Raw genomic sequence first — 72,089 nt, 5'->3', positions numbered from 1 at the left:
AAACAGTTTTCTTCCCTTTCTCACCTCACAATTGTCACCTTGTCACTGCCATCTTAATTACTGGCAGAAAGTCTGTCAGTATGAAAATAAGCCTTTTAAAAAAAAAAAAAATATATATATATATATATTTGGTGCAGTGTAGGTTCCCCCCTAACCCCCAACCTCCCTGACCCCCCCCCCCCAAAAAGCTCTCTAACCCTCCCCCCCTCTGCCTATTTGCCGCCATTTTAGGTAGTGGCAGCTGTCTGCCAGTACCCAGTTTGCTGCAAATTTGGCTATTTAAAAAAAATAAAAGACACATTTTTTTCCTCATTGCCCCTACTCCCTCCTTCCCCCTCAATGATGCAGATATATTTTTATTTATTTTTTTCTCCCTGTAGCGTGGCCAAGCGGTCTCAACAATTTCCGCCCCCTCCAGCGATGAGCCGCGCACCCGCCTCCCTCCTTACCATCCCACCCACCAATGATGGGCACCACCGCTGTCCGATGCATGCATCGGTAACTCTGCAATTCAAATCACTCCCCCCACCTTCCTTTTGAGGATGCCCCACAGGGTGTACAGGGTACGTCGCTGGTCCTTAAGGGCATAACGACCAGCGACGTACAGGGTTCGGCGCTGGTCGTTAAGGGGTTAAGAAACTTTCTAATTTACTCCTATTATCAATTTTTCTTCATTCTATTGGTATCTTTATTTGAAAAAGCAGGAATCTAAGCTTAGGAGCCGGCCCATTTTTAGTTCAGCACCTAGGTAGTGTTTGATGATTGGTGGCTAAACGTAAAAGCGCTATCCAGGGTGCTGAACCAAAAATATTCTGGCTCCTAAGCTTATATTCCTGCTTTATCAAATAAAGATAGAAAGAGAACGAAAGAAAAAAATGATAATAGGAGTAAATTAGAAAGTTGCTTAAAATTGCATGCTCTATCTGAATCATGAAAGAAAAAAATTTGAGTTTAGTGTCCCTTTAAGGTTAAAAGCAAAAACTTCTGTTGTGCCGATATATTTTCACTGCGGCTATCTCACACAATGACTCCTCTACAATATAACAACATTATGGTAACTTTTTACTTTTTACTGTTGCATTTTAAAAATATTGGGTACCTAATGCCATTCAAATTGCAAAAAATAGTCATTTTCCAGCACATTCACTTAGAGTTAAAAAACAAAAATCACACTGTGCCAATACATTTTCACTGCAACTATCTCACACAATGATCCCTCTAAAAATATTGGCTCGCTAATGGCACTTAAATTGCAAACAAAAATAGTCATTTTCCAGTACTTCACTTAGGGTTAAAGGGACAGTAAATGTAACATTATCTTAGTAACAGCTTTAAAAATCTAAAGATTTTAGAGATTTTACCCCCCTCAAAGTTGCACTTACCTGGTCTCCTCTCCAGGCTTTTCTGATCACGTCTATTTTTTCAAAAGCGATTTAGGGACGCGCTGTCTAACCACAGAGCGCCTGATCATGCTATTGAACTGAATGCATCTCGCTCCTGCAACCAGACCAGAGTGGGAGTGCGCTACATTCAGTTCAATAGCGCGTGATTAGACAGCGCGCCCGCGGAGCGCTTTTTAAAAAGAAGACATGATCAGAAGAGCCTGGAGAGGAGACCAGGTAACTGCAACATTGAGGGGTAAAATCTCTAAAATCTTTGGGCCTAGATTTAGAGTTCGGCGGTAGCCGTCAAAACCAGCGTTAGAGGCTCCTAACGCTGGTTTTGGGCGCCCGCTGGTATTTGGAGTCAGTGATTAAAGGGTCTAACGCTCACTTTACAGCCGCGACTTTTCCATACCGCAGATCCCCCTACGCCATTTGCGTAGCCTATCTTTTCAATGGGATCTTCCTAACGCCGGTATTTAGAGTCGTTTCTGCAGTGAGCGTTAGAGCTCTAACGACAAGATTCCAGCCGCCTGAAAATAGCAGGAGTTAAGAGCTTTCTGGCTAACGCCGGTTTATAAAGCTCTTAACTACTGTACCCTAAAGTACACTAACACCCATAAACTACCTATGTACCCCTAAACCGAGGTCCCCCCACATCGCCGCCACTCGATTAAAAATTTTAACCCCTAATCTGCCGACCGCCACCTACGTTATACTTATGTACCCCTAATCTGCTGCCCCTAACACCGCCGACCCCTGTATTATATCTATTAACCCCTAACTTGCCCCCCACAACGTCGCCGCAAGCTACTTAAAATAATTAACCCCTAATCTTCCGACCGCAAATCGCCGCCACCTACGTTATCCCTATGTACCCCTAATCTGCTACCCCTAACATCGCCGACCCCTATGTTATATTTATTAACCCCTAATCTGCCCCCCACAACGTCGCCGACACCTACCTACACTTATTAACCCCTAATCTGCCGAGCGGACCTGAGCGCTACTATAATAAAGTTATTAACCCCTAATCCGCCTCACTAACCCTATCATAAATAGTATTAACCCCTAATCTGCCCTCCCTAACATCGCCGACACCTACCTTCAATTATTAACCCCTAATCTGCCGACCGGAGCTCACCGCTATTCTAATAAATGTATTAACCCCTAAAGCTAAGTCTAACCCTAACACTAACACCCCCCTAAGTTAAATATAATTTTTATCTAACGAAATAAATTAACTCTTATTAAATAAATAATTCCTATTTAAAGCTAAATACTTACCTGTAAAATAAATCCTAATATAGCTACAATATAATTTATAATTATATTATAGCTATTTTAGGATTAATATTTATTTTACAGGCAACTTTGTAATTATTTTAACCAGGTACAATAGCTATTAAATAGTTACCTAGTTAAAATAATAACAAATTTACCTGTAAAATAAATCCTAACCTAAGATATAATTAAACCTAACACTACCCTATCAATAAAATAATTAAATAAACTACCTACAATTACCTACAATTAACCTAACACTACACTATCAATAAATTAATTAAACACAATTGCTACAAATAAATAAAATTAAATAAACTATCTAAAGTACAAAAAATAAAAAAGAACTAAGTTACAGAAAATAATAAAATATTTACAAAGATAAGAAAAATATTACAACAATTTTAAACTAATTACACCTACTCTAAGCCCCCTAATAAAATAACAAAGCCCCCCAAAATAAAAAATTCCCTACCCTATTCTAAAATACAAATATTACAAGCTCTTTTACCTTACCAGCCCTGAACAGGGCCCTTTGCGGGGCATGCCCCAAGAATTTCAGCTCTTTTGCCTGTAAAAAAAAACATACAATACCCCCCCCCAACATTACAACCCACCACCCACATACCCCTAATCTAACCCAAACCCCCCTTAAATAAACCTAACACTACCCCCCTGATGATCTTCCTACCTTGTCTTCACCATGCCAGGTTCACCGATCCGTCCTGGCTCCAAGATCTTCATCCAACCCAAGCGGGGGCTAGACATCCACTGAAGAAGTCCAGAAGAGGGTCCAAAGTCTTCCTCCTATCCGGCAAGAAGAGGACATCCGGACCGGCAAACATCTTCTCCAAGCGGCATCTTCTATCTTCTTCCATCCGATGACGACCGGCTCCATCTTGAAGACCTCCAGCGCGGATCCATCCTCTTCTTCCGACGACTAGACGACGAATGACGGTTCCTTTAAGGGACGTCATCCAAGATGGCGTCCCTCGAATTCCGATTGGCTGATAGGATTCTATCAGCCAATCGGAATTAAGGTAGGAATTTTCTGATTGGCTGATGGAATCAGCCAATCAGAATATAGTTCAATCCGATTGGCTGATCCAATCAGCCAATCAGATTGAGCTCGCATTCTATTGGCTGTTCCGATCAGCCAATAGAATGCGAGCTCAATCTGATTGGCTGATTGGATCAGCCAATCGGATTGAACTTGATTCTGATTGGCTGATTCCATCAGCCAATCAGAAAATTCCTACCTTAATTCCGATTGGCTGATAGAATCCTATCAGCCAATCGGAATTCGAGGGACGCCATCTTGGATGACGTCCCTTAAAGGAACCGTCATTCGTCGTCTAGTCGTCGGAAGAAGAGGATGGATCCGCGCTGGAGGTCTTCAAGATGGAGCCGGTCGTCATCGGATGGAAGAACATAGAAGATGCCGCTTGGAGAAGATGTTTGCCGGTCCGGATGTCCTCTTCTTGCCGGATAGGAGGAAGACTTTGGACCCTCTTCTGGACTTCTTCAGTGGATGTCTAGCCCCCGCTTGGGTTGGATGAAGATCTTGGAGCCAGGACGGATCGGTGAACCTGGCATGGTGAAGACAAGGTAGGAAGATCATCAGGGGGGTAGTGTTAGGTTTATTTAAGGGGGGTTTGGGTTAGATTAGGGGTATGTGGGTGGTGGGTTGTAATGTTGGGGGGGGGGGTATTGTATGTTTTTTTTTACAGGCAAAAGAGCTGAAATTCTTGGGGCATGCCCCGCAAAGGGCCCTGTTCAGGGCTGGTAAGGTAAAAGAGCTTGTAATATTTGTATTTTAGAATAGGGTAGTGAATTTTTTATTTTGGGGGGCTTTGTTATTTTATTAGGGGGCTTAGAGTAGGTGTAATTAGTTTAAAATTGTTGTAATATTTTTCTTATGTTTGTAAATATTTTATTATTTTCTGTAACTTAGTTCTTTTTTATTTTTTGTACTTTAGATAGTTTATTTAATTTTATTTATTTGTAGCAATTGTGTTTAATTAATTTATTGATAGTGTAGTGTTAGGTTAATTGTAGGTAATTGTAGGTAGTTTATTTAATTATTTTATTGATAGGGTAGTGTTAGGTTTAATTATATCTTAGGTTAGGATTTATTTTACAGGTAAATTTGTTATTATTTTAACTAGGTAACTATTAAATAGTTCTTAACTATTTAATAGCTATTGTACCTGGTTAAAATAATTACAAAGTTGCCTGTAAAATAAATATTAATCCTAAAATAGCTATAATATAATTATAATTTATATTGTAGCTATATTAGGATTTATTTTACAGGTAAGTATTTAGCTTTAAATAGGAATCATTTATTTAATAAGAGTTAATTTATTTCGTTAGATAAAAATTATATTTAACTTAGGGGGGTGTTAGTGTTAGGGTTAGACTTAGCTTTAGGGGTTAATACATTTATTAGAATAGCGGTGAGCTCCGGTCGGCAGATTAGGGGTTAATAATTGAAGGTAGGTGTCGGCGATGTTAGGGAGGGCAGATTAGGGGTTAATACTATTTATGATAGGGTTAGTGAGGCGGATTAGGGGTTAATAACTTTATTATAGTAGCGCTCAGGTCCGCTCGGCAGATTAGGGGTTAATAAGTGTAGGCAGGTGTCGGCGACGTTGTGGGGGGCAGATTAGGGGTTAATAAATATAACATAGGGGTCGGCGATGTTAGGGCAGCAGATTAGGGGTACATAGGGATAACGTAGGTGGCGGCGGTTTACGGAGCGGCAGATTAGGGGTTAAAAGTGTAATGCAGGGGTCAGCGATAGCGGGGGCGGCAGATTAGGAGTTAATAAGTGTAAGGTTAGGGGTGTTTAGACTCGGGGTACATGTTAGGGTGTTAGGTGCAGACGTAGGAAGTGTTTCCCCATAGGAAACAATGGGGCTGCGTTAGGAGCTGAACGCTGCTTTTTTGCAGGTGTTAGGTTTTTTTTCAGCTCAAACAGCCCCATTGTTTCCTATGGGAGAATCGTGCACGAGCACGTTTTTGATGCCGGCCGCGTCCGTAAGCAACTCTGGTATCGAGAGTTGCATTTGCGGTAAAAATGCTCTACGCTCCTTTTTTGGAGCCTAACGCAGCATTTGTTTGAACTCTCGATACCAGAGTTAAATTTATGGTGCGGCCAGAAAAAAACCCGCGGAGCGTTAACAGCCCTTTTACCGCCGAACTCTAAATCTAGGCCTTAGATTTTTAAAGCTGTCGCTAAGATAATGTTACATAATTCTGCACTATGTGCAGAATTATTTAACATTATTTTTTACATTTACTGTCCCTTTAAAAACAAAATCTCTCATTGTGCCAATTTTAAAAATATTTAGTTTCAAATATCACTCAAATAGCAAAAATAGTAATTTCCAGCACTTCCCTAAGGGTTAAAAACAAAAACTTCTATTGTGACAATAATTTTCACTGCAGTAATTGGCACAATGGGAGATTTTGTTTTTAACCCTTAGGGAAGTGCTGGAAATGACTATTTTTGATATTTGAGTGATATTTGAAACTAAATATTTTTAAAATTCCACAGTAAAATGTCTTCATACTGTGTGATACTAACTGTAGAGGGGTCAGTGTGAGATATGTGCAGTGTATAAGTGGGACTGGAGTACCCACTTGGGCCAAAGACAGGAGTGCCCACCTTAGGGCCCGGAACTAGAGGGCTCACTTGGGCTGAAGACAAAAGCAGGATACAGGTACTTGGAAGATGCCCTCTACAGGGCATGGATACTGGAACAGGATACCAGTGCTTAGCAGATTCCCTCTGCAGGGCTAGGGTACAGGAACAGTATAGTGGAGCTTGGCAGATGCCCTCTACAGGGCGTGGATACTGGAACAGGATACCAGTATGTGGCAGATGCCCTATGCAGGCCTAGGGTACAGGAGCAGTTTAGCGTAGTTTGGCAGATGCCCTCTACAGGGTGTGGATACTGGAACAGGATATTTGTGCTTGACAAATGCCCTCTGCAGGGCTTGGGTACAGGAACAGGATACCAGTGCTTAGCAGATTCCCTCTGCAGGCCTAGGGTACAGGAGTAGTATAGCTGAGCTTGGCAGATGTCCTCTACAGGGCGTGGATACTGGAACAGGATACCAGTGCTTAGCAGATGCCCTCTGCAGGGCTAGGGTACAGGAACAGTATAGTGGAGCTTGGCAGATGCCCTCTACAAGGCGTGGATACTGGAACAGGATACCAGTGCTTAGCAGATGCCCTATCCAGGCCTAGGGTACAGGAGCAGTTTAGCGTAGTTTGGCAGATGCCCTCTACAGGGTGTGGATACTGGAACAGGATATTTGTGCTTGGCATATGCCCTCTGCAGGGCTTGGGTACAGGAACAGGATACCAGTGCTTAGCAGATTCCCTCTGCAGGCCTAGGGTACAGGAGTAGTATAGCTGAGCTTGGCAGATGCCCTCTACAGGGCGTGGATACTGGAACAGGATACCAGTGCTTAGCAGATGCCCTCTGCAGGGCTAGGGTACAGGAACAGTATAGTGGAGCTTGGCAGATGCCCTCTACAGGGCGTGGATACTGGAACAGGATACCAGTGCTTAGCAGATGCCCTATGCAGGCCTAGGGTACAGGAGCAGTTTAGCGTAGTTTGGCAGATGCCCTCTACAGGGTGTGGATACTGGAACAGGATATTTGTGCTTGGCATATGCCCTCTGCAGGGCTTGGGTACAGGAACAGGATAGCGAAGCTTGGCAGATGCCCTCTGCAGTGTGTGAATACTGGAACAGGATACCAGTGCTTAGCAGATGCCCTCTGAAGGGCTAGGGTAAAGGAACAGAATAGTGGAGATAGGCAGATGCCCTCTGCAGGGTGTGCATAATGGAACAGGACTGAAGACCAGTTAAACATAGCAGGCTAAACAGAAATAACTCTGCTCTACCCCACTGATGTGTTTGGAGGACGTTATGTCACCTCATTGTAAGTAAGTGTCACAAGAATAGATCTGTAGGTCAAACGGGCGTAGGTCACAATGACGTCTTAACACCAAATCAATCATCACAGCTCTATAGCTGGGAATGTTTTAGCTTCAACAAGTCTCATGTTCGGGTCTCAAACCTATTTCTCCAACCTCTTCAACAAGATATTTGAAAGCACTGGCTTCATCCAACTCCACGGTTGTATCTCGATTGCCTGCATTACAGAAGAGCCACCCATACAAAACTATTTTTTCTCTTAGTAGAAGGAATCTTCTTCCAGCAATAATATTAAAACTAAAATGAAAGTTATTTTTCAGAGTTTGTGAAGTTGAACCTCTGTGAGGTGATGGTTATTTGCAAAAGTACTAAAAAAAACTAACTGAAAAAGATTAGAGACCATGAACTTTACAAAGAACATAATACAAATAATGTGCTTCCACATCATCCACAAACTCACTGAGCTATTTAAATCACAGTACCGGGTGCAGACACCCAGGATGTTTTGATTTTCCTGTAGTTTGGATAATATTTGTTAGTTCATTAATGTTTATAGCTTTGTACAGTTGAAACTTCTGTTGTTAATGTTTAAACGAAGAGAATTAGTAAAGCATTAATGCCAATGAGTCCAGATTCAGCAGTAAGAGAGAGGGTAATCAGTTTGTCAGTTTTGCTTCCTGGCCAAATCATGAGAGATCAGCGTCCTGGTGGGGGTTAAATGAAGGCCCCCTGTATATCAGGGAAAATAATAAAATATTTAAACAAATGCAACACTAAAGTTTGTGCTAATACAGAAAGGGACTTTGGCACTGCCTTAAAGGGACATGGAACCCAAAATGTTTCTTTCATAATTTTGACAGAGAACACAATTTTAAACAACTTTCCAATTTACTTCTCTTATTTAAAGGGACATAAAACCCAATTTTTTTCTTTCATGATTCAGATAGAGAGTACAATTTTAAACAACGTTCCAATTTGCTTCTATTACCTTATTTGCTTCATTCTTTAGATATCTTTGTTGAAGAAATAGCAATGCACATGGGTGAGCCAATCACACAAGGTATCTATGTGCAGCCACCAATAAGCAGCTACCGAGCCTATCTAGATATGCTTTTCTACAAAGCATATCAAGAGAATGAAGCAAATTAGATAATAGAAGTAAATTGGAAAGTTGTTTAAAATTACGTTCTGTGTAAATCGTGAAAGAAAAAAATTGTGTTTCATGCCCCTTTAATTTGCTTCCTTCTCTTGCTATCCTTTGTTGAAAGGTTTATCTAGGCAAGCTTAGGAGCAGCAAATAACCTAGGCCTAGATTTAGAGTTTGGCGGTAGCCGTGAAAACCAGCGTTAGAGGCTCCTAACGCTGGTTTTAGGCTACCTCCGGTATTTGGAGTCACTCAAAAAAAGGTCTAACGCTCACTTTTCAGCCGCGACTTTTCCATACCGCAGATCCCCTTACGTCAATTGCGTATCCTATCTTTTCAATGGGATTTTTCTAACTCCGGTATTTAGAGTCGTGTCTGAAGTGAGCGTTAGAATTCTAACGACAAAACTCCAGCCGCAGAAAAAAGTCAGTAGTTAAGAGCTTTCTGGGCTAACGCCGGTTCATAAAGCTCTTAACTACTGTACTCTAAAGTACACTAACACCCATAAACTACCTATGTACCCCTAAACCGAGGCCCCCCCACATCGCCGCCACTCGATTACATTTTTTTAACCCCTAATCTGCTGACCGCCACCTACGTTATCCTTATGTACCCCTAATCTGCTGCCCCTAACACCGCCGACCCCTATATTATATTTATTAACCCCTAATCTGCCCCCCCTCAACGTCGCCTCCACCTGCCTACACTTATTAACCCCTAATCTGCCGAGCGGACCGCACCGCTACTATAACAAAGTTATTAACCCCTAATCCGCCTCACTAACCCTATAATAAATAGTATTAACCCCTAATCTGCCCTCCCTAACATCGCCGACACCTAACTTCAATTATTAACCCCTAATCTGCCGACCGGAGCTCACCGCTATTCTAATAAATGTATTAACCCCTAAAGCTAAGTCTAACCCTAACACTAACACCCCCCTAACTTAAATATAATTTAAATCTAACGAAATTAATTAACTCTTATTAAATAAATTATTCCTATTTAAAGCTAAATACTTACCTGTAAAATAAATCCTAATATAGCTACAATATAAATTATAATTATATTATAGCTATTTTAGGATTAATATTTATTTTACAGGTAACTTTGTATTTATTTTAACCAGGTACAATAGCTATTAAATAGTTAAGAACTATTTAATAGCTAAAATAGTTAAAATAATTACAAAATTACCTGTAAAATAAATCCTAACCTAAGTTACAATTAAACCTAACACTATACTATCATTAAATGAATTAAATAAAATACTTACAATTACCTACAATTAAACCTAACACTACATTATCAATACATTAATTAAATACAATACCTACAAATAACTACAATGAAATAAACTAACTAAAGTACAAAAAATAAAAAAGAACTAAGTTACAAAAAATAAAAAAATATTTACAAACATAAGAAAAATATTCCAACAATTTTAAACTAATTACACCTACTCTAAGCCCCCTAATAAAACAACAAAGACACCCAAAATAAAAAATGCCCTACCCTATTCTAAATTACTAAAGTTCAAAGCTCTTTTACCTTACCAGCCCTGAACAGGGCCCTTTGCGGGGCATGCCCCAAGAAGTTCAGCTCTTTTGCCTGTAAAAAAAAACATACAATACCCCCCCCCCCCCAACATTACAACCCACCACCCACATACCCCTAATCTAACCCAAACCCCCCTTAAATAAACCTAACACTAAGCCCCTGAAGATCATCCTACCTTGTCTTCACCTCACCGGGTATCACCGATCGGTCCTAGCTCCAAAATCTTCATCCAACCCAAGTGGGGGCTGGCGATCCATCATCCGGTGGCTGAAGAGGTCCAGAAGAGGCTCCAAAGTCTTCATCCTATCCGGGAAGAAGAGTAGATCCGGACCGGCAACCATCATCTTCCAAGCGGCATCTTCTATCTTCATCCGATGAGGACCGGCTCCATCCTGAAGACCTCCACCGCGGACCCATCTTCATCCGGCGACGTCCAACTGAAGAATGATGGTTCCTTTAAGGCACGTCATCCAAGATGGCGTCCCTCGAATTCCGATTGGCTGATAGGATTCTATCAGCCAATCGGAATTAAGGTAGGAATATTCTGATTGGCTGATGGAATCAGCCAATCAGAATCAAGTTCAATCCGATTGGCTGATCCAATCAGCCAATCAGATTGAGCTCGCATTCTATTGGCTGTTCCGATCAGCCAATAGAATGCAAGCTCAATCTGATTGGCTGATTGGATCAGCCAATTGGATTGATCTTGATTCTGATTGGCTGATTCCATCAGCCAATCAGAATATTCCTACCTTAATTCCGATTGGCTGATAGAATCCTATCAGCCAATCGGAATTCGAGGGACGCCATCTTGGATGACGTCCCTTAAAGGAACCGTCATTCTTCAGTTGGACATCGCTGGATGAAGATGGGTCCGCGGTGGAGGTCTTCAGGATGGAGCCGGTCCTCATCGGATGAAGATAGAAGATGCCGCTTGGAAGATGATGGTTGCCGGTCCAGATCTACTCTTCTTCCCGGATAGGATGAAGACTTTGGAGCCTCTTCTGGACCTCTTCAGCCACCGGATGATGGATCGCCAGCCCCCACTTGGGTTGGATGAAGATTTTGGAGCCAGGACCGATCGGTGATACCCGGTGAGGTGAAGACAAGGTAGGATGATCTTCAGGGGCTTAGTGTTAGGTTTATTTAAGGGGGGTTTGGGTTAGATTAGGGGTATGTGGGTGGTGGGTTGTAATGTTGGGGGGGGGGGGGTATTGTATGTTTTTTTTTACAGGCAAAAGAGCTGAACTTCTTGGGGCATGCCCCGCAAAGGGCCCTGTTCAGGGCTGGTAAGGTAAAAGAGCTTTGAACTTTAGTAATTTAGAATAGGGTAGGGCATTTTTTATTTTGGGTGTCTTTGTTATTTTATTAGGGGGCTTATAGTAGGTGTAATTAGTTTAAAATTGTTGTAATTTTTTTCTTATGTTTGTAAATATTTTTTTATTTTTTGTAACTTAGTTCTTTTTTATTTTTTGTACTTTAGTTAGTTTATTTCATTGTAGTTATTTGTAGGTATTGTATTTAATTAATGTATTGATAGTGTAGTGTTAGGTTTAATTGTAGGTAATTGTAGGTATTTTATTTAATTAATTTAATGATAGTATAGTGTTAGGTTTAATTGTAACTTAGGTTAGGATTTATTTTACAGGTAATTTTGTAATTATTTTAACTATTTTAGCTATTAAATAGTTCTTAACTATTTAATAGCTATTGTACCTGGTTAAAATAAATACAAAGTTACCTGTAAAATAAATATTAATCCTAAAATAGCTATAATATAATTATAATTTATATTGTAGCTATATTAGGATTTATTTTACAGGTAAGTATTTAGCTTTAAATAGGAATAATTTATTTAATAAGAGTTAATTAATTTCGTTAGATTTAAATTATATTTAAGTTAGGGGGGTGTTAGTGTTAGGGTTAGACTTAGCTTTAGGGGTTAATACATTTATTAGAATAGCGGTGAGCTCCGGTCGGCAGATTAGGGGTTAATAATTGAAGTTAGGTGTCGGCGATGTTAGGGAGGGCAGATTAGGGGTTAATACTATTTATTATAGGGTTAGTGAGGCGGAATAGGGGTTAATAACTTTATTATGATAGCGGTGCGGTCCGCTCGGCAGATTAGGGTTTAATAAGTGTAGGCAGGTGGAGGGGACGTTGTGGGGGGCAGATTAGGGGTTAATAAATATAATATAGGGGTCGGCGGTGTTAGGGGCAGCAGATTATGGGTACATAAGGATAATGTAAGTAGCGGCGGTTTACGGAGCGGCAGATTAGGGGTTAAAAATAATATGCAGGGGTCAGCGATAGCGGGGGCGGCAGATTAGGGGTTAATAAGTGTAAGGCTAGGGGTGTTTAGACTCGGGGTACATGTTAGGGCGTAGGAAGTGTTTCCCCATAGCAAACAATGGGGCTGCGTTAGGAGCTGAACGCGGCTTTTTTGCAGGTGTTAGGTTTTTTTTCAGCTCAAACAGCCCCATTGTTTCCTATGGGGGAATCATGCACGAGCACGTTTTTGAGGCTGGCCGCGTCCGTAAGCAACTCTGGTTTTCGAGAGTTGAAGCTGCGTTAAATATGCTCTACGCTCCTTTTTTGGAGCCTAACGCAGCCTTTATGTGGACTCTCAATACCAGAGTTATTTTTATGGTGCGGCCAGAAAAAAGCCGGCGTTAGCTACGCGGGTCCTTACCGACAAAACTCTAAATCTAGCCGCTAGATTCTAGCTGCTGATTGGTGTTTGCATATATAAACACTGATTGTGATTGGCTCACCCATGTGTTCATTTAGAAAATAGTAGTGCATTGCTGCTCCTTTAACAAATGATACCAAAAGAATGAAATAAACTATATAATAGAAGTAAATTAGAAAGTTATTTAAAACTGTATTCTCTATCTGAATTATGAAAGTTTGGGTTTCATGTCCCTTTAATACATTATAATCTCACCCATATCACTTTCCATTGTACCTCAGAAGAACATGTGACAAGGAGTTCCAGAGTTTTCTCTCTCATTAAATAATGTGGACATTCAGCCACTGTCCTTGTTATTCTATACAACACAACTATAACCCCAGCTTTAGAATTTTCCACTGAACATGTCCGCAAACCACTTTTTTTTCCCCTTCGATTATTTCCCCTAGACATTCCATTACATCATTCACCTTGTCATTTCATAGGAAAATATAATCCCACTTAATCTCATTATTAGAACCTGACATAGGGGTACATGTGCCAAACAAATAATTGCCATACTTTGGGATTTTGTCTCCATGCCAAATTTTATTTTTTAGCATTTTAAACTGTATTTACCCATGTCATCATATACACTACAGCTATACTCCCACTTCATCATATACACTACAGCTATACTCCCACTTCATCATATACACTACAGGTATACTACCACTTCATCATATACACTACAGCTATACTACCTCTTCATCATATACACTACAGCTATACTACCACTTCATCATATACACTACAGCTATACTACCACTTCATCATATACACTACAGCTATACTCCCACTTCATCATATACACTACAGCTATACTCCCACTTCATCATATACACTACAGCTATACTACCACTTCATCATATACACTACAGCTATACTACCACTTCATCATATACACTACAGCTATACTACCACTTCATCATATACACTACAGCTATACTACCACTTCATCATATACACTACAGCTATACTACCACTTCATCATATACACTACAGCTATACTCCCACTTCATCATATACACTGCAGCTATACTACCACTTCATCATATACACTACAGCTATACTACCGCTTCATCATATACACTACAGCTATACTCCCACTTCATCATATACACTGCAGCTATACTACCACTTCATCATATACACTACAGCTATACTCCCACTTCATCATATACACTACAGCTATACTCCCACTTCATCATATACACTTCAGCTATACTCCCATGTCATCATATACACTACAGCTATACTACCACTTGATCATATACACTACAGCTATACTACCACTTCATCATATACACTACAGCTATACTACCACTTCATCATATACACTACAGCTATACTACCACTTCATCATATACACTACAGCTATACTACCTCTTCATCATATACACTACAGCTATACTCCCACTTCATCATATACACTGCAGCTATACTACCACTTCATCATATACACTACAGCTATACTCCCACTTCATCATATACACTACAGCTATACTCCCACTTCATCATATACACTTCAGCTATACTACCACTTCATCATATACACTACATCTATACTCCCACTTCATCATATACACTACAGCTATACTCCCACTTCATCATATACACTTCAGCTATACTACCACTTCATCATATACACTACAGCTATACTACCACTTCATCATATACACTACAGCTATACTCCCACTTCATCATATACACTGCAGCTATACTACCACTTCATCATATACACTACAGCTATACTCCCACTTCATCATATACACTACAGCTATACTCCCACTTCATCATATACACTTCAGCTATACTCCCATGTCATCATATACTGTACACTACAGCTATACTACCACTTGATCATATACACTACAGCTATACTACCACTTGATCATATACACTACAGCTATACTACCACTTCATCATATACACTACAGCTATAATCCCACTTCATCATATACACTACAGCTATACTTCCACTTTAAGGGATGCTAAATGTAAGCAAAAAGATTCCTCCTTAGTGATAATGTATTTATGTATTTAGGCCTCAGGGTTATTGTTTTTTCTAGGAGTATTTTTATACAACTGATATTGCCTGCAGTCCTGCACATATGGCTACCCAACTAAGCCTTTTTCTTTCATGTAATTAACAAGAGTCCATGAGCTAGTGACGTATGGGATATACATTCCTACCAGGAGGGGCAAAGTTTCCCAAACCTTAAAATGCCTATAAATACACCCCTCACCACACCCACAAATCAGTTTTACAAACTTTGCCTCCAAGGGAGGTGGTGAAGTAAGTTTGTGCTAGATTCTACGTTGATATGCGCTCCGCAGCAAGTTGGAGCCCGGTTTTCCTCTCAGCGTGCAGTGAATGTCAGAGGGATGTGAGGAGAGTATTGCCTATTGAATGCAGTGATCTCCTTCTACGGGGTCTATTTCATAAGGTTCTCTGTTATCGGTCGTAGAGATTCATCTCTTACCTCCCTTTTCAGATCGACGATATACTCTTATATTTACCATTTCCTCTACTGATTCTCGTTTCAGTACTGGTTTGGCTTTCTACAAACATGTAGATGAGTGTCCTGGGGTAAGTAAGTCTTATTTTCTGTGACACTCTAAGCTATGGTTGGGCACTTTATTTATAAAGTTCTAAATATATGTATTCAAACATTTATTTGCCTTGACTCAGAATGTTCAACTTTCCTTATTTCCAGACAGTCAGTTTCATATTTGGGATTATGCTTTAATTATCATATTTTTCTTACCTCAAAAATTTGACTTTTTCCCTGTGGGCTGTTAGGCTCGCGGGGGCTGAAAATGCTTCATTTTATTGCGTCATTCTTGGCGCGGATTTTTTTGGCGCAAAAATTCATTTCCGTTTCCGGCGTCATACGTGTCGCCGGAAGTTGCGTCATTTTTTTGACGTTATTTTGCGCCAAAAATGTCGGCGTTCCGGATGTGGCGTCATTTTTGGCGCCAAAAGCATTTAGGCGCCAAATAATGTGGGCGTCTTATTTGGCGCCAAAAAATATGGGCGTCGCTTTTGTCTCCACATTATTTCAGAATCATTTTTCATTTGCTTCTGGTTGCTAGAAGCTTGATGTTTGGCATTTTTTCCCATTCCTGAAACTGTCTTATAAGGAATTTGATCTATTTTGCTTTATATGTTGTTTTTTCTCTTACATATTGCAAGATGTCTCACGTTGCATCTGAGCCAGAAGATACTACAGGAAAACCTCTGCCTGCTGGATCTACCAAAGCTAAGTGTATCTGCTGTAAACTTTTGGTAGCTATTCCTCCAGCTGTTGTTTGTATTAAATGTCATGACAAACTTGTTAATGCAGATAATATTTCCTTTAGTGATGTACCATTGTCTGTTGCAGTTCCCTCAACATCTAAGGTGCAGAATGTTCCTGATAACATAAGAGATTTTGTTTCTGAATCCATAAAGAAGGCTTTGTCTGTTATTTCTCCTTCTAGTAAACGTAAAAAGTCTTTTAAATCTTCTCTCTCCACAGATGAATTTTTAAATGAACACCATCATTCTGATTTTTTGGACTCTTCTGGTTCAGAGGATTCTGTCTCAGAGATTGATGCTGATAAATCTTCATATTTATTTAAGATGGAATTTATTCGCTCTTTACTTAAAGAAGTACTAATTGCTTTAGAAATAGAGGATTCTAGTCCTCTTGATACTAATTCTATACGTTTGGATAAGGTTTTTAAAGCTCCTGCGGTTATTCCAGAAGTCTTTCCTGTTCCTAATGCTATTTCTGCAGTAATTGCTAAGGAATGGGATAGATTGGGTAATTCATTTACTCCTTCTAAACGTTTTAAGCAATTATATCCTGTTCCGCCTGACAGATTAGAATTTTGGGACAAAATCCCTAAAGTTGATGGGGCTATTTCTACCCTTGCTAAACGTACTACCATTCCTACATCAGATGGTACCTCGTTTAAGGATCCTTTAGATAGAAAAATTGAATCTTTTCTAAGAAAAGCTTATCTATGTTCAGGTAATCTTCTTAGACCTGCTATATCATTGGCTGATGTTGCTGCAGCTTCAACTTTTTGGTTGGAAACTCTAGCGCAACAAGTAACAAATCGTGATTCTCATGATATTATTATTCTTCTCCAGCATGCTAATAATTTCATCTGTGATGCCATTTTTGATATTATTAGAGTTGATGTTAGATTTATGTCTCTGGCTATCTTAGCCAGAAGAGCTTTATGGCTTAAGACTTGGAATGCTGATATGGCTTCTAAATCAACTCTACTTTCCATTTCTTTCCAGGGAAACAAATTATTTGGTTCTCAGTTGGATTCTATTATTTCAACTGTTACTGGTGGGAAAGGAACTTTTTTACCACAGGATAAAAAGTCTAAAGGTAAAAACAGGGCTAACAATCGTTTTCGTTCCTTTCGTTTCAACAAAGAACAAAAGCCTGATCCTTCGTCCTCAGGAGCAGTTTCAGTTTGGAAACCATCTCCAGTCTGGAATAAATCCAAGCCTGCTAGAAAGGCAAAGCCTGCTTCTAAGTTCACATGAAGGTACGGCCCTCATTCCAGTTCAGCTGGTAGGGGGCAGGTTACGTTTTTTCAAAGAAATTTGGATCAGTTCTGTTCACAATCTTTGGATTCAGAACATTGTTTCAGAAGGGTACAGAATTGGTTTCAAGATGAGACCTCCTGCAAAGAGATTTTTTCTTTCCCATGTCCCAGTAAATCCAGTGAAAGCTCAAGCATTTCTGAATTGTGTTTCAGATCTAGAGTTGGCTGGAGTAATTATGCCAGTTCCAGTTCCGGAACAGGGGATGGGGTTTTATTCAAATCTCTTCATTGTACCAAAGAAGGAGAATTCCTTCAGACCAGTTCTGGATCTAAAATTATTGAATCGTTATGTAAGGATACCAACGTTCAAGATGGTAACTGTAAGGACTATATTGCCTTTTGTTCAGCAAGGGAATTATATGTCCACAATAGATTTACAGGATGCATATCTGCATATTCCGATTCATCCAGATCATTATCAGTTCCTGAGATTCTCTTTTCTAGACAAGCATTACCAATTTGTGGCTCTACCGTTTGGCCTTGCTACAGCTCCAAGAATTTTTACAAAGATTCTCGGTGCCCTTCTGTCTGTAATCAGAGAACAGGGTATTGTGGTATTTCCTTATTTGGACGATATCTTGGTACTTGCTCCGTCTTTACATTTAGCAGAGTCTCATACGAATCGACTTGTGTTGTTTCTTCAAGATCATGGTTGGAGGATCAATTTACCAAAAAGTTCTTTGATTCCTCAAACAAGGGTAACCTTTCTGGGTTTCCAGATAGATTCAGTGTCCATGACTTTGTCTTTAACAGACAAGAGACGTCTAAAATTGATTACAGCCTGTCGAAACCTTCAGTCTCAATCATTCCCTTCGGTAGCCTTATGCATGGAAATTCTAGGTCTTATGACTGCTGCATCGGACGCGATCCCCTTTGCTCGTTTTCACATGCGACCTCTTCAGCTCTGTATGCTGAACCAATGGTGCAGGGATTACACGAAGATATATCAATTAATATCTTTAAAACCGATTGTTCGGCACTCTCTAACGTGGTGGACAGATCACCATCGTTTAATTCAGGGGGCTTCTTTTGTTCTTCCGACCTGGACTATAATTTCAACAGATGCAAGTCTCACAGGTTGGGGAGCTGTGTGGGGATCTCTGACGGCACAAGGAGTTTGGGAATCTCAGGAGGTGAGATTACCGATCAATATCTTGGAACTCCGTGCAGTTTTCAGAGCTCTTCAGTTTTGGCCTCTTCTGAAGAGAGAATCGTTCATTTGTTTTCAGACAGACAATGTCACAACTGTGGCATACATCAATCATCAAGGAGGGACTCACAGTCCTCTGGCTATGAAAGAAGTATCTCGAATTTTGGTTTGGGTGGAATCCAGCTCCTGTCTAATCTCTGCGGTTCATATCCCAGGTGTAGACAATTGGGAAGCGGATTATCTCAGTCGCCAAACGTTGCATCCGGGCGAATGGTCTCTTCACCCAGAGGTATTTCTTCAGATTGTTCAAATATGGGGGCTCCCAGAGATAGATCTGATGGCCTCTCATCTAAACAAGAAACTTCCCAGGTATCTGTCCAGATCCCGGGATCCTCAGGCGGAGGCAGTGGATGCATTATCACTTCCTTGGAAGTATCATCCTGCCTATATCTTTCCGCCTCTAGTTCTTCTTCCAAGAGTAATCTCCAAGATTCTGAGGGAATGCTCGTTTGTTCTGCTAATAGCTCCGGCATGGCCTCACAGGTTTTGGTATGCGGATCTTGTCCGGATGGCATCTTGCCAGCCTTGGACTCTTCCGTTAAGACCAGACCTTCTGTCACAAGGTCCTTTTTTCCATCCGGATCTGAAATCCTTAAATTTAAAGGTATGGAGATTGAACGCTTGATTCTTGGTCATAGAGGTTTCTCTGACTCCGTGATTAATACTATGTTACAGGCTCGTAAATCTGTATCTAGAGAGATATATTATAGAGTCTGGAAGACTTATATTTCATGGTGTCTTTCTCATCATTTTTCTTGGCATTCTTTTAGAATACCGAGAATTTTACAATTTCTTCAGGATGGTTTGGATAAGGGTTTGTCCGCAAGTTCTTTGAAAGGACAAATCTCTGCTCTTTCTGTTCTTTTTCACAGAAAGATTGCTATTCTTCCTGATATTCATTGTTTTGTACAAGCTTTGGTTCGTATAAAACCTGTCATTAAGTCAATTTCTCCTCCATGGAGTTTGAATTTGGTTTTGGGAGCTCTTCAAGCTCCTCCGTTTGAACCTATGCATTCATTGGACATTAAATTACTTTCTTGGAAAGTTTTGTTCCTTTTGGCCATCTCTTCTGCTAGAAGAGTTTCTGAATTATCTGCTCTTTCGTGTGAGTCTCCTTTTCTGATTTTTCATCAGGATAAGGCGGTGTTGCGAACTTCTTTTGAATTTTTACCTAAAGTTGTGAATTCCAACAACATTAGTAGAGAAATTGTGGTTCCTTCATTATGTCCTAATCCTAAGAATTCTAAGGAGAAATCATTGCATTCTTTGGATGTTGTTAGAGCTTTGAAATATTATGTTGAAGCTACGAAATCTTTCCGTAAGACTTCTAGTCTATTTGTTATCTTTTCCGGTTCTAGGAAAGGCCAGAAAGCTTCTGCCATTTCTTTGGCATCTTGGTTGAAATCTTTAATTCATCTTGCCTATGTTGAGTCGGGTAAAATTCCGCCTCAAAGAATTACAGCTCATTCTACTAGGTCAGTTTCTACTTCCTGGGCGTTTAGGAATGAAGCTTCGGTTGACCAGATCTGCAAAGCAGCAACTTGGTCCTCTTTGCATACTTTTACTAAATTCTACCATTTTGATGTATTTTCTTCTTCTGAAGCAGTTTTTGGTAGAAAAGTTCTTCAGGCAGCGGTTTCAGTTTGAATCTTCTGCTTATGTTTTTTGTTAAACTTTTATTTGGGTGTGGATTATTTTCAGCAGGAATTGGCTGTCTTTATTTTATCCCTCCCTCTCTAGTGACTCTTGTGTGGAAAGATCCACATCTTGGGTAGTCATTATCCCATACGTCACTAGCTCATGGACTCTTGTTAATTACATGAAAGAAAACATAATTTATGTAAGAACTTACCTGATAAATTCATTTCTTTCATATTAACAAGAGTCCATGAGGCCCACCCTTTTTTGTGGTGGTTATGATTTTTTTGTATAAAGCACAATTATTCCAATTCCTTATTTTATATGCTTCGCACTTTTTTTCTTATCACCCCACTTCTTGGCTATTCGTTAAACTGATTTGTGGGTGTGGTGAGGGGTGTATTTATAGGCATTTTAAGGTTTGGGAAACTTTGCCCCTCCTGGTAGGAATGTATATCCCATACGTCACTAGCTCATGGACTCTTGTTAATATGAAAGAAATGAATTTATCAGGTAAGTTCTTACATAAATTATGTTTTTTTCAAGCTTTAAACCGCAGAAATCAGACAGTATGGGCTAGATTACAAGTGAAACACTAACTTGCGCGCATATTACAAGTTGAAAGTAAATGAGTGCGTTTGAGCTCAAAAAATATTGCTCTCATCAGGTTGGGTTAGTCCGAGTAAAGACCTAGCGCAAAGAGTAAGGGATAAAAAAAGTTGCACCAAGCACAACATAAGTACATAAAAAAAGTGTTACACTCATATCTGATAAACATTATTCATATAAATATAAAAACATTTTTTTTATAAGGGTTAAAAGGTGTTTGGAAAGAGCTATTATATATATGTATATATATGTGTGTACACAGGCCAAATTTTTCTAAGGAAGGAAATATACCTCTTAGGAGGCATTGTGTACTTTTGCACTTTTATCTCAAGCACACACTTATCCCTAAGGCCAGGTAGCTGCCCAACTCCCTACCCCCTCCCTCATTTACCCACTTCTCCCTCCAAGAAACTTTCCCTACCCTCTTATCCCCCCATCCACTCGGATCCCCTCTTTTCCCTTCCCTGTCGCTCTCAACATTTTTTTTTCTGCAGCACAGCGGTCCCATCCGCTCCCGCCCCCCTCCAGCGATGGGTCGCCCACCAGCCTCCTAACCCCCCCTACACCATCAACGATCGGCACGACCGCTGCCCCATGCATAGAGGGACACAGAGTGAGGCCCAGGTCTCTACTATGCATCGGCGCTGGTCATTAAGGCCAGGTATTATTGTCTTGCGCTCCAGTCTCTACTGTGCATGACTGCGTCGGACAAGCATACCTGGCCTTTTATTATTATATATAAATATATTCAGGGTTGAAATTTCCAGTGGTCCCGGATGACTTAGAAATTTGACTATTAATATTTATTCAATTTTAATATTTTTATTATGTTTTACTAAGTTTCAATGTAAATATTTCACATTCCAATGTTCTTCACATAGAAGAAAATTATCATTGTATTTTTAAAGGAAAATAAAACCCAAAATGTTTATTTCTTGATTCAGATAGAACATACCATTCTAAACAACTTTCCATTGTACTTCTATTTCCGTTGTACTTTTAATTTTATTTGTTTTTTTAGTATCCTTTGTTGAAAAGCAGAAAAGTAAGTGTCTGAGCGTGCATGTCTGCAGCACTATAAGGGAGCAGTTTTGCATCAACGTTATACATTAGCAAGAGCACTAGATCGCAGCACTATTTCCTGCCATGTAGTGTGCACACTACCTACATAGGTATCTCTTTAACAAAGAATAACATGAGAACAAAGCAAATTTGATAATAGAAGTAAACAGGAACTTTTTTTTAAATTGTATTCTCCGAATCATGAAATAAACATTTTGGTTTCAAGTCCCTTTAATATATATATATATATATATATATATATATATATATATATATATATATATATATATATATATATATATATATATATATATATATATATATATACTAGTGTTAAAGCCAGTTAACACAGGCCAAAATGTGTAAGGAAAGAAATATACATCTAAGGAGGCATTGTGCACTTTTGCACTTTTATTTAGATCCCCCCATCGACTCAGATCCCCTCTCCCTCATCCTCCCTCCTCCCCCAACCTGCCGCTCTCAACATTTTTTTTACTGCAGCGCAACGGTCTCACCCGCTCCCACCCCCTCCCTCTATCTCTATCCCTTTATCTCTATCCCTCTATCTCTCTCCCTCTATCTTCATCCCTCTATCTCTATCCCTAACCATCTATCCCTATATCTCTATCCCTCTATCTCTACCCATCTATCCCTCTATCTCTATCCATCTATCCCTCTATCCCTATCCCTCTATCTTTATCTCTCTATCCATCTATCCCTCTATCCCTATCCCTCTATCTTTATCTCTCTATCTATCTATCCCTCTATCTCTATCCATCTATCCCTCTATCTCTATCCCTATCCATCTGTCCCTCTATCTCTATCCCTCTATCCCTATCCCTCTATCTTTATCCCTCTATCCATCTATCCCTCTATCTCTATCCATCTATCCCTCTATCTCTATCCCTATCCATCTATCCCTCTATATCTATCCCTATCCATCTATCCCTATCCCTCTATCCCTATCCCTCTATCTTTATCCCTCTATCCATCTATCCCTCTATCTCTATCCACCTATCCCTCTATCTCTATCCATCTATCCCTCTATCCCTATCCCTCTATCCATCTATCCCTCTATCCTTATCCCTCTATCTATCCCTATCCATCTATCCCTATCACTCTATTCATCTATCTATATCCATCTATCCCTATCACTCTATCCCTAGCCCTCTATATCTATCCCTCTATCCATCTATCCCTTTCCCGCTAACTCTATCCCTCTATCCATCTATCACTATCTCTCTATCCCTATCCCTGTATCCATCTATCCCTATCCCTGTATCCATCTATCCCTATCTCTCTATCTCTATTCATCTATCCCCATTCCTCTATCCATCTATCCCTATATCTCTATCCCTATCTCAACATTTATTTTATTCTGCAGTGCAGCAGCCCCACCTGCTTCCGCCCCCCTCCAGCAATGAGCCGCCCACCCGCCTCCCTCCTCACCCTCCCATGCCACCAACAATCGGCACCAGCGCTGTCCGATGCAAAGAGGGACACAGAGGTACCTCTGCAAGACTATTTCTGCACTGCCCCACTCGTGGGTCATGCAGAAATAGCGCAATCTCGCTACTTTAAGTGAGATTGCAGCAGATAGAGGCCAAGGGCTTAACAACCAGAGCCATCCTCTCACCAACCGTCCACAACTGCCAGGGTGCTATAGTGTTGATGATAATGTTTAGAAATAAGCACTGTTCAATTGCTGCAGTTCAAAATCACAACACAGTAGCCCAGAGACTTGTGGAACTATACCATTACTGTTCCAGCAAAGATGGGGAGGGCTAACTGGTTAATGCATACACGGCACTCAGAATGTGAAGAGAGGGAATGAAGTGAGACGGTACCTTTCTTCTGCACCCGCAATTTTTTAAAAAACTGAGTCCCCCATAATCATTGACTGGCTGTCCTGGTTTGTTGTTCCAGTGGGCTGTTTAACCCTGTTTTATTTTCATGATTCAGTTTGTTTTTTTGCTAAATATCCTATACTACCTCCACTATTTTTCCCAAAAACAAAAAATTGCAAAATGAGGCACATTTACACCTACCCTTTCTGTGTTTCATTAGGTTAAGCTTTTGAGTATTTTGAGTGAGGAATGTGTTATCTATTAAACCTTGTCTGCTAATGTATATGTCAAATATGAAAGGTCTCAATCGCTAATGTTAAAATAAATAAGGCACAGCACGCTATAATTACAATAGTGGACAATAGCATCTATAACAATGTTGAAAGTTTAATATATAAGCAGGTTTGGAAACTACATCAATTCCTCTATGGATCAAAAGGTATTTTTATGTGACTGACTCCCATAAAGAGACTACTACAATCATAGGCCCATTTGTTCAATTTGTATGTATGCAATATAAGTTTATGACAGTTATGAGCTTGAGAATTAGCTTAGAACTTTTGCATACCTAGATACGCCTATATAGACCACTTCAAATACAAAGCTGGGTGAAAGAGTATATGACAATGTCATACTTATGATCCTATGTAACTTATAGTTTTCAGTTTTGGCAGTCACTATGCATATACTTTTTCTTTTACCTACTGCACTTAAACTTCCATCTCCCCCCCCCCCCCCACCACCACATAATAAGCCTCCTAGTGCATCTATTACAAAAAGCTATATAGGTAATGTTATATTGTTATCAGTTAAGGTTGCTCGAGATACTTGCTATTTGTCACACTTCTTATAGAGCTAACAAACACTATGATCCACTTAATTATTTGTAAAATGTACCACATCATTATTTACTTCTATGTTTCAGAACTGCTGGTTGGTTCTGGACGTTTTTTGCTATGACAATTTCCTTTCATGTTCACTACATTATGGGATATAGATTTAAAACCATATCTTGATGTGGAAGTTGTCACTACTACTCTCCACCACTAGAGGGGAGTAAAGATTTAATTACACTCTATATACAGCATATTTTGGTGCACGTTTTACTTAAATTATAGCCACCTACAACTATGCTTGCTTCTTCTACGCTGCTCAACCCTTAGGAATAGTAAATCTGGCAATGTACTGTAGTGCAAACAGCCCAACAGTCCCTCCTTTTTAAGAAAAGAGTCTAACTAAAATATCTTAAATGGTAAAGTGGTTGGGCTCTCTTCTCCCCTTAAAGCTTATCCGTAGGAATACCCTTATTAGCAATTTTTATATGGCCATTGCCTTGTTTTATGCATTGCACTTGGAGCTCATTTTCCTTCCATCCATTATAGTTTTAAATATGTCATAGAATGTTTTGAGGCTTGTCCCTCTTAGTTTGCACATAACATGGATGTAACATCTAAGTGTCAGGTTTTTTTTCCTGTTTTGTTTGCCATGTGCTGCTGGCAGCCATTTTACTCACCTCTCTTGCTGACTATGGTGCATTGTGGGGGATGCTGCTCATTTCCTGCACTTCCTTTTATGGCCAGACTGGTGTGCATCATCTGTGTGAGACAGGATGCAGTCTCAGAATTGTGATGTCATCACTTATTATTTAAAGGGCCTCTGTTCAGTATGCTTTGCCTTTGCGTTGTCTCAGACCTGTTTGTGAGAGTTCCTGTGTATTACCTGGCTGTCTGACGTCCTTCCTGGTTCCTGATCCCTGGCTTGTTCCTGACTCTGCTGTTTTCCTTGCTCCTGACTCGGCTCGTCTGACTACAATCTCTGGTTTTGACTCCTGGCTTGTTATTTGACTTGTGGACTTTTTATTATTTTTTTTGTTATAATAAAGGTGTGATTATATTTGCTCTTCTCATCTCAGTCTGATTCCTGGCACCCTGACACTAAGTGCCAATATGCTCATTATATTAAGAATTTCACCCTATTGTTGCAATCTGGGGGAAATGTTGGAGTCACTCTCTAATTTGTCTAGCGTTGTTCATATACTTTTATTTAATACACACTAGTTTGTTATCAAGCCCCTCTAGATATTAAACCTGCTAGTACAAGTATTGCTCTTTGGTTTAGGCATATGGATACTCCAAAATAATGTGGATGGGGTTGTATTACAGAAGCTAACTTAGCGGGTTCAGTCATTCTACATTTTAAAAGCCTCCTAAGCAACATATTTTACTCATCATATTCACCTTATAACCTCCCCCCCCCCCCCCCCCCATAATGGACCTCCTGGTTTAGGAGGGATAATTACGCGGCTTATCTTTTCTATGCCGCAACCTAACTATTGTTTTTACTAATAACCCTTGCAGTACAATACAATATTGACCTTGTTTCCCATACATCGTGTAACAGGACTGCTCGGGTATCCAGCGCAATATACCTACATATCTTACCATATTACCTACACCGCAAAATTATATTTTCATTTTTGCTATCATTTAAAATAACAATTGCTAAACTACTCTAAGCTTACAGGCCCAAAAGTGACCATTCAAATTGTTAATTTAGCTCATGAAAAAAGAAAAGAAAAAGAGGTTCCAGTTTTTTCTATAAGATTATCCATATGGAGAATTTTATCTCTCTATCTATACAGAAGTTGTCAAATTGAAATGTATCATTTATGTTTGTTTCAAGGATATGATGTTTCATATAAGTTGTATTGTTTTCGCACAACCTCAATAAAAACTTTAAAATAATTTTTTTTTTTTTTAAAATACTAACACTATTTTAAAATAATCTAATTACAAAAAATAAAGACTAAATCACGAAAAATATCAAACGAAATTATCCAAAATAAAAAAAGAATTACACCTAATCTAATAGCCCTATCAAAATAAAAAAACCCACCCAAAATAAAAAAAAAAAACCCCTAGCCTACAATAAACTACCAATGGCCCTTAAAAGGACCTTTTATTAGTTATATTGTAGCTAGCTTAGGTTTTATTTCACAGGTAAGTATGTATTTAGTTATAAATAGGTATTATTTAGTTAATAATTGTAACTTTAATTTAGCTCTATTTTAATTATGTTAAAGTTAGGGGGTGTTAGGGTTAGGGTTACGGTTAGGGTTAGGCTTAGGGTTACATTAGGGCTAGGTTTAGGGGTTAATATAGTTTAATTTAGGTTGTTGCGATGTGGGAGGCCAGAGGTTTAGGGGTTAATAGCTTTATTTAGATGGGTGATGTCGGGCGGCGGAATAGGGGTTAATAGATTTATTATAGTGTGGGCGATGTTGGGGTGCAGGGTAATAGGGGTTAATAACTACTATAGTGGCGGCAATATCGGGAGTGGCAGATTAGGGTTTAATAGTTTTATTTAGGTGGCAGCGATATCGAGGGCTGCAGATTAGGGGTTAATAACATTATGTAGGTTTAGAAAAAGTAGAGAAACAGTTTACCCAAAATTACAACAATTCTTTTCTGTGGTTAAATGTAAGTTATAGGATTCTCCTGAGAGACCTTGGTTCAAAATGTAATTTACATAAATAGGTCTTCTTTTAGGAGTAGTGTGTAAGCATAAAATTAACAATTCAAAGGGTAGACTGAGCTCAGAAGTATGTGAACCTAATCCAAAAAAAAAGTATGCTTCTATGCACTGTTTCTGAATATTGAATTTTCTTATAATATCAATATCATTATTGCCCATTCAACATTAAGGTGTACTATATATATATATATATTTAAGTACCTTTACCCCCAGTTAAAGATATAATCTCTCTCAGTAATTATCTAACAATTTGTAACTGGATACCATTGTGAGAACTGTGATATATTAAAAATCTGGGCCAAACAAACCCAATTGCTAAACAGTCACACAAAGACCTAACAAAGTTGTTTTTTCAAGCAAGCCAACAATAAGGCCAGGTGAATTTTCTAACAACATTGTGTACAATTATAATTCAGTAGTGTGAAATATAAAGCTATACCACACATATTTGAATACCAATTCCCCCAGTGTGATACATAACCCCTCTCAGCGTTTACTCAATATCTTGTAGCAGGTTATCATCCTGGAATGTGAAATATAGTAAATACCTAGGTGAAGCAAACTTCATTGCCAAATAGGCACAAAAAGTTTAAACAATAGTTGTTAGTTCAAGCAAGCCATCAAGAAGGCTATGAGAATTACCTAACAACATTGGGAAAATCATAATTTTGCAAAACAGTTTGCTCCCCATACCACTCTATAACTACTAGTGATAACTAACATAATGGAGATGTGTTTTTAACTACGCGAAGGCAGCAGATGTCAGTGAAATCTAGCTGTCATTTTAAGATTGACACAATAAAAGTTAAATTTTAAAATTTCTCTTATTGACTGTGGAGATCCTATAAGAAAATTCAATATTCAGAAACAGTGCATAGAAGCATACTTTTTTTTGGGATTAGGTTCACATACTTGTGAGCTCAGTCTATCCTTTGAACATTATGTAGGTGTTGGCGATGTCGGGGGCAGCAGATTATGGGTGTTTAGATTTAGGGGCCGAATTATCAAGCTCCAGCTTAATGCCCTGTGTTTCTGGCGAGCCTTCAGGCTTGTCGGAAACAAAAGTTATGAAGCCTAAGGACCGCTGCTCCATCACCTGTCCGCCTGCTCTGATTGACAACCCCTGCTAGCGTCCGATTGGCATCGAATCTGCAGGTGGCGGCATTGCACCAGCAGTTCACGAGAACTGCTGGTGCAATGATAAATGCAGAGAGCGTATGCTAGCCGCATTTATCGATGTGCAGCGGACAAGATCCGCAATATCGGATCATGTCCGCTCGCACCTTCTTAAATATGCCCCTTAGGCTTTATGTTAGGGTGTTAAGTTTAAACGTTAGTTTTTTTTCCCCCATAGACATCAATGGGGCTGCGTTACGGAGCTTTTCTTTCCGCGATCGCAGGTGTTAGACTTTTTTTCTGACCCGCTCTCCCTATTGATGTCTATGGGGAAAGCATGCACGAGCACATCAAAACAGTGCTTTAATTTTGTGTGGTATGGAGCTTAAAAGCACCATATTGCACGCACAAGCTGGCTGTTTGAAAACTTGTAATGGTTAGGCTCCCAGAGGCGGTTGCTGCACGAGGGGCTCTGATTAGAACAGAACTTTCTGGAGAGTATCTGCCCTCAGCCGTTAATGCATGATCTGATTGGCCCGTGTCTCTGTGAGGTCACTGGATGCACAACCAATGGATTCAATTTGTCACTAGCGCCTAGTGTTTGAGGGGTCTGGTTCCCATGCTATTACAGGACCTTACCACTAGAGAGCAAAAAGTCTGTTTGCTTTATGGGATCTAGTTTTAGCAAGCTAGTTCATATTCTAGGAAAGAACAAGGTCTATCTACAGTATGGGAACTAAACACAAACATACTGTGGCACTGTTGTATAGTCAGTAGGTGGAGATGAAATGTAGCCCCCCTGAGGTATTACGTACAGCCAAGTGACACGTCTTGATAAACAAATCACAGCAGACCAGAGGTGTTCAGTGTTTTAATTTGTTTGTTAAACATTCTTATGCCAGTGCTGCACTTATAACTGCAGATATAAATTGCCAAATCTGGAATTCTTAAATCCAAACTTTTTAATTTTATATCTATTTTTTAACTAAAATTATCATTTACTATTTTCCATGCCTCTAAGTCACAATCTTCTCTGCTTGAGTCTTTGTTTTTTTGTTTTTGTTTGTTTTTTTGTGTTCTAAAATGCAAATAATAGTCTTTATTTATTTGAAAACAACAAATATAACGTGATTACAATACTGTACTATATTTCAGAGGGTACTATGTATACAAAAGTATTACACATTATAGAAAACTACCTTTAGCTTACATGTTTAATCTGCATTGCCTAAATAACATGAGATATTGTTTATACTTGGTTCCACCCCCTCTCAAAGCTGTCCCATTTTAAAGTTGCAAATATTCCAAATTCCAAACTATTCCGAAACCCAAACCATTTTCGGTCTTAAGCAATTTTGTTTAAGAGTTTTCTCCCTTTACCACAAAATTATGAATGTAGCTGGAATCACCCCTGTTCTGCTATTTCTCATACCTGTGCTCAAGAACTTTTTAGACTTTTTGAACATTTCTCTATTTTTTTTCTTCAAATTCCATTTGTTCTGGAAAAGTATTAAAGGGACAGTTTACTCAAAAATTTTCTCCCCTTTAATTTGTTCCCAATGATCCACTTTACCTGCTGGAGTGTATTAAATTGTTTACAAATAGCTCCTTTAATCTTATATTGGCATTTGAAATTGTTAATTTAGCATGTGGTATCCCCACCTAGTCTGAAAGTTTGTGGCCGCGCGTACCAGCTATAGATAAGCTTTGTAAACAAAGCCAGCAGAAGAAATTACACTCCCAGTGCGATATAGCAGAGATAAGGTAATAAAATGTTGATTTTCCATTGTTCTCTCAAAGTATTGGTGATTGTTTTAAGGACAGATATAAGATAAAGAAGCAGGTATATGTGCACAATGTGATACAGTAATGAGATCTGATTATACCTACAAGCTCAACCTATTTTATTAGGCTGTGGCTTCAAAACACAAAATCAGAGCTTTAATATACAGAAATAAACCTTAAAAAGCTAATTTTCATACATTTTTTACTCTGCAGTTGGTAAAAAAAGCAATTGTAAACACATTAAGGGAAAAACTATTTTACAGTGTACTGCCCCTTTAAGCACAGTCCACCCCAGTGCTACCAATGTTTGGGAAGCAGCCAGTGATTAGAAAATACTTATGTATTTCACCTGATTGGCTCTCCTTATCTTGAAGGACACCGTCCCATGCAACTTTTAACATTTTTCAATCTCTTTAATTCAATTAAATACAAAGTAAGATGGGGAAATTTATTTAAACAAAGCTCTAATGGATTATAGCATTTTGTTTTACCATTTGAATATCTTTTCAGTACATTTGTATTCAAATATTAAAGGGACCTTAGTAAAATAATGGGGTTTTAAAAATGTCTCTGCATAACACCATGATGACCTCATCTTTAAAAACAAATTGGAAAATGCTGAATTTATCTTAAAATTTTCTTTGGATATTGCTACTAATCTAAATCTATAGTGCTGTGTATTACTCTTTTGTATTGTCTCTATATTGGCTGCCGCACAGATTCACCATTTAAATAGGTGATTTTGGTAGAATGTGTTTTTCTGTGCCTCTTTCTATTCTGTGAGACAAGATAGGAGAAAGGTGTACAATCAATGCTTCCAATAACATTTGGAAATCCATAAATAATAAAAAAAAAGTTGGGCATCAGTTTTGTTTTCCACTGTCTGAGAAAGTAATACAATTATTAAAATGTTTATTATTGCACTTTGAGATACATCTCCAGCAGTGCAGGAAGTGTTCTTGAAACATCCCGTAGCAAAAGAGTACATGTAGTTTAATAATTTCACTAACCCATACCTTTCAATGGTCTCACATCCTGTGTGACTGTCACAGCTTGGGAGGTCTAGCTGCTTCCCGCCCTCAGCCTCTCAGTGCCCCAATTTTAAGGGACTACTACAGCTACGCTCTAATTCAGCTGGTTGCTCCGCACCCTTTTTACTGCCTAGTGGACTCTCGCCCTAAGTGAGGAGAAGACCATATCTACACTCAGGGATTTATATCAAGACAATATGCTGCTGATGTTAGAGGAGTTATTAAAAATACATGGTCTTTTCTCGCATTGCTTAGGTCCTGGGGATTCCCTATGAAAGGTCTTCGACTGCCTACACTATGGGAACAGAGATAGCTAGCTGTAAATCAACCTTACAGAACTATTTCATTCCATTACCCCTAATGCTTCAATGCCAAGCATTCACCAAATTGCAGGTGAGGAAGTGGGAGGACTGGGGAGCGAGGAGTTTGCCGCAAAAGACTGGTACTTAGCCATAATGCACACTAGATCAGCTATCCACTGTGCGACCCTATACAAATTATTTCTAAAACTCCTGATAAGATGGCACATGGTTCCTGTTAAACTCCACAAAATGTCCCCAACTCACACTTGTTGGAGAGATTGTGGTGAGATTGGTAGCAATATACATATTTAGTGGAGCTGCCCTAAGCTACAGATTTACTGGTCTTATGTGGCACAAGTACTTTGAGAGTTAGGCCTGGTATGTATTTATCAGCAGTGGGGCACTTTTTCATTTAGGTTTACGAAATAAAAAAAGCTAGTTAACTCTCTGTATACATATTACTAACTGCCAAATTAGCTATAGCACGTGATGGCTAAAAAAAGGGATGAACCATGAACTCATGTCTTAGACAGTGTCCCATATATTAGGACGATGGAGGATTTTCCCCTGAGAGCTAAGGGTTGTGTGGAACGCCATGGTACAATATGTGATGCTCGGAATGAGTGGACTGCTAAGAGACATGACACTACTCAATGATCTCTACTATTTTCTTCTTCTTCTCTTCCCCTGTTCTCTCTCCTTCTGCCCTCTGCTGGGTTGGAAAAATAAGCATCTTAGGTTTAATTTAGTGTCTGAGCAGATGTTTCAAACCCCACACTATTATGATATACATTTACTTTTTCATTCTCATGTTTTTCGATTATTTCCTTTCTAGAGTCTATACTAATGGCAATTGTTATATATAGAGACATGCGCCTAGATTTAGAGTTCTGCGGCCAAAGGGGTGCGTTAGCTACGCATGCTTTTTTTCCCCCGCACCTTTTAAATACCGCTGGTATTTAGAGTTCACAGAATGGCTGGGTTTTCAGTGCGTTAGGCTCCAAAAAGGGAGCGTAGAGCATAATTTAACGCCACTGCAACTCTCGATACCAGCGGTGCTTACAGACGCGGCCAGCTTAAAAAAACGTGCTCGTGCACGATTCCCCCATAGAAAACAATGGGGCAGTTTGAGCTGAAAAAAAACCTAACACCTGCAAAAAAGCTGCGTTCAGCTCCTAACGCAGCCCCATTGTTTTCTATGGGGAAACACTTCCTACGTCTGCACCTAACACTCTAACATGTACCCCGAGTCTAAACACCCCTAACCTTACACTTATTAACCCCTAATCTGCCGCCCCTGCTATCGCTGACACCTGCATATTTTTTTTAACCCCTAAACTGCCGCCCCGTAAACCGCCGCTACTTACATTATCCCTATGTACCCCTAATCTGCTGCCCCTAACACCGCCGACCCCTATATTATATTAATTAACCCCTAATCTGCCCCCCACAACGTCGCCTCCACCTGCCTACACTTATTAACCCCTAATCTGCTGACCGGACCGCGCCGCTATTATAATAAAGTTATTAACCCCTAATCCGCCTCACTCCCGCCTCAATAACCCTATAATAAATAGTATTAACCCCTAATCTGCCCTCCCTAACATCGCCGACACCTAACTTCAAACATTAACCCCTAATCTGCCGACTGGAGCTCACCGCTATTCTAATAAATGTATTAACCCCTAAAGCTAATTCTAACCCTAACACCCCTCTAAGTTAAATATAATTTAAATCTAACGAAATAAATTAACTCTTATTAAATAAATTATTCCTATTTAAAGCTAAATACTTACCTGTAAAATAAACCCTAATATAGCTAAAATATAAATAATAATTATATTATAGCTATTTTAGGATTTATATTTATTTTACAGGTAACTTTGTATTTATTTTAACCAGGTACAATAGCTATTAAATAGTTAAGAACTATTTAATAGCTAAAATAGTTAAAATAATTACAAAATTACCTGTAAAATACATCCTAACCTAAATTACAATTAAACCTAACACTACACTATCAATAAATTAATTAAATAAAATACCTACAATTATCTACAATTAAACCTAACACTACACTATCAATAAATTAATTAAATACAATATCTACAAATAAATACAATGAAATAAGCTAACTAAAGTACAAAAAATAAAAAAGAACTAAGTTACAAAAAAATAAAAAAATATTTACATTAGAAAAATATTACAACAATTTTAAACTAATTACATCTACTCTAAGCCCCCTAATAAAATAACAAAGCCCCCCAAAATAAAAAAATGCCCTACCCTATTCTAAATTAAAAAAGTTCAAAGCTCTTTTACCTTACCAGCCCTGAACAGGGCCCTTTGCGGGGCATGCCCCAAAGAATTCAGCCAATCAGAATCAAGTTCAATCCGATTGGCTGATCCAATCAGCCAATCAGATTGAGCTTGCATTCTATTGGCTGTTCCGATCAGCCAATAGAATGCGAGCTCAATCTGATTGGCTGATTGGATCAGCCAATCGGATTGAACTTGATTCTGATTGGCTGATTCCATCAGCCAATCAGAATTTTCCTACCTTAATTCCGATTGGCTGATAGAATCCTATCAGCCAATCGGAATTCGAGGGACGCCATCTTGGATGACGTCCCTTAAAGGAACCGTCATTCGTCGGGAAGTCGTCAGAAGAAGAAGATGGGTCCGCGGTGGAGGTCTTCAAGATGGAGCTGGTCGTCATTGGATGAAGATAGAAGATTCCGCTTGGATCAAGATGGTTGCCTGTCCGGATCGCCTCTTCTTCCCGGATAGGATGAAGACTTCGGAGCCTCTTCTGGACCTCTTTAGCCGCCGGATTATGGATCGCCAGCCCCCGCTTGGGCTTGGATGAAGATTTTGGAGCCTGGAACGATCGGTGATACCTGGTATGGTGAAGATAAGGTAGGAAGATCTTCAGGGGCTTAGTGTTAGGTTTATTTAAGGGGGGTTTGGGTTAGATTAGGGGTATGTGGGTGGTGGGTTGTAATGTTGGGGGGGGGTGGTATTGTATGTTTTTTTACAGGCAAAAGAGCTGAATTCTTTGGGGCATGCCCCGCAAAGGGCCCTTTTAAGGGCTGGTAAGGTAAAAGAGCTTTGAACTTTTGTAATTTAGAATAGGGTAGGGCATTTTTTTATTTTGGGGGTCTTTGTTATTTTATTAGGGGGCTTAGAGTAGGTGTAATTAGTTTAAAATTGTTGTAATATTTTTCTAATGTTTGTAAATATTTTTTTATTTTTTGTAACTTAGTTCTTTTTTATTTTTTGTACTTTAGTTAGTTTATTTAATTGTATTTATTTGTAGATATTGTATTTAATTAATTTATTGATAGTGTAGTGTTAGGTTTAATTGTAGATAATTGTAGGTATTTTATTTAATTAATTTATTGATAGTGTAGTGTTAGGTTTAATTGTAACTTAGGTTAGGATTTATTTTACAGGTAATTTTGTAATTATTTTAACTATTTTAGCTATTAAATAGTTCTTAACTATTTAATAGCTATTGTACCTGGTTAAAATAAATACAAAGTTACCTGTAAAATAAATATAAATCCTAAAATAGCTATAATATAATTATAATTTATATTGTAGCTATATTAGGGTTTATTTTACAGGTAAGTATTTATCTTTAAATAGGAATAATTTATTTAATAAGAGTTAATTTATTTCGTTAGATTTAAATTATATTTAATTTAGGGGGGTGTTAGGGTTAGGGTTAGACTTAGACTTAGCTTTAGGGGTTAATCCATTTATTACAGTAGCGGCGAGATTCAGTCGGCAGATTAGGGGTTAATAATTGAAGTTAGGTGTCGGCGATGTTAGGAAGGGCAGATTAGGGGTTAATGCTATTTATTATAGGGTTATTGAGGCGGGAGTGAGGCGGATTAGGGGTTAATAACTTTATTATAGTAGCGGTGTGGTCCGCTCGGCAGATTAGGGGTTAATAAGTGTAGGCAGGTGGAGGCGACGTTGAGGGGGGCAGATTAGGGGTTAATAAATATAATATAGGGGTCGGCGGTGTTAGGGGCAGCAGATTAGGGGTACATAAGGATAACGTAAATGGCGGCGCTTTGCGGTCGGCAGATTAGGGGTTAATTATTGTAGGTAGCTGGCGGCGATGTTGTGGGGGGCAGGTTAGGGGTTAATAAATATAATATAGGGGTTGGCGGTGTTAGGGGCAGCAGATTAGGGGTACATAAGTATAACGTAGGTGGCGGTCGGCAGATTAGGGCTTAAAATTTTTTAATTGAGTGGCGGCGATGTGGGGGGACCTCGGTTTAGGGGTACATAGGTAGTTTATGGGTGTTAGTGTACTTTAGAGCATAGTAGTTAAGAGCTTTATAAACAGGCGTTAGCCCAGAAAGCTCTTAACTACTGACTTTTTTCTGCGGCTGGAGTTTTGTCGTTAGATTTCTAACGCTCACTTCAGACACGACTCTAAATACCGGCGTTAGAAAGATCCCATTGAAAAGATAGGATACGCAATTGACGTAAGGGGATCTGCGGTATGGAAAAGTCGCGGCTGGAAAGTGAGCGTTAGACCCTTTAATGACTGACTCTAAATACCGGCGGTAGCCCAAAACCAGCGTTAGGAGCCTCTAACGCTGGTTTTGACGGCTACCGCCCAACTCTAAATATAGGCCATGGTTTCTAATTTTCTTTTTTTTTTGTGGTTTCACTCATAGATTCTGTTTTCCTGCACATAACATCAAGGAGCTATACTTATACAGTTAGCTATTAGAATTTTTTTATATATTTCTTGCCTAAAATCTGTTTTATGTTACTGGTCATGGACAATTCTGTGGACACCCAGCTCTCTTTCATGGAGGACAAAATATGACTTTATACGGACTACGTTGTTTATAAATTCCTTGGCAATGACTTTAAAGGGACATTTAACCCAATTTTTTTCTTTTGTGATTTAGATAGAGCATGAAATTTTAAGCAACTTTCTAATTTACTCCTATTATCAAATTTTCTTCATTCTCTTGGTATCTTTATTTGAAATGCAAGAAAGTAAGTTTAGATGCCGGCCCATTTTTGGTGAACAACCTGGGTTGTTCTTGCTGATTGGTGGATAAATTCATCCACCAATAAAAAAGTGCTGTCCATAGTGCTGAACCAAAAAAACAAAAAAAGCTTAGATGCCTTCTTTTTCAAATAAAGATAGCAAGAGAAGGAAGAAAAATTGATACTAGAAGTAAATTAGAAAGTTGCTTAAAATTGCATGCTCTATCTGAATCACAAAAGAAAAAATTTGGGTTCAGTGTCCCTTTAAATGTTATAATCTAGTGGCTACTCAGTCTCGTATAATGTTTATGTATTTATTTAAAAAAATTCAAGAAAAATTGTACTATATATAAAAAAAATCAACTAATTTATTTTAGGAATGTGGAACACTTTTGTGAAAAACATCATCAATTTTGCATTTTCTAAAGTATTTTATCTGCCATTTTTATACAGTTCTATAGCATTTTATGCTATAAGCAAATTTTCTAATGACAATTTTTCTCTATACTGTAATATTAGTTGTTGTATACATGTGATGGCTACCTTAAAGGGACAGTCTGGACATAATTAAACTTTCAGATAGGGCATGTAATTTTAAAAAACTTTGCAATTTACTTTTATCATCAAATTTGCTTTGTTCTCTTGGTATTCTTTGTTGAAAGCTAAACCTAGGTAGGCTCATGTGCTAATTTCTAAGCCAGTTTTTCACAGCTAAACAGCGCTAGTTCATGTGTGTCATATACATACCATTTTGCTCACTGTGTGGATTTATTTATGATTTAGCACTGTCATAAAAACTGAGATAAGCGGCAGTCTGCATAGGCTTAGATACAAGGTAATTACAGAGGTAAAAAGTGTATTAATATAACCGTGTTGGCTATGCAAAACTGGGGAATAGGTAATAAAGGGATTATCTATCTTTTTTAAAAACAATAAAAAAATTCAAGTAGACTTCCCCTTTAAGCTATGGACATTATTATAATAATACTTTATGGAATGCTCTGTATCCTAGGGTAGGTTAAAGAATTGATGAGATACTGCATTCCAGAAGTCTTTACTGCAGATTTGTGGTCAGTCAGATCTTAAGGGAGATGTTTATAGCCAGATTAAAGACTCTGCTAAATGACTCTCTCGCACCTGACAGTGTAAAATAAGCTTTCTACAGGATTGTGATTAACCGATAATGATTTAAAAATAAACGTTAGAGGCAAATTTTCAATCCTGAAATATCCTTTGGAGACAGAAGGGCTGGAGGATGAGTGAGCCTAAAACTTATGCAAATCTTGGACTTTGTGATGTCACTACTTTGGTCATCTCACCAACATCCTCATATTTCATTGGTGATGCAAATACCCTCAGCCACCTCATAGTGTGGGGGGTTAAGGGGCTTTGATGAGCTCAAAAAGGACCCCCCCCCCGGGTGATGACGTGGCTGTCATTCACACTAAAACATTGTGCAGATGATGACCATGTGTTGTCAAATACAGTAAAGGAGTTAAGAAACTTTCCTATACCTTTCAACATAGGATAGCAAAAAATTAAGTAAATCTGATAACAGAAGTAAATTGGAAAAGTCTCCAAAAATGTAATGCTTTAGCGGAACAATAAAAGTTTAATTTTGACTTTCTTTTCCCTTTTCATCATGGTTTTTGGCCTCATCAACAAATGTTACATCATGTTTCTCTTTACATATTTATCTTCATCATTAAGATAACATTATGGAAAAAAATATTGGAAACTTATCAATAGCTTCAGCAACTTATTGCTTCTCAACATTTGAAGATTTTTCTACATCAGAGGACGCTAATACATTTAAGGACATTGGGAAGAACATCTTTAAGACTATAAAGCAATGTCCACAGCAGGGTTGACAGACTTAAGAAACTTAAATTTTCCCCCCATATCTCAGACATATAGGTTGACCATTATGTCCTCTCTTTTGCCTCTGGCCATTATAGACACCGTCACCACTAGTGGAACACTATGGGTCACAGGGGGTGAAACTGTAACCAGACCCCTAGATTTTGGGGGCCTTTTTACCAACCTTGCTCTGTCCTGTGGCAAGGCTGCTATAGCTGTTGTGCCACTAATTTAAGGACAAATGAGAACATCTATTATAACTTCTCAGATGTTCTCAATTGCCCTTAAACAAGTAGACTTCCTCTGGAACCCTTTTTTTTAGTAATGTGTTTCAATCATTGTGCTACCATGTCTGCTATGTGTCTGCTGCTTCTTCTTAACTACACAGTAAAAAAAAAAGTATGCATTAACATTAATTTATTTTGCATCAACAATTTGAAACAGATTATGCTTGTCACGCTCGGATGAGCAGGTTCTGGGGTATGGAGTTTATGCAAGGTAATGGCAGGCTTAGGACTGTCTTGAATACTTAAAGGGGCCAGCAGTATGTGCATCTCTAGAATTACCCCTATTAGGCAATGTTTAAGAAACAGACAAGCAAGTAAGTTTATTGCACTGGAACTGGAGACTTGGAGGTTGGAAACAGGATAAGTGAGCAGGTGTGTCCACACCAGAACTGGAGTCTGAGGAAAATGCCAACTATAGGGCCGGGAACAGAAGTGCAAACTTAGGCTGAACACAGGAGGTGCCCACTGGAGGCCAGAGACTGGAGGTGCCCACTTGAGGCCAGAGACTGGAGGTGCCCACTTGAGGCCAGAGACTGGAGGTGCCCATTTGAGGCCAGAGACTGGAGGGTCCAACTTGAGGCCAGAGACTGGAGGGTCCCACTTGAGGCCAGAAACTGGAGGGTCCCACTTGAGGCCAGAGACTGGAGGTGCCCACTTAAGGCCAGAGACTGGAGGTGCCCACTTGAGGCCAGAGACTGGAGGTGCCCACTTGAGGCCAGAGACTGGAGGGTCCCACTTGAGGCCAGAGACTGGAGGGTCCCACTTGAGGCCAGAGACTGGAGGTTCCCACTTGAGGCCAGAGACTGGATACACTGGTACTGCTGAGACAGGCTGGAGACACAGGATACACAGGTACTTCTGTGACAGACAGGATACACAGGTACTTCTGTGACAGGCAGGAGACACAGGATACACTGGTACTGCTGAGACAGGCTGGAGACACAGGATACACCGGTTCTTCTATGACAGGCAGGAGACACAGGATACACAGGTACTTCTGTGACAGGCAGGAGACACAGGATACACTGGTACTGCTGAGGCAGGCTGGAGACACAGGATACACTGGTACTGCTGAGACAGGCCAGAGACTGGATACACTGGTACTGCTGAGACAGGCTGGAGACACAGGATACACTGGTACTTTTATGACAGACTGGAGACACAGGATACACAGGTACTTCTGTGACAGACAGGAGACACAGGATACACAAGTACTTCTGTGACAGACAGGAGACACAGGATACACTGGTACTTCTATGACAGACTGGAGACACAGGATACACTGGTACTGCTGACACAGGCTGGAGACACAGGATACACAGGTACTTCTATGACAGACTGGAGACACAGGATACACAGGTACTTCTGTGACAGGCAGGAGACGCAGGATACACTGGTACTGCTGAGACAGGCTGGAGACACAGGATACACTGGTACTTCTGTGACAGGCAGGATACACAGGTACTTCTGTGACAGGCAGGAGGCACAAGGTACAAGATACACAGATGTTTGTCAGGGCCCAATGCAGATACCCAAACACTGGTAGCAGAGACTCTATGCAAAACTTAACACACGTGCAGAATAATGGAACTTGACAGAGTTTGTAGGTGACTGGAACTTTGCAAATATGCTTAGCAGCACTTGGGTACATGCGCTGGATAAAGGAACTTGGTAAGTGTCCTCTGTAGGGCTAGGCACTGAAACAGGATCTCAGGGAAGCAGGATGATGCCACAGGAAGCAGAGACAGTCTGGTACAGAGAGGATGACCAGCAGACAAGCCAAGGGTCAGATACCTGAGAGCAGTCAGAACAGTCACCAAGGCCAGGTTCGGTAAACAGAAAAGCAGACCAATCTTTAATCAAAACCAAGGGAGATCCAAAAGAGTAGTCAGAGAACAATCCGGATTCAGGAACCAAACAGGAAATACAGGCAAGGTCAGAGGCACTAACACTGGAAAAGGATGAATCCTTATGTCAGAGCAGGATGTGGATTGTAAAGCAGCCTATTGCTCTCCGCATTCAGCAATGTCTGTCGGACCTGATCCGCACTGTCGGATCAGGTCCGACAGACATTTGTTATATTGGCCTCATAGTCTAGACTTGTGCATTCAGATAAATAGTTAAGATCCGAATGCAGAAGTAAACGCTATTCAGCTCGTTTCAGACCCGGATTGATTATGGTGCAAGATCACTATGTTAAGATCTGTACAAATCCAGTTAATGTGCTGACCTTTCAGCCGAATCAATCCAGCTCCGAAAAAAGCCAAATAGTGCTTACTTCCCCGTTTGGATCCTAACAAAGGATCCAAATGCACAAGTCTAATATAGTCTTAATTCTTACAATAGTGTTAACAAAGCTGGCTCTATAATTGGTGCTGGTGGGACCCTGGACATTATGTAAATCTCAGGGCCAGCTAATTGAATTATTAACAAATACACAATGAAAAGACAATGCAATAGCAGTTACTTAAATTTGAAATGAGCAGTAGAATATGGTTTGGTAAATTTTAAAGTTAATCCAATTTTCCTCCCCTTGTATCATGTGACAGCTATCAACCAATCACAAAATGATATATAAAATAAAGTCTTAATTCTTACAATAGTGTTCTCAGGGTTGACTCTATAATGGGTGCTGGTGGGACCATGGGACACAGGTAGCACTTTAGAGGGGCAGTACATGGGAAGAATATGACTGTCTTGAATACTGAAAGGAGTCATCAGTATGTGCATCTCTCTAGAATTACCCCTATTAGGCAATTTTTTTTTTACGAAACAGACAAGCAAGTAAGTTTATTGCACTGGAACTGGAGGCTTGGAGGTTGGAAACAGTGAGCAGGCATGTCCACACCAGAACTGGAGTCTGAGGAAAATGCCAACTATAGGGCCGGGAACAGAAGTACAAACTTAGGCTGAACACAGGAAGTGCCCACTGGAGGCTAGAGACTGGAGGTGCCCACTTGAGGCCAGAGACTGGAGGGTCCCACTTGAGGCCAGAGACTGGAGGGTCCCACTTGAGGCCAGAGACTGGAGGGTCCCACTTGAGGCCAGAGACTGGAGGGTCCCACTTGAGGCCAGAGACTGGAGGGTCCCACTTGAGGCCAGAGACTGGAGGTGCCCATTTGAGGCCAGAGACTGGAGGTGCCCATTTGAGGCCAGAGACTGGAGGGTCCCACTTGAGGCAAGAGACTGGAGGGCCCCACTTGAGGCAAGAGACTGGAGGGTCCCACTTGAGGCAAGAGACTGGAGGGTCCCACTTGAGGCAAGAGACTGGAGGGTCCCACTTGAGGCCAGAGACTGGATACACTGGTACTGCTGAGACAGGCTGGAGACAGAGGATACACATGTACTTCTGTGACAAGCTGGAGACACAGGATACACAGGTACTTCTGTGACAGGCAGGAGACACAGGATACACTGGTACTGCTGAGACAGGCTGGAGACACAGGATATACTGCTACTACTGAGACAGGCTGGAGACACAGGATACACTGGTACTTCTATGACAGGCAGGAGACACAGGATACACAGGTACTTCTGTGACAGGCAGGAGACACAGGATACACTGGTACTGCTGAGATAGGCTGGAGACACACGATACACTGGTACTACTGAGACAAGCTGGAGACACAAGATATACTGCTACTACTGAGACAGGCTGGAGACACAGGATACACTGGTACTGTTGAGATAGGCTGGAGACACGATACACTGGTACTACTGAGACAGGCTGGAGACACAGGATACACTGGTACTTCTATGACAGGCTGGAGACACAGGATACGCAGGTACTTCTGTGACAGACAGGAGACACAGGATACACTGGTACTGCTGACACAGGATGAAGACACAGGATACACAGGTACTTCTCTGACAGGCAGGAGACACAAGGTACAAGATACACAGATGTTTGGCAGGGCCCAATGTAGATACCCAAACACTGGTAGCAGAGACTCTATGCAAAACTTGACACATGTGCAGAATAATGGAACTTGACAGAGTTTGTAGGTGACTGGAACTTTGCAAATATGCTTAGCAGCACTTGGGTACATGCGCTGGATAAAGGAACTTGGTAAGTGTCCTCTGTAGGGCTAGGCACTGAAACAGGATCTTAGGGAAGCAGGATGATGCCACAGGAAGCAGAGACAGGCTGGTACAGAGAGGATGACCAGCAGACAAGCCAAGGGTCAGATACCTGAGAGCAGTCAGAACAGTCACCAAGACCAGGTTCGGTAAACAGAAAAGCAGACCAATCTTTCATCAAAACCAAGGGAGATCCAAAAGAGTAGTCAGAGAAAAATCCAGATTCAATAACCAAACAGGAAATACAGACAAGGTCAGAGGCACTAACACTGGAAAAGGATGAATCCTTATGTCAGAGCAGGAAGTGGATTGTAAAGCAGCCTTTTATAGGGGAGCTGATTGCAAAACTACTTGCAGCTGACAAGCAGGTGGAGCCAGAGAGCAATCCACTGCAGGTAATAGGTCTCCAAAAACTTAAATGCAAAGACCTTTGGTGGTGCAGGAACAGAGAAACAGGTTCAAATGGCTGTGACAATGCTTTATGTCTTCCTGTGGTGTTATGGGGTCCACGCATGTGTGTCCATATTTTTTGTGTCAACACCCCTGCTCAATACATTATGCAAATGCTTAATTTTCTCAGACACATCACAATATAGCAAGCTCACAAACGTAAGCACAACACAAACCATGTTGAATTAGAATGTTGCACAATTTATTATAATCTCCATATTCTTAATTAAAATGTATATTTATAATTATTATTAGTGATGTCGCGAATTGTTCGCCGTCAAATAGTTCCTGGCGAACATAGCATGTTCGCGTTCGCCGTGGTGGGCGAACATATGCGATGTTCCAACCACCCCCTATTCGTCATCATTGAGTAATACTTTGACCCTGTACCTCACAGTCAGCAGGCACATTCCAGCCAATCAGCAGCAGACACTCCCTCCCAGACCCTCCTACCTCCTGGACAGCATCCATTTTAAATTCATTTGGAAGCTGCATTCTTAGTGAGAGGTGGGACAGTGTAGCTGCTGCTGATTGAATAGGGAAATTGATAGCTAGGCTAGTGTATTCAGTGTCCACTACAGCCCTGAAGGACTCATCAGTCTGCTTTTTTTTTCCCCCTGTGTAATCTAATTGCAGTTGCCTGCCTGCCAGCGTGTGTCAGGCTCACAGCGTATACTGTGCCCACTTGCCCAGTGCCACCACTCATATCTGGTGTAACAGTAGTGTAAATTTAAAAAAAAAACTTTTTTGACTGTGAAACATCAGTCTGCTTGTGTAATCTAATTGCAGTTGCCTGCCTGCCAGAGTGTGTGCCAGGCCCACTTGCCCAGTGCCACCACTCATATCTGGTGTAACAGTAGTGTAAATTTAAAAAAACAAAAAACTTTTTTGACTGTGAAACATCATTCTGCTTGTGTAATCTAATTGCAGTTGCCTGCCTGCAAGCGTGTGTGTCAGGCTCATAGCGTATACTGTGCCCACTTACCCAGTGCCACCACTCATATCTGGTGTAACAGTAGTGTAAATTAAAAAAAAAACTTTTTTGACTGTGAAACATCAGTCTGCTTGTGTAATCTAATTGAAGTTGCCTGGCTGCCAGCGTGTGTGTCAGGCTCACAGCGTATACTGTGCCCACTTGCCCAGTGCCACCACTCATATCTGGTGTAACAGTAGTGTAAATTAAAAAAAAAAAACTTTTTTGACTGTGAAACATCAGTCTGCTTGTGTAATCTAATTGCAGTTGCCTGCCTGCCAGCGTGTGTGCCAGGCTCACAGTGTATACTGTGCCCACTTGCCCAGTGCCACCACTCATATCTGGTGTAACAGTAGTGTAAATTTTAAAAAAACAAAACTTTTTTGACTGTGAAACATCAGTCTGCTTGTGTAATCTAATTGCAGCTGCCTGCCTGCCAGCGTGTGTGTCAGGCTCACAGCTCACTTGCCCAGTGCCACCACTCATATCTTGTTTAATAGTAGTGTAAGTGTACATTTAAAAAAAAAAAAACAACTTTTTGGACTGTTAAACATCAGTCTGCTTTTTTGTGTCAGGCTCACAGCGTATACTGTGCCCACTTGCCCAGTGCCACCACTCATATCTTGTTTAATAGTAGTGTAAGTGTACATTTGATGATGTTTTAAAGCACGTTATTCCAAACAATTTAGGAATGTTAGGTGATTTATGCCCTTTATGGATTAAAACCAGACTCTGCATCAACTATGTAATTTTCCATGGGAGTTTTGCCATGGACCCCCCTCTGGCATGCCACAGTCCAGGTGTTAGTGCCCTTGAAACAACTTTTCCATCACTATTGTGGCCAGAAAGAGTCCCTGTGGGTTTTAAAATTCACCTGCCTATTGAAGTCTATGGCGGTTCACCCGGTTCGCCCGTTTGCAAACTTTTGCAGAAGTTCGAGTTCTCCAAATTTTTAGGTTCGCGACATCACTAATTATTATTACTATAATTATTAATAATAATTTCTAAATTTGATACACTATAGATTTCACTGCTAGGTCATTCCTTTCCCCCACTTAAAGGGACATGAAACCCCAAATTTTTCTTTCATGATTCTCATGGAGCATACAATTTTAAACAATTTTCCAATCTACTTTTATTATCTAATTTGCTTTATATTCTTGGTATCCTTTGTTGAAAGGAATACCTAGGTAGGCTCAGGACCTGTGATATAGCTGCTGATTGGTGTCTGACACCACTAAGCAACTAATTTACTGTCTGGTAATTTCCCGACTTGACTACTGCAATAATCTATAAACTGGCATTCCTCTCTCCCGCATATCCCCCCTTCAATCTATCCTAAATTCCTCTGCTGGGTTAATTCACCTTTCCCACCACTCTGTATCTGCTGCACCTCTATGTGAGTCCCTTCACTGGCCCCCCATTCAGAGCAGCATTAAATTCAAAATTCTAACCCTGACCTACAAAACCCTTACTAACGCCCTCACTTATCAACAAATATACTCCAGCCTGCCCACTAAGTTCCAACAATGACCTGCTCCTTGCATCTTCTATCATCAACTCTTCCCCTGCTAGACTGCATGACTTCTCTCATACAGCACCAACTCACTGCAATGTACTTTCTCATGCTGTACGACTTTCCCCTAATCTGTCTACCTTTAAATGCTCCCTAAAGACATTTTTGTTCAAGAAAGCCTACCACCCAACTCAGTTAAAGGGACATTAAACCAAATTTTTTTCTGTCATGATTTAGAAAGAGCATGTTATTTTAAATAACTTACTAATTTACTTCTATTATCTAATTTGCTTCATTATCTTGATATCCTTTGCAGAAAAGCATATCTAGATAGGCTCAGTAGCTGCTGATTGGTCTCTGCACATAGATGCCTTGTGTGATTGGCTCCCCCATGTGCATTGCCATTTCTTCAGCAAAAGATATCTAAAGAATGAAACAAATTAGATAATATAAGTAAATTTGGATGTTTTTTAAAATTATATTCTCTACCTGAATCATGAAAGAAACATTTTGGGTTTAGTGGCCCTTTAAGGAATTCCACGTATCTAATAATTGCCCTCATCTAACTCTGTACTAACATCATTCTCACTCTTGATGTCCCTACCTGTTTCTCATCCTCCTACCCTTCTAGATTGCAAGTTCCCACAGGAATAGGGCCCTCAATTCCTCCTGTATTTGTTTAATAAATGTTGTCTTCTCTTACATAAATTGTATCATTGTTGTACCCTTATCATTTGTACCCATGGACAGTGCTGCAGAATTTGTTGACGTTTTATTAAAGTGAAGGTAAACTTTGGTGAATGAAAGCCCGTTTTTTAAAAATACTATTAAAAACAGGGGCACTTTCATTCATCAAAGTTTACAAAGCAATGAATAATCCTGCTTCCTCTAATCACAGCATGGCCTCAGGCAATGACTACCCTGGGGGGAAAGCTGTGATTGGAGGAAGCAGGATTAGTCATTGCTGACATGCGAATAGAGGATCTCTATGTTGCTGCTCTAGCTGTGAAAAGAAAAAAAGGTAATTTTTTTTAACAAAACGGCTGCACTCGTAGCTAACGCACCCCTTTGGCCGCAGAACTCTAAATCTAGCGGTTAGGGTTTATTTTACAGGTAAGTATTTAGTTAGTTATTAATAGTAGATTTTATTTAGATTTATTTTAATTATATTTAAGTTAGTGGGTGTTAGGGTTAGATTTAGGTTTAGGGGTTAATAAATATAGTATAGTGGCGGCGACGTTGGCGGTGGCAAATTAGGGGTTAATAAATGTAGGTAGGTGGCGGCGATGTTAGGGGCGGCAGAATATGGGTTAATAAAATGTAACTAGTGTTTGTGAGGCGGGAGAGCGGCGGTTTAGGGGTTAATATGTTTATTCTAGTGGCAGCGATGTCGGAGTGGCAGATTAAGGGTTAATAATTTTATTTTAGTGTTTGCAATGCGGGAGGGCCTCGGTTTAGGGGTTAATAGGTAGTTTATGGGTGTTAGTGTACTTTTTAGCACTTTAGTTATGAGTTTTATGCTACAGCTTTGTAGTGTAAAACTCATAACTACTGACTTTAGAATGCGTTATGAATCTTGCGGGATAGGCTGTACCGCTCACTTTTTTGCCAAAAAAAAAAAAGCATGTAATACCGGGGCAACGAAAGTCCCATTGAAAAAAGACTATACACAAATTGCATAAGTTTATTTGCGGTAAGGCCAAAAAAGTGTGTGGGACAGCTGTACCTACAAGACTCGTAATAGCAGCGGTAGTAAAAAAGCAGTGTTATAACCCATAACTCTGCTTTTTTACTCATAACGCAAAACTCGTAATCTAGCCGTAAGTCTTTAGGCAACCTATACATTAGAAAAATATAAGGCATAGACAGTGAGTAATGTTTACAATCGTGACAAGGCAAATCTAAACCACCGCTTTCCTACCTTGACCAATTGTTTTCATATATTAGAACTCACAATGCTTATTATAACGTAAGAGATAAAATGTTATATATTATATTTTCTCTATGTTAAGCACTGTGAACTACGCTATAATTACTGATAACCCCATTAATTTTATTAATGATACTGTTAATCTGCCTACCACCTGGGTATAGGGCCCATGCCCGGATGGTGGGGGGTAGATACATGGGACCATAGATAATAAATGTCGTTTTCACAAGTTCACAATTATATCTTAGCCTTAAGTTCACATAGACCTTCTATGCCGTTTGCTATTAAATAGGCTTAAGTTCCTTTGCTGTTTCGTAGAATGTTGGATTATGTTAAAATATACCTATCACTGGGTTTTAGCAGAAGCAGGTCTCTACTTATGAGCATATTCTCTCCATGTTAACTAGATCCTATAATTGGAATTTGCTGCAATTGTGGTTTTTGTTATGCGGTATGCTGTTTGAGTTATATATACCTTAGTTATAATATAATTATTTTTTATATAATAGTTGCATTTGGTGATTAGTGGATAGTGGAACTAGAATATATATTGTACTCTTTGTCTCATATCAGCTATGGCTTTGCTGACAATAGTAACCTCCCCCTAGATATATAGGGTAAGCTACTACAGTGTACTGTGGGCCAATATGCATAATTGGGAGTATGTCAAAGCTAGAAATTACTTCTTAGATATGCCACTCTTTATACCGAACATTTGACATAGTTCTCCTTTAGTCCTATTCACCTTCATTGGCATAATTCCAGAAGGGTGATACAGCTGACTGAGTGCATTATATGGTCAAAAGTTGATGCATAGATCTTATTTCTCCTCACGATATTATATATATTCTTTACCAACTCAGCCTTAAAATTTTATCTTTCTCTCTGCAGGCTCCGCCTCCCCCTTCCTTCTCCTCCTTATACCATTGAGCATACTTCATAAGCAAAGAAAAATATATCCTATAGAAACCTTTCAATTACCTACTTCATCCCTCAATCATCCCTTTTTTTTGGTGATCCTAAAATTTTGTAAAATTTTAGATATACTTTGCAAGGTGATAAACACCTTCAGCTAGATTACAAGTTGTTGCGTTATTGCTGCTCGCTAATTTCGTGTACGTTATTTTCATTGCACACCTTTCATAACGTAGGTATTACGAGTCTGAAAAGAACCTCGTAATGCGTCGCAGTAACACGAGTACCGCGTTTATTTACCAAGCGTAATCACAGGCACGTAATGAATTCTTCCATGGAGAGCAATGCAAAATGAAGAATACACAGATTTTTCATCTAACACTCGATCTCGTGAGAAATACACACTGCTCTGTCATATTACATATACAACATCATGGAAAAGATAAACAATCAGCTCAAATGTACAAACAACAATCGCTCACTCAACATAGCACATACGCATTCAACCAGGCCCGGACTGACCACAGGGCATACCGGGCAAATGCCTGGTGGGCCGCTGGTCACCTTAGCCCTGCCCACCATTACCACACACACTGAATGCTTTCAGTCTTTGGCTCTGAGCCTCTTACTTTGACCCAAAATTTTATTTATTGTTGTGACATGATGATGTAGCTGTAATATGGCCTGGCTGTTGGGCCGCTGGATACCTTAGCCCCGCACACAAATATATCTGTCCATTAACTTCTTTTTGGCGTAAAATGTGTTACTGTGCCATACTCCAGTCCCATCCCACTGTGGCCCCTCTCTTTCACATGTCATGATGACACAGACAGTACACATATATTGTGTACAGCCTGTAGACAGTGATACTGACTCAGTTAGTAACATCATGTGTGAGTCAACTCAAGCTGAAGCACACAGCGATGAGCAGTGCGGCTGTACAATACGTGTGCACTGTCTGCGTCATCATCACATGTGGGAGAGAGGGGCCTCAGTGGGACTGGATTGGACTGGAGTACGGCTTGTGGCTTGCCCCAAAAAGTTTTGTGAGTGAGCCAGAGCCTGGCATGCTGAGTACATGTAACGTGGGACCTACAGATTTGTACACACATGTCATGTGAGCTGCAGTGAGCTGCAGGCCGGATGGGAGTCGGGGGACATTGCATGTACCATGCTTGTTACGCAGTGCACTGTGCAGAAGCATTGCCTGTCTGTGAAGGCTAACAGTCGCCGATCACACCTCCTGAACTGTTAAGACAGAAGAAGGTCAAGTACGTGTCGTTGAAGCTGGGGACTGGAGTAAAGTTAGGATGTTCCTTTTGGCTATGTAGTGTGACAGTGACAGTGTGACTTCATTCAAAATAAAAATAAATACATTTTTTTAAAGATATCATGGATGTATACCTAACCTTATTACCTTTGCCTGCCCAAAGCAAAAGAGATTGTGGGGATTAGGAATGATTGTGATTAAAAAATGTATATCTGGAGCTAAAGATCCTTTTGTTATGTTCTCATGAGTCTCCAGATATATATTTTTTCAATCACAACCATTCCTCACAATCTCTTTTGTTTTTTGTCCCTGTATTATATACTGTTACACTTATTTAGACAGTAGGTTTTGTTTTGGCTTTTATGTTTATTTATATACACAATAATGAAGTCATCTTTTTTATTAATATGTTGTGGCATAGTATAATGGGATGCTATTTTATTGCATATGTTAAATTTATTTCTTGCATTGCTGTGTCACCACTGAGTGCATTTATGAGTTACAAGATTGCCTTATTAAATAGTGATATGTGCTTCATTTTCTGCCTTGTCCTCAAATATTTGAAAAAAGTTGCATGTACCTTACACAATAAGATATATGTGTGCCGTATTCCAAGATGGCTGAATTTGTGACAGTTATATGTGCTTTTCAAGATAGCTACAGTATATGGAAGCCTTCAGTACCTGCACTGCACTTATTTCTAAGATGTCTGTTTCTGTCTACGCTAGGATTTACTTTCACTTTAATCATGATAGAAAAGTAACTGTGCTTTATCCAAGGTGGCCTTAAAGGGATAGAAAGGTCAAAATTGATATAGCAGCATTTTTGCAATATAATGCCATTAGCAAAAATGCTTCTAGTAAAAGTTATTACTGGTCTTTAGCAGCAAACGCACATATGGGGCGCGATCCGATATACGGCGTAGTTCTAGCTAAACGTGAAACTTACTGGATTTTTCAACTAAAAACCAGACTTCCCCAAGGTTTAAACTCCAAATTTGATTTGATTAATTTTTGGGAGTAATTATATATTCATTTACATGTCATCCAACTTTGACCTATATGTTCAATGATGTTCATATTCTGATATACTATACTATCCATATACTTCCTATATACATCATGTGCACAGATACATTCTTTACACAGCTTCTGCCCAACATCACTTGTTATATATTTCCCTTGTTTTATATTTCCTTTGTCTAAACACAGTGTAGCTATAGGCATAGGTGGAATTTAGGTGTGGTCTTGGCATGGTATTTTCATGTTATATATACCCTACACACTTAAGTATAGTGTTAAGGGCTGATGCTGTATCTGGTAGTTCCAACCCCTTCAAAACAACTTAACATAACTACTTAACTTATAAATAAAGACACGACACAGATAGCTGGGATTTAAAGACCATAACGATGGTCACATTTATTAACTTGACTTCAACGGAAGTCATTCAAATATTTAACTTGTGGCGGCATTCGAGGCCTAGTAAACTATTAGCTCCATATGACAAGAGGTCGCAGCCAGATGTCGTGGAATAGCAAATGCCAAGGGTGGGCACAAATGTGGCCCCACCCCATTCCGTCTAGTAGGCGCGGACGTCCTAAAGGATCTTCAGCCAGCAGACCCGCGGGGCGGGGCCCCCCAGGTCACGACCTGAGGACATCACCCCCGCCCATTAGCCCGACTGTCACCTCTACAGACTCCGCCCTCAATTGTTGATGGCTACGACCTCCCGCCATTAGGAGATACGTGGATGTTATGATGTGCTTCAGCCTCTAAGGCACTGGTATGGCCAAGCCCTGCAGCAAGGCTCGCCCAGGAAGCAAATAAATTACGGCTAAGGTCTTACCAAGACTAGGTCAACTAACCCCATCCCTGCCTTTCGCATCTAAAGGACCAGCAACCCGTCCGGGAAGCCATCTGCCTGAATGACGCCTAAAAACTGTTGCAATAGCCATTACTTAATTACCCATTCAACAATAGGGTTGGGAGGGAGGGAAACTTTCTCCTTGCAAAATCCCAGGTGGAAGAGGCCAGATTGTTCCAGAACTTCGTTTATATTAGGTGAGCCTAAGACCTCCCCTTACTTTGCAACATTGTTGCTGCTACACTACACTGGGATTTTCCATTAGCCTGTCAGCTCATCCCTTAACTCCATTACAGGAGACTCTGCTACCTTTCATTCCCCTAAGGGCTGATGCTGTATCTGGTAGTTCCAACCCCTTCAAAACAACTTAACATAACTACTTAACTTATAAATAAAGACACGACACAGATAGCTGGGATTTAAAGACCATAACGATGGTCACATTTATTAACTTGACTTCAACGGAAGTCATTCAAATATTTAACTTGTGGCGGCATTCGAGGCCTAGTAAACTATTAGCTCCATATGACAAGAGGTCGCAGCCAGATGTCGTGGAATAGCAAATGCCAAGGGTGGGCACAAATGTGGCCCCACCCCATTCCGTCTAGTAGGCGCGGACGTCCTAAAGGATCTTCAGCCAGCAGACCCGCGGGGCGGGGCCCCCCAGGTCACGACCTGAGGACATCACCCCCGCCCATTAGCCCGACTGTCACCTCTACAGACTCCGCCCTCAATTGTTGATGGCTACGACCTCCCGCCACAAGAGACAGGCACTCCCACATAAACCGGGCTCTTGCCGCCACCCGCTAAATATTACTAACCAGAGCCGTTTTGAGGTCCACCAGGAAGATCGCCAGCCCTTCGTCGGACAGGTGCACCCCGTCCGGGCGATACAGCCCTTTTTTGTCCGCTGAGATCAGTTCATGGCGGACCACAAAACCCCCTACCTCTATTACTGCTCTACCCAGCTCCCTGTTAACTTTTTTCCTAACCCTATATGCTATCCTCGGTGTGGGGAAATATCTCCAACGCAGCCGGGGGATTATGTTGGACCAGGCCAGCCTAACCCCCGGAAACGTGGTACAGATCCACTTGACATCCGACCTCATCGCATTGATGAGATCTAGAGCAGGTGCACTCCCTATATCATTTCCCCCCATGTGAAGGAGGATGATGTGGGGCTGTCCCCATCGATGTCTGGCATTCTGGAGGAGGGCAGGCAAACCATCCCACTGTAAGCCTCTACGGCCCAACCACCGTATTGATGCCTGAGACGTCGGAATCCCCAACTGCTGCCCCTCAGGAAGAGAATGGGCCTTCAGTGCCGCCCAGTGCACGTAGGAGTGCCCTATTATCCAGATACGAGAAGGACCTGTAGCCACACCTGAAAAACGGATTACATAGTCAATCACCTTAGACTAAAACTAAACAACACAACCAAACAAATGTAAAACGCCAGTTTCCTTCCTCCTACACCGAATACCCCCTAGGCTTCAGCTGGAGGGCGCACGTAAGACTTGTAACATTGGGACCTCCATCGGCCCAACTTCTGTATGCGATCTCCTTTCCAACCTAGCGCGGCCGCGCTGGTGGCAGCCCCTATTCGGAAGGAATGGGGGGTGATTCTACACTTCCCCAAACCTGCTGCAAGCGCTACCTTTCTGAGCACCGCTGCGAACTGGTACCGGGAGAGATTCGAACCGTCGGAATGCACTAAGAACTGGGCGGGGGCCCGTGGTCGCTGCGCCATGTAGGCCCTTGTACTCACAACCGGGCAGACGCCTGATGCCGAGGGAGTCAGAGTGATCCACACCCCTTTCCCCTCCTGGTCAGTCTTCGAGTGCGGGATAAACAATAACAAATTATCGCCCGCCAGTTTGACATGAGCCAACTGCATACCCGTGTTAATTGCATCCTTTGAGGTTGCGACCAGCTCGCCCGGCCTGAGGGCCGCAAAGAACGCCAAGGAGAATACGCACTGAAACAGTTCTCTTTCGCCGGGTTCGACGCAAATGCCCTCGATTGCGTCCACCAGCCTGGCTAGCCTACAAAATGTAACAGGTTCGCGCGCATCTTTCGCTCTACCCTCGAGCCTTCCCCAGCCCTTAATCACTTGCTTCACCAGGAAACCTTTCGTGATATTGGGCCACTCTAGCATATTGCAAAAGAAGGAGATTGCAGCTATTCTATTGGATATAGCGCCCTTCGAAGTCCCTTGCCCATGTTTCTCTGCCAGCCACTCCAAGAACAGATCCCTCGAGACCCTTTCCGGCGCTGCGCCTTGTGCGTAACAGTAACTTACCCACTCGCCCCAGTGCTGTGAATAAGCTCTCCACGTGTTCTGCGCCAGGGATGCCCTCACTAGGTGCCTTATGGACCTCCCTGCCCCGCCAACTGCCAGATAGAGTGGGGACAAGGTAAGCCAACTGCTGCTGCGTTAGGGGCCAGTCTGCGAAACTGTTCCCATTGAAACCTCGAGAGTGCGTCCGCCAGGGTGTTGTTGACCCCGGGAACGTGCCTCGCGGAAAACTGAATATTGTATTGCAAGCACCTCAGCACTAGCGGTGACGACGCGGACAACCTATTTATGGCGAAAACAACGCTAGCGTTGTCCGTCCAAAACACTATGTAGCGATCCTTTAACGCCGACCCCCAGAGCTCCATAGCCACAACTATGGGAAAGAGCTCCAGAAGTGTCAAGTTCCTTGTCAGTCCTGCTCGGACCCATGCCAAGGGCCATGGCTCAGCGCTCCATTGCCCATCCCAATAGGCGCCATAACCTGCTGCTCCAGCTGCATCCGTCAGCAGGTGCACTGTCTGACTGGAAACCCTAGGAGCGCGCCACAGCAGAGTTCCATTGAAGCCTTGCAGGAAGAGTTCCCATACCTTCAGATCTTCCCGCATGTCTTCCGAAACCGACACTTTACGTGTGCCGTGCGGATTGGAAAGTAAAGCCTCCATCCTCCTGTTAAACACGCGACCCATGGGTATAATTTTGCACGCAAAATTGAGTAAGCCTAGCACGGACTGAAGCTCCCTCAGGGGCATGCTCTTCGCTGCCCTGGCTTTGCGCACCGCCGCGAGCATTGCTTCCACCTTATCGGCTGGGAGACGACATAGCCTTGCAGCAGTGTCAATTTCGATCCCCAAGTACGTGAGTCTTGTACAGGGGCCCTGTGTTTTTTCCTCAGCCAGTGGCACTCCAAATTTCGACATTAGCCTACGCATTACTGCGATCAGTCGATCGCATTCGCGAGTGTCCGCGGTGCCAACCAGCAGGAAGTCGTCCAGATAATGAGCGACTATTCCCCCGCCGGCCTCCGTGATGATGGCCCAGTGCAAGAATGAGCTAAACTCTTCAAAATAAGCACACGATAGCGAGCAACCCATGGGCAAACATTTGTCTACAAAATAATTCCCCTCGAATTTACACCCCATCAGTCTGAAAGACGCTGGGTGTATGGGGAGTAACCGAAAGGCAGATTCGATGTCCATTTTGGCTAGCAGCGCGCCCGGACCCGCCGCCAACACTAATTCCAACGCCTGGTCAAACGATTGGTAAGACACCGAGCTTATCATTGGGTCTATTGCGTCATTGACAGAACCCCCTTTCGGGTAGGACAAATGCTGAATCAGGCGGAACTTCCCTGGTTCCTTTTTGGGAACCACCCCTAAAGGGGAAATAACGAGGTCAGGGATGGGAGGTTGGTCAAATGGACCAGCAAATCTTCCCAGAGCAATTTCTTTGCTCAGTTTCGCCCTAACTTCACCCGGCATTTCGTAAGCCGACTTCAGATTCTTGTGCGACGAGGACCCCATTACCAACCCCAATGTTGGTATCTTGAAACCTTCGCCAATCCCCGCTAGTAGGTTGGCAGCCGACACCCTGTCTGGGTAGGCCGCCAGCCAAGGTCTAATGGCGTCCAGCTTCAGGGGTGTTGGAGCCCTTTTGTCCAGCCCCCCCCGATTTTGCCCCACGGAAAGCTCCTCCGTCCCTCCGCTTCGGGCATTCAACACCTGGGTGTTGACCGCTGCAGTACATGCAAGCGTGCCGAAAGGAACAGGAAGCTCCTTTGTCACACTGCTTCTCATTGTATTTCCAGCACTCCCTGCCTCTCCGCTTGATGGGGCCCGTTGGCCTCTGGGGCCCTGACCGCAGCAAGGGAGCTCCTGCCCCCCCCTTTTCCGGTATGAGCAGGGACCACAGGTCCAAGTCTTTTACCCCAAAGTTCAAGACCGGGTTATCGACCATCTTCCGCCTAAATTCGCTATCATAAGCACGCCACATGCCTTCCCCATATCTATTATAGATACATTCAATGATTTCCGCGTACTTAATTACATCGACCGCGGCCTCCGGCCTCTGTTCGATGTAGCAGGAGGAGAATACCCTAAAGCACTTCCTCCACTCCTCAAATGTATCTGGGCGCTGGATCTTCTTTGGCCCAGTCCCATCCTCACTACGCTCTTTATCTCGCTGCGCCTCAAGGGACAGCTCGAACATATTGACGTATTTATGATCGCGGATTTTTTGTACCGTCTTGGGCTTGAGATGTGCATGGAGGCAGTGGATCTTGCAGGGATAAGAGTCTCCCTGCAATGCCACCCTCCTGGTACTGACTGACATGTCCTGCAGCTGCGCAACGCTCTCGCTTCCCTGGCCACTGCCCTTGGATATTGTCGCCGTGCTTTGCCCCGCTAACGGCGCAGCCTGCTCCATGTTACCTAAACCTCTAGCCTGATTACGCTCAGCCACCAATAGCCTTAACATTTTGAACATGCGACGCTGCCCCTTACTGTTAAGCCCTAATTTCTTCCCACCATCTGAGTCTGAATCAGTGCTATAGTCGGTGTCAGTAATGCGTGACAAATTAAATACATTTCTCTCACCAACTGCCGATGTTGACGGGGTAGATGTTCCTGGTGCAGCTGCCACTGATCCGCCTGCTGGCTGTACAGATAGTCCTACTCCCGTTGTACCCGGGCCCTCTGTCCTCTGCGGTGTAGGCACCATGTCCTGTGGGGGAGAAACAAACGAGAGGGGAGTATCCAGGCCAGCCGTGTGTCCCCCTTGACTGCCGCCCCCAATCGGGGTAGAAGTACTGCCCCCGGCCCTGTCTGGGACCCCTCTAGCCCTCTCGTCATTCATATCACCACTCCATTCATTCGCTGGCCCTGCCACATAGGGGGATTCTCTGACCACACGCTCCCTGACTGAATGAACGTTCTGAGCACCTGCCGCAACAAGCCCTTTGCCCCCTTGGACCCCTGCAGTTATTGTGCCTAGCGACTCGCCCTGTGCCCCATCAGTGGGCGCATTCACCCTTGTTTGGGGTACATAGTTGCTGCTGGCACCCCCCCTGTGATACCACTGGCGCTCCAGCAATGCGCTTCTAGCTCTCCCATAAGCCTGCTTGCTAACACTGGAACCCCTGAGCCTCCCTCTCTGCGCGCCGCGGCCTCTCTGTAAGGGACTTGCTCTGTTTGCATTGCTAGCTATTGCAGAGTGTCGCGCAGCGGAGCAGGCCCGCCCGGATACTCCCCCCTCACCTGTGGAGAGTACCCGGCTAGGCCTCTTGCGCGCTCGCTGGATGTGCCTCTCTGATCCAGGTTCCGGCCGTGTGACTACCGCGGCGCCGGAAGTGACGTCACGCGTGTCACCTGACCGGCCGGAAATGGACGCGGCGGACGCAAGGCCGCAACCGGAGCCTGCACTGGTAGTTGCAGGCTCCGACTGAGCCACCAATGATAGCGGCGGTCCGGTGAGTGGGCGAGGACCCGCAGGCCCCGCTCCAGTAACCGACTGAGCCACCAATGAGGCATCTGTGCCGGGCCCTAGGGACCCGGCCGGATGATTTACCATACTGGGCCCTGCCTGATGAGGGTCCCCAGGCCCCCGGCCCAATTGAGGGGGATAATGAGGGGCGGTAGGCCCCGGTTCCACCCGGCTTGCCACCGGAGGCATAACGGCGGCCGTGAGGGCCTTAAACATGCCCACTATGGCCGCCGCCGCCTCCGGCGACATTCCGGAGGCCGTAAGGGCCCCCAGGCCTGCCTCCAAAGCCGTGTCTAGGCCGGATGGGCCAGCGCTCACTGCACCCGCCTGTCCCGCAACCATCACAGTACCGGGCCCGGCGGGTGCAAGTTCAGGGGCTGGGGGGTTAGTGACCACAACATTAGGAGTTAAAGCAGATGATACTGGCCTTGTTTTCTCCGGAGTTGGTGGCACCACATCCTCATCCTCCTCTTCAATTACAGGTGCACTCCTCAAGGATCTCCCAGGGGACTCCCTGAAGCGAATGGGCACCGCAGCACTTCTCTTAGATCTAGACATTTTCGCTTGAAGAATGGCAAAACTTTCTCCTTGCAAAATCCCAGGTGGAAGAGGCCAGATTGTTCCAGAACTTCGTTTATATTAGGTGAGCCTAAGACCTCCCCTTACTTTGCAACATTGTTGCTGCTACACTACACTGGGATTTTCCACTAGCCTGTCAGCTCATCCCTTAACTCCATTACAGGAGACTCTGCTACCTTTCATTCCCCTATTATCCTGCAAACCGCTTTTTCTGCCTTATTTCCCATCACAGCTCTTATTCATTTTCTTTCAATTTCTTTATTACAATATGTATTGGGTAGACCAATTACTAACTTCAGGCACAGTTTATCGTGTGGACACTTCTTTTAAACTAATATTGCAATCCTAAACTGGCTTTATTGTCTCATTTAGTGCAGTCATTTATTGTAGCTGTATATCTAAGCCTTCAACAATAGCAATGTAGTATTATACTAATATTTATATATAATATTGTCCAATAACCTAAGCGAAAATCGTAACATATTGCCTTTTCTTTCTTTCTTTTTTTGCTTTTCACTTTTCTTGTTCTTCTACTTTAGTCTATACCTTTGTATTGGTTCTTGCTGCAATACATTAGGCTAACATAGGGTTAACTTTATTGTGCAATTCAGGTGTGTTAAAATGGACGTTCTTTTTAATTATAACTTGTAGTGTTTTAGCCAATCAGATTGTTTTTTACCTTTCATATTGATCTTAGAGACATAGCACCTTAGGCTATGATTACGGCGTTTAGCCGAAACATGTAAGCCACTGGTGCTACGCTCATTTCTACACTATCTCCTTGGCTGATGTTGTGACCGTGTGAGCTGCGTCTCACAAGAATTTTCTTCATTTTAATGAATCTAATAAAGAACTGCTTTTATTATATCAACCTGGGACTCCACCTTTTTTCTTCTGATGCCTTTTGACCAGCATATGAGTCCAGGTTGTCTACTCCTCTCTAACTGCCGGACCGGGTGAACACGCTTACCTTCTACACACCCCCTTACCTACGTCACACGGTGACGTCTACAGAGCTGCAGACCGGGTTTTGCACAGAGGCGGAAGTAAGAGAAGTCAGCAGATACGCTGCCATCGGATATCGCTCCGTTCATATAAAGGACTTTCTCTCTTCAGTGCTTAAGGTACACCTCTTCTTTTTTGGCTCATATCAAGTGCTGTCTGGGGGTGTGTTTGTCGACTAAGTCCCGGTGCCAGGTTTGGCTCTTTTCATTCATACACAGACTAAATTGTTTACCATTTCTCCCTTGCTTATGTCAGAGTAACACAGGCCACAAGCCACATGTAGAGTTTTCAGTAAATGGACACTATAGCCATCACAATACTTTTAGCTCAGAAAGCACGTTCTGTGCCTACATCAGGCTAAAGTAAATTGTGTGACCATAGTGTCACTTAAAGAACACATTTTTTCCATCATTGACATGTACACATAACTATTGTATGAAACACATACCTGGATTCTGTGCATATTAAAATCCCTTATATCACAAATCCCATTGTGCACATGCATGTTATAGAGTTTGACATGAGAATGAGTATAGGCCCTAGCATGTATCAATGTACATTGTATGCCCACATGGACATGTATATGACTGTACTAATCCCTCTCATCATTTGACTCCTCCACAGAACCTCCTGTCACCAGGGTGCAAACAGGCATGCCGCCACCTCCACCAACAGTCACAGGCATGCCGCCACCTTCACCACCAGTCACAGCCATGCAGCCACCTCCACCACCAGTCTTCAGGCAACAACATGGATAGTATGCTCCCAGGTATGAACAGGGTTGGATTGCCTCAGTTGAGGACCCGGAAGTGATGCCACCACCATTGGCATACGACCCCTGGCAAGATACCTGGCCTGAGGAATATTCTTTTGGCTTTGAGGGTCGGAGCCAAGTCAGCTACAAAGGGTCCATGTCTTTACCCCCCCCCAACACAATATCAGGGCAGTCATGGCTTTTACACACAGGGGATGTTGCAAGAAATGCAAACTGGACAGGCTGAGTGTTCACACATTAGTCATCAATGGGACTACCAATCCACCCAAAGAGCTCCACCATCCTCTTCTCTTGGGAGAGCTCCACCATCCTCTTCCCTAGGAAGAGCTCCACCATCCTCTTCCCTTGGGAGAGCTCCACCATCCCCTTCCCTCGGGAGAGCTCCACCATCCTCTTCCCTTGGGAGAGCTCCACCATCTGCAGATGAGCATATAGCTGAAATTGTCCCTGAAGCACCAGCAGCTGAAGTTGTCCATGAAGCAGATGCAGCTGAAATTGTCCATGATGCACCAGCAGCTGAAGTTGTCCATGAAGCAGATGCAGCTGAAGTTGTCCATGATGCACCAGCAGCTGAAGTTGTCCATGAAGCAGATGCAGATGAAGTTGTCCATGATGCACCAGCAGCTGAAGTTGTACATGAAGCAGATGCAGCTGAAGTTGTCCATGATGCACCAGCAGATAGAGCTGAACCTGCCCCTAGAATCACTGCTGCTCAAGAGCCTGTAGATCCACTGTATTCTCCCCTGGGCGAGAAATACATTTCACTCCAGAGGAGGCTCATAACAAGCTGCGAGAGCAGACAAAAAGGCCAACAGAGGTTTCACAGGAGCCAACAGAGGTTACTCCAGCATACCATAGAGCTGCAGAGGGACATGGCAGCATCATTAAATGGAATTGTACAAAACCAGTCGCAGATGATGAGTATTATTTCTGATATGCAGATGCAGATTGACAACAGATAGCGGGAACAAAACCAACTCTTGGGTGTGTTGGTTGAGCACTTGACACACCAGCAGGACACTGCCTCCAGCCTATCATCTGTGGCCAGCACTCCAGCAGAATCATCTGAATCTTCCCAAACCAGGAGAACCAGGAAATCCACTCCAGTCACCTCAGCCCCCTCATCCAAGAATCCTCTGTTATTTAACATATAATTGTCATCCACATCCATGTGAGGGCTGTTTTAATACACTAATATTGTTTAAACATATAATAAGGCCTGTTTGGAAATGGCCCAAAAAAGGTAATATCATCATGTTTGTGACATATTCATGTTCTATAAACCACATCACATAGTTGTGTATGAAGGGTACATATAGTAATATTCACTTATAAGATGTATATCAAGGTTTCTCACATCCAATAGAAATTGACACATGTGCAGGGATAGGCACGAGCCAAGGCTGTGGCGGACATTTTCTAAGGTAAAGACCTTTAGTGAAGGACACCTTGCCTATCCCTGCACATGTGTATATATATCTAAATAATAATGTATTTACAGAAGGTGTGAACATAAGGTATAAACAACCATTTTCATTCTTCTTAATGATAGTTAATAAATCATAGTGACCTAAACATGAATTAAACAAATGAGATATTTTCAGTAATTAGGGTGGTTAAGGGAAGGGGGGTGGGATGTAGTAGTTTCACTTACATGCAGTGGAAATCGGCAGTATGTAATTCGATGACCAGCTGCAGCAGGGGCAGCAGCAGGGGCAGCACCATGACCAGGGACCTCAGCAGCAACTATAGAATCAGCATGTACAGACGGAACAACAGGGGCTTGTAGGGCTTTCCAGCACCCCATGATGCACCCCTTGTGCCCCATGATGCACCCTTGTGCCCTATGATGCTGCCTCTCTATAGAAAGCAGGAAAACATGGTGGCTAATGAGGATGTGCATTGGCGGTTTTTTTAGGCTTCCTGTTGAGAGGTTGTGCTGTTTGTGATTGGTTTGACACACTTGCAGGGGCAGAAATAATAAATGCTTTGAAGAGGTTTAACTATTTGAGATCAAGCTGCTGATATGTATGTTGTTGAGCATGCATTTGTTAGGCCTTCAGAAAGTTACGTTGGTTTATAAGTCAGTGCAAGGGTTGCTGCGTCTGCAATTTGTGGCGAGATGAGAATGGAGTAGATTTTCTGAATTCTGCGCGCTTAAGTCCTTACGCTGTATATTGGATACCAAATTGCGCATGTTTTCTATGTCAGTCTATGGGTCAAAAAAATAAGGGCGAAGGCTGAAATATACGCGCGTAACTTGTATGCTACGTCGTATATGTGATACCAAACCCGCGCAAAATTTGGCGTCGCCGGCTTTTGCGGACCACGCTGCATATCGGATCGGGCCCATGGTTTGAGGGCCTGTTCAAACTCCACACCTTCTCATGGAGTCAGCAGGGACAGAACACACATCACTGCCAGGTCTCTAAGCTTGAATACTTATGTACAGGCCCTTGTTTTTGCTGTGTTTTTTAATATTTTTCTTTTCAAACCAAACAATTCACAAAATATAATAAATATGACAAGTATAATATATACAGTTAAATAAGAAATGTGGGAAGGTGGGGTGGAGTGGGCTGCTTTGCCTAAAAATGCCCGGGCCTATTTTTGGTCCCAGTCCGGCCCTGCATTCAACATTCATAATCAGAAACAACAAATACTACACAACTTTTAAACTAAACGAGGAATAGGAAAACAGAATTGCACACTGATACACAAACAAAACATTCGCATTGCCGATTACAAAACATTGTTACAAATAAAAAACATTTATAACACTTAACAAATACAAGACCATCAGAAATCACCATTTAGATTTGGAGATAATACATTTGGAGAATGTTATGTAAAACGAGCACTATGACATGATCGCATTATACACATTCCACAAATACATATGTACATTTACAAACTCAATATGAGCATGCGCAAATTAAAACAACTAATACACATTGCACACAACTACCACTCTGAAGTTACAATCTGAAACTGTCTGTCTCACACTGTGCATAGTGATTTAGTGCACACTCAGAAATCCTCTCAAATGCTAATGCTTTACTCCTTGTAATGACATTTCCCATGCTCAATTATAGTTGTGCTTGCCTCATGGGGCCCACTGGGCCCCTGACAGGAGTGACCCTTTTCACCCCCTGATGGCGGCCGAGTCACACACACAGTCTCACACACACACACAGTCTCACACACATACACACAGTCTCACAGTCTAATTCAGCTGGCTATATATACAAAACTTGAGAGGATTCCCAAGTTTTGACACTTTTTAAACTTAGGAAGTACTCCCCAGTTTGTATAGTACGGCAATTTTGTCAATTTGTTTCTTACAAAATAACAACTTAAAAAAAACAAGAAAGCAATGGTGATTTTTCTAGACTGCATTTTGATGGTTTAGAGTTATGCACATAAATACATTTATTAACATTTACTGGTCTCTAGTTATTCTCTTTTAAGCTATAAATGTATGTTACAAGGCACTGATATTTTTATAAAGTAGTTTGTGGAGACAGAGAGGAATTTAGAACACTTTTATTTCTTTCATGTCACAAATTAAAACACTGTAAGCAGAGCATATACACACACTAGATGTTAAAACCAACTGTAGTTGTGCTGGGAACTGTAGCTGAGCCTGGTTGCAATCGTGCTCAGCCCTCACACAGCAGTGCACATGTAAGAAAAGTCACTCTTTTTTTTTTTTTTTTTTTTTTAATTTTTGTTTATTTATTTCAATAATGAACATATTTACAATTTATAAACCAAGAAGATCAATAAAAATAAAAATAAAATCAGGGGAAAAAAAAACAAAACCTTTTATAATCATCCTTTACAATTGCCGTTCTTGGATAGTGCATACCAGGTTCCCCAGTTTTGAACCTTTTTTTTTTTTTTTTTTTTTAAAAAAAAAAGCAATCTCGAACGGGCTACTTTTCTTAAAAGAAAAAAAAAAAAAAAAAAAAAAACTCTTCTCCCCCACCCCCCTACCAAATATTTAGCTGAACAAGTTCGGAATTTCTAAACGGGAAAATCAGATACTCTATTTCGTGCTCTGGGTAGCTTTTAATGAAAGCTGACCATTTCTTGAAAAATAATTTGATCTCATCTTCATTACTTAAATTGGTATCCCTTTGCTCTAACATGCATTGTTTTTTAAGGTAGTTTTTAACTTCTAAGATGGAGGGAGCCCTACGTTTTTTCCAATATTTTAAAATTAGACATCTAGATGCAAGGATCGAGAGGGTTATTAAATGTTCCTGAGAGTGTTGCTCTTCATTCTTAATACAAAATATTACCTGTAAGAACGTGAGACCCGGAGGGGAGACCCGCAATATTTTGTTAAACCAATATTCAAGTTTGTGCCAAAATTGCCCGACTTTCGGGCAACTCCAGAACATATGTTTTAGGTCGGCTGCTAGAAGTAAGCATTTTGGACACCTGTTGAAGTTTAAATTATGTAGTTTGAAACCCTTCTCTGGGGTAAAATATGCTTTTTGCAATATTTTGACGTGTGCTTCTCTCCAATTTGCTGAGAGTGTGGCCTGGGATACTTTTCTGATAGATTTTTGGATAAATTTTAGATCTATCTCATTTGGGGTAATTAAACTGTTCCAACCTGACGTTATCTGTTCTATGATAAGAAGTCCCTTAGTGTCACTTAGGGATTTATAGCAAAAGTTAATTGATGAATAACCACTTTTTGTTAATGTCAGCCATTTTTCCAGTTCTCCCAAGTCCCAGCACCAACCTGACTTTCTGACCAGTTCTGAGATATAGTGTCTCAGTTGTAGGTATGCATAGAATTCGTTGTTTTCTAGTTTGAATTCATTTTTTAATTCTTCAAATGTTTTTACACAATTTAGTTCTTTCTTGACAAGTTGCTGAACTCTCTTTAAGCCCTTAAGTGACCACTTATCAAAAATGTCCGAGGCTAGGCCTGGGGGAAAGTTCGGGTTTCCTTTTATTGGGATAAATTGTGAAGTGCTACAGTTTACTTTTAGGAGGGTCCCTAGTTTCCACCAGGCTTTGATGGGGTTAAAAATAGTTTTGAGTTTTTTAATTACCGGTGGTAAGGTTTTGGGCTCGCAGTGCACCAGGGCTGTAGGGAAAAATGGATGACAGATATTTTCATCCAATAAATTGTTGGTCACGTAGTTCTTAGTAAGGAACCAATCTGTCACTGTGCGTGCTAGAAAAGCAAGATTATATGATCTTATATCTGGCAATGCTAAACCACCAAACTCTCTCCCAGCAGAGAGTTTGGACAATGATATCCTGGATCTCTTCCCTTGCCAAATAAAGTTCCGAATTGCAGAGTTAAGAGACCTAATATCTTTTTCAAACAATATTATGGGGGTGTTTTGTAACACATATAGAAGTTTGGGAAGAAGCACCATCTTGAATAGTGCTATTCTCCCTGAGAGAGAGAGATTGGTAGATTCAGCCAGGCTTTCAACTTTTCTCGAATTGTCAAACAGATTGGTGTAATGTTAATTTCATATAAATCAAGAGGATTAACTGGTATGTTAATTCCCAGATATTTGAATGAGTCTGTTACCACTTTGAAGGGACAGTTACTTAAAGAATCATTCTTCTTTCTAAGCCACAGAATCTCTGACTTAGATGGGTTTATTTTGTAACCAGTAAAAGATCCAAACCTAGCTATTATGTGTAAAAGTTCAGGTATGTTTCTCCTTGTATTTGATATGTACAGAAGTATATCGTCCGCGTAAAGTGCAATTTTTGCTTCGTGGTCAAATATTACAATCCCTTGGTGATATCAGCCTTTTGAGAATAATATTCCGTTATTGTTAATACTTCTCTTATTTTGGAAGCAGAGTTGCGATGCTTGAGAAAGCCAGCTTGATCATTGTGTATGACTTGAATAAGTCCTGTTTGAAGCCTACTAGCTAGAATTGAAGCTAAAATTTTATATTAGGAGTTAAGAAGAGCTATAGGGCGGTAAGACTCTTTATGAATTGGATCTTTCCCCCCTTTTAACAATAAAGTTGAATATGAGGCGGTAAAACTGGGAGGAATAGTTTTACCATTTATGAAGTAATCATTAAACAAGTTACAAAGATATGGAACTACCTCAGGGGCTAAGATTTTATAGACCTCGTTGGGTAGCCCATCTGGACCTGCCGCTTTGTTAGGTGAAAGTTCCATAATTTTTTTGTTAACTTCCTCCTCCGAGATCGGATTATTTAAGTTAGTAATTATCTCTTCTGGGATTGTGGGACAGACTACATTACTCCAGAATTCCTGAGCCTGATCCATATCAGGAATTTTTGGTGAATATAGATTTTTATAGTAATTTGTGAATATTTCTAAGATATCTTCTGATTTGGTAAAGATCATACTTTCTTGTTGGATTTTATCAACAATAGAAGGGTTTTTCTCACCCTTAACTAATCTGGCCAATATTTTGCCAGATTTATTACCAAATCGGTACATTTTTGCCTGAAATCTAAGATCTTTTTGGGTTTCTGTAAGCAATGTGAATGCATCTCTTTCATTTTTGGCTCTTACATATCTTGACCAGTTAAAGGGTGTCTTATGTAGAAGAAAAAGATTATAAGAGTTTATAACAAAATTAGTGACTTCTTTCTCTCTAGCTTTCAACTTCTTATTTAACTTGGCCGCGTACGCTGTTATCTCTCCTCTGACAACTGCCTTTGCGGCACCCCAAAAGATTTCTGGTCTGTCTATATAGTCTCTATTATTTTGGATATATTCTTTAAATATAACTGTCAGATGTTTTTTAAATTTTACATCGTTTGTTAGGTAATAGGGGAACCTAAATCTCAATGGAGCATTTCTCAGGCTGTTCAGTTGTAGCTCGAGAAAGATAGGAGAGTGGTCCGATAAGAATATAGGTGTGATTCCTGCCTTTACGTTTTTTAGGCATAGCCTCTCATCTACTAGAAATAGGTCTATTCTAGACAGGGTTTTGTGTGCCCTAGATAGACACGTAAAATCTTGCACATCTGGGTTCTGAAGCCGCCATAGATCTTTGACTAATACATTTTGGTAAAGAGTTTTGAAAATTTTTGTTTCTAAATTATCCTTTTTAGATTTTAATTGTTTAAAGTTACCTCTCATCCTATCTAAGGGAGATTGTGGAGCCATATTGAAGTCCCCGCCTATGATTAGAAAGCCTTCAGTATGCAACAGTATATTAGATTGCATCTGGTTCCAGAATTCGTAGTTTAACTCATTAGGTGCATACACATTGTAAAGTGTGTAAATTTGCTTAGCTATTCGAACTTTCATCATTACAAATCTGCCCTCCGGGTCACTGTTTGTCTGAAGTGTGTCATACTGCAATCTCTTGCCTATCATAATTGCCACTCCTCTCTTTCTTCTAATACTAGGTGAGGAAACTATTTCTTTGATCCAAGAGCCCTTGAGTTTCATTGTTTCCTCTGTGTTTAGGTGTGTTTCTTGAAGAAACATAATATCAGCTTTTAATTTACGCATGTGAGAAACTATAGCTTTTCTCTTTATGGGGGTTGAGATTCCTCCCACATTCCAAGTGTCATGATCCGGTGTACATGCGCTCAGGAAACAGACCCTCGGGGCAGTGGTAGGGATTTGAAGACACCGACCCCTGACCCGGGGAAGAGTATCCTGGACGTGGATAGATGATATTCTGTGATTCATAGTTGCTAGAAGTTATTGTAGAATAAATGGAGAGTGCAACATTTGTATACAATATATTCTGAGTTCACTGTGACTTATAGTTAGTTAATAGAAGTAACTGCAGGATTCAATGAGAGAGAAATATAGCAAAGTGGAATGTTCAGGCTTCAGAGTAATCTGGTGAAACTTTGACACTTAGATGCAAACTAAGGATTGTTGCAGGTTCACAGTACATAATATTATATAAAGCTGTATGTCAGAGTTAAAGCACAGCTGCACAGGTACTTAGACAAGCTGCAAGTTTAGGCATTAATTATTGTTTGTGCATTTAGATGCAAACTTGGTTTATTGCAGGTTCACAGTACATATTATTATAATGAGCTGTATGTCAGTAATTAGCAGAGCAGCACAGGTGAAAGTTAAGTTTAAGGCATTAATTACTGTTTGAACATATATTGGAGAATCACAGGAAAGCTTTTAATTGAACACATAGATGCAGAGTTCAGAATATGTTAACATATTTGCAGCAGGATATTTCAGCAATGACAACTTGTAGCAGAGAAATATTTATAAAGTTCTGAGTAAGATGCTGTTGTAATTAGAGAGTGATGGTAAGCAAAAGCATAGTTGAATTATAATAAAGTTCAGAGATTGTTAAGTAGCTGTGTCCAGGAAACAGAATGGAGATATTTTTGATACTTGCGGTTTGATGATATATTGCATAGGTAATAGGAAATGCTGTATCTTGGAATAGTTGCTAAGTTCATGCAGGAAACAGTCGCAGACCTCTGTTCAGGATCACAACTTCAATGTTAATGCAAGGCACATTAGACCTGAGAAGGCTTAAAAAGAGGCTGAGGTAATCAGGTGCATGAATGATTAATCAGGCAGGCAGGCTGAATGTGAATACTGCCCAAATGCAGCAGTCAGAAAAGGATTTCTTAAAGGGATAGTGACATTAGGCTGAGATATGTTACAGATTCCCCTCCTTAATGGCGACCTCCGGGCGCCCAATACAATCCAAAAGGAGAGAGAACAAAATTGATATGGAGAATCGGTAGTAGGTGTATGGAGGTAGTGAGTCCAATCGGAAATCAAGAAAGGAGGGTTGGAGATCTCTTGAAAAAGTTGAATGACGAAGTAAAGGCCATGTAATTCAGGTATCAAAAGATCTTGACAATGATGAGAGCAAAACTTGAAGTCAACTTTTTTGTAGTCATCGTGAGAATGCATGAACGTAACATACAATGAGCTTCCTACCACAGAATCATTCTGAGGGTAGACAGGTGGATGTTCTTCATGATAGATGACCATGTATATAGCCAATGAAAAGGCAGCCAGTCCTAGAGATATGAAAAGGCTTTCCTCAGCTTCAGAAATAGAGATGCAGCATTCTGGATTGATAACCAGATTAACCACCTTTGGGTCAGAGATTTGAGTATCCTCAGAATTAACCTCTTGGCTGAGGATTAGATATACTCCAAAAGAAAAAGCTATAGCCACTTCTAACGCAATAGCAGGGCTTTCTTCAAAATAGGAGATAGGAGTGTAGAGTGCAAGATTTGTCCAGTTCTTGCCATCTTCTAATTCAAAATGAAATGTCTCCTTACTGGATTCAGAATCAAAAGTGTTCTCACTAAGAATAGGTATATGAATGTCCACACCAGGGTAAGGTTCAGGAATACCCACATCTGGGCAAGGTTCAGTCATATCCTCAGTAGGATCAGGTGAAGGAATGCCCATGCCAGGGCAATGTTCAGAAGTACCCACATCTGGGCAAGGTTCAGGACTATCCTCAGTAGGATCAGGTGAAGGAATGCCCATGCCAGGGCAATGTTCAGAAGTACCCACATCTGGGCAAGGTTCAGGAATATCCTCAGTAGGATCAGGTGAAAGTATGCCCATGCCAGGGCAAGGTTCAACTATAGAGAAAGAAAAAGAACCCACTTTAGAGCCAGGAACCATACTCTCTTCTGAGCAGAGGGCAAGGCTTTCTTCAGGGTTCATAAACGAAGAATTAACAAGACCCACTTTAGAGCCAAGAACCATACTCGCTTCTGAGTAGAGGGCATGGCTATCTTCAGGATCAAGTATTATTACACCCATTTCTGGGTTAAACAAAGGAATTCCCATACCAGGGTCAAAAACAGGAGAGTCCACCTTGATGTCAGGTTTAGTAGTATAATCATGGAAAACAGGAACAGGAATGGGCACAGGGGAATCTTCTTGAAGAACTTTTGTACAAGTTTCAGGTTCAAGAATGTCCACTTGCAACCTTGGTTCAAAGTTGTCCTCACAGGATTGAGTATCAGGAATTCCTGTACAGGAAACTGATGTAGTAGAAAATGTAGGTTGATGCAAAGTATCTCCCAAGGGAAACAATTTCTTAGATGCAATAACAGAAGAATTTTGAGAAGGTGAAGTGTACTGCAATATGCCACACTCAGGTAGATGCGGAGGAATTGTGACACAAGATTCTGACTGAGAAGTTATCTGGAGTTCAGCAGGCATGCTTATTTGAGTTTGAATATCAGAGCTAAATTCTCCAGGGATTATCTCTGGTAAACTGAAAGGTTGTATATCTGGAACAGAATTATCTTTTGCTTCTAGCACAGGGTTTACAGGTATTGAGGCAGCATGAGAGGGATGCAAGAATTCAATAGTTGGAAACAGTTTTTGTAGTTGTTGTAGAGTCTGAGAAGAGATACCATTAGATGCTTTAAGAAGAGACTGATAGTGACTATAGACATCATCCAGCTCGGTGTTGACAGTGTCAGGAGGCAAGAGAGGGTCTGGTACAACAGAATCTAAAACAGGGGAATCAGGCTGAGTTTCCTCTTTGCACTTCTGATTTTCTGTGGGCAGAAGGATTTTCTTCTTCTTCTTCTTCTTTTTCTTAGAGAACTTAGATTTCTTCCCAGTATGAGGCTTCTTAGGTTGCTGCCATTGTGGCTTGTAGTAAGGTTGAGAACAGAAATCCTCTTCATCACTGGATGCATAATTCTGATGTGATAAATCAGCATAGTAGTTGAGAGGACCTTTACTCCTAACAGCAGTCTGTAAACCAGATGTCCTTTCTTCCAGCTCTGAATCTGTCCAATCTAACGAATCCATGGTAATATCAGAAATAGGAAGATCAGTATTTCCATGAGAGGTTTCATGATGGGAGCTGTCTGTATCATCCATGTTGTAAATATAACAACCAAGGATGTCATTATAGCAAATAGGTTGAGGTCTTGTCTGAGGTTGTGGCGAATTAAAGTTGCGCTCATACCAGTCTAATGCCAATTCAGCTGGATCTGTGAAGTCATCCTCCTTGTTGACATATACAGACTCAGAATCAGTATCATCAGGATAGGAATCACAAACAGGAGGAGCAGATGACATTTTAGAAAAGTGGTTCTGTCTCTTTAAATCTTTGAAAGCCTGAATTTTTTCTGCTGAAGCTATGGTTAAATCCTCTTCATTTTCATAGTCAGATTCAGGATCAGTTTCACCAAAATGGTAACCACGAACATGAGTAGAGGATTGTCTAGAATGGGAGTACTGTGTCTTTAAATTTTTTAAAGTTTGAAAATCTTCTGTTTTTCCTTTAGGGATTGCTTGGGTCTGAGTTATGTTGTAATTTTTCATTTTCCTTTGAGGGTCGGTGCATCCACTACCACTGCGGATCCCTTTTTTAGGCATTAACATTCTGTCATGATCCGGTGTACATGCGCTCAGGAAACAGACCCTCGGGGCAGTGGTAGGGATTTGAAGACACCGACCCCTGACCCGGGGAAGAGTATCCTGGACGTGGATAGATGATATTCTGTGATTCATAGTTGCTAGAAGTTATTGTAGAATAAATGGAGAGTGCAACATTTGTATACAATATATTCTGAGTTCACTGTGACTTATAGTTAGTTAATAGAAGTAACTGCAGGATTCAATGAGAGAGAAATATAGCAAAGTGGAATGTTCAGGCTTCAGAGTAATCTGGTGAAACTTTGACACTTAGATGCAAACTAAGGATTGTTGCAGGTTCACAGTACATAATATTATATAAAGCTGTATGTCAGAGTTAAAGCACAGCTGCACAGGTACTTAGACAAGCTGCAAGTTTAGGCATTAATTATTGTTTGTGCATTTAGATGCAAACTTGGTTTATTGCAGGTTCACAGTACATATTATTATAATGAGCTGTATGTCAGTAATTAGCAGAGCAGCACAGGTGAAAGTTAAGTTTAAGGCATTAATTACTGTTTGAACATATATTGGAGAATCACAGGAAAGCTTTTAATTGAACACATAGATGCAGAGTTCAGAATATGTTAA

At 41.2% G+C, this 72,089-nt stretch overlaps 1 protein-coding gene across 1 annotated transcript; it reads right to left on the bottom strand.

Moving 5' to 3' along the window:
- Positions 1-52,197: 52,197 nt before the first annotated feature.
- On the bottom strand, positions 52,198-57,566 carry LOC128654418 (uncharacterized). Its single transcript, XM_053708324.1, has 2 exons — positions 56,872-57,566; positions 52,198-53,365 (listed from the first exon to the last, which is right to left on the bottom strand). The coding sequence occupies exons 1-2, from the start codon at positions 57,128-57,130 to the stop codon at positions 52,788-52,790; spliced, it is 837 nt and encodes a 278-aa protein (XP_053564299.1). The 5' UTR covers positions 57,131-57,566; the 3' UTR covers positions 52,198-52,787.
- Between the last annotated feature and the right edge of the window lie 14,523 nt (positions 57,567-72,089).

This window comes from Bombina bombina, chromosome 3 (assembly GCF_027579735.1).
Source record: "Bombina bombina isolate aBomBom1 chromosome 3, aBomBom1.pri, whole genome shotgun sequence".
NCBI classification, from domain to species: domain Eukaryota; kingdom Metazoa; phylum Chordata; class Amphibia; order Anura; family Bombinatoridae; genus Bombina; species Bombina bombina.
This window is presented reverse-complemented; position numbering and strand designations above follow the sequence as displayed.

Excerpts from the sequence above, each read along its gene's own strand:
- LOC128654418 (XM_053708324.1), bottom strand. The coding sequence starts at position 57,130 with ATGAATGACGAGAGGGCTAGAGGGGTCCCAGACAGGGCCGGGGGCAGT. Across the intron at positions 53,366-56,871 it reads CCCGTCAACATCGGCAGTTG|GTGTGGCTACAGGTCCTTCT; the intron begins GTGAGAGAAATG and ends TCCGTTTTTCAG.